The 72,089-nt window shown below is 45.2% G+C and overlaps 1 protein-coding gene across 1 annotated transcript; it reads left to right on the top strand.

Annotated features, from left to right (window-relative positions):
- Positions 1 to 23,778: 23,778 nt before the first annotated feature.
- Positions 23,779 to 71,158, top strand: LOC116937638 (chymotrypsin-like elastase family member 2A). The gene is made up of 11 exons (XM_076056267.1): positions 23,779 to 24,153; positions 47,901 to 47,992; positions 50,467 to 50,564; positions 53,687 to 53,815; positions 55,191 to 55,327; positions 56,940 to 57,082; positions 58,309 to 58,482; positions 62,576 to 62,599; positions 65,463 to 65,486; positions 66,216 to 66,239; positions 67,156 to 71,158. Exons 1-11 carry the CDS (start codon positions 24,105 to 24,107, stop codon positions 67,234 to 67,236), a joined length of 975 nt encoding a protein of 324 aa, XP_075912382.1. The 5' UTR covers positions 23,779 to 24,104; the 3' UTR covers positions 67,237 to 71,158.
- Positions 71,159 to 72,089: the final 931 nt, after the last annotated feature.

The following is a 72,089-nucleotide window of genomic DNA, read 5'->3' as shown; positions in this document are numbered from 1 at the left end:
GCATTTGTGTTTAGCCAAAATGAGCAGAGATGCCTCGTACTTGTGTGAACAAAGCAGATAACTTCTGCTATATTTGTGGTGAAGTGACTTTTGCATCACAAAAGCGCAGTATAACCACTATTGTTAAGAAAGCCTATCACCTTTATTTCGGCTGCAAAATTGGAGATCAGAACAAGATGTGGGTCCCATATATATGCTGCAACACTTGTGCAACAAATCTTTGCCAGTGGCTGAACAGGAAAAGGAAATCTACGCCTTTTGCAGTGCCAATTATTTGGAGAGAGCCAACAGATCATATCAGCAATTGTTACTTCTGCATGGCACCTCCAGTTGGGAAAGGGGTGTCATAGAAGAAAAAGTGGACTGTGCATTATCCAAACATTTTATCAGCTAAACGCCCAGTACTCTACTCTTTGTTTTTTCGGTAAAGTCACGTAGAAATTATAATAATAAAAAATAAAATTATATAATAGCATACGACGTTTCGATTGCAACGCAAGCAATCATCATCAGGTAGAGGAAACACATAACCGCAGATATATATATAGACCTTAAGTAGGGGGAATTAACACAGATATACCAGGGGATACAGAGAGACGGAACATCACACTAAATCAAACAGGGTTTAGCAAAATTTGGAAACTATATAACGCAACACAAACGGTCGGTTAAAGCACAATTAACGCATGGTTTGGTTGAATACGCTGTTTTATACGCCCAGTACCCCACGGAGAAGGACTGTTGGTTCCTGATGCACCAGATTCATGCTCACTTGAGTCAGACGAGGGAGAGGAAGAGGATGAAACTTCTGGTCCTGAACCATCAAGGTCACCTGACCCATATTTTCTCCCATCTGCCTCCTCTGAACCACACCTATAACACAAAGTGAACTGAAAGACCTTGTCAGGGATTTGGAACTACCCAAGAGTAAGGCAGAGTTGTTGGGCTCCAGACTGCAGTAGTGGAATCTCCCGGCAGGTGATGTTTGGTTTTCCGTGTTCCGTGACCGTCAAAAGGATCTTGTCACATTTTTCTTCATTGAAGGTGATCTTGTAGCCTGCAACAACATCCATGGTGTGATGGCAGCCCTCAACATCGTTCATGATCAAGATGAGTGGAGACTGTTCATTGATTCATCATGCAGTCCAAATGAAGGAAACCTATGGCAAAGTGAAAAAAAAATGGAGGTGCATAAACTATGACCAACACCAGTGGCAGCTTTGTGGCAATTTGAAGGTTGTTGCTCTCTTGCTTGGTTTGCAGACTGGATATACAAAGTACTGCTGTTTTATCTGCGAATGGGTTAGTCGTACGAGAGATTGCCACTACATCAATACAGATTGGCCACTCCGACAGTCATTGGAGCCTGGGAGGAAACGTGTTCAGCATCCACCAATTGTTGAATCAAGGAAGATTTAGTTACCACCCATACACATCAAGCTGGGTCTGATGAAGTACTTTGTCAAAGCCATGGACAAAACAAGCAGCTTTCAAGTACCTCCGTGGAAAATTTCCAAAGTTAAGTGAAGCTAAGATAAAGGAAGGTGTCTTTGTTGGTCCTCAGATTCGTGAACTTCTTAGAGATTATGCATTTGACAGTGCACTGCGTGGCAAGGAAAAAATGGCAATGAAAGCCTTCCAGTTAGTGGCAACAAATCTTCTCGGAAACAACAAGGCAGACAAGTACAGGGAGTTGGTGGATAACCTCTCCACGCCATCCATGACTTTAGACAGAACAGCGCCAATTCCGGTGTTGCTAGCGACCATATCAAGGACGAACGGCAAGGAAAAGTCAGGGTATCGGAGGGGAGGGGCGTTCACCAAGCCATCCCGGAGTGCAACAAATACGGCCTCCTCCTCCACCCCCCAATGGAACTTCTGACCCTTTGCCGTTAGGGCGTGGAGAGGTTTGGCGATAGCGGCGAACCCGGCGACAAAAAGGCGGTAATAGGACGCAAAATCAATGAAACTCAGCACCTCCCCTACCGACGTGGGGGTCGGCCAAGAACGCATGCACGCGGTTTTGTCCAGGTCCATCGCTCTCCCTGATTTACTGACTATGTGGCCAAGATACCAAACTGATTTTTGGAGCAGGTGACACTTCTGTGGTTTAAATTTGAGGTTCGCCGCACGCATCTTGAGAAAGACAACATGTAACCGTTCCAGATGTTCTTTAAACGTACGGCTAGAAACGATAACATCGTGCAGATATATCAGGCACGAGTTCCACTGGAGGCCAGCCAGAATCAGTTCCACCAATCATTTTGAATGTAGCCGGAGCGGAGTGAAGACCCATCGCAAGCCGATTAAATTCAAATAAGCCTTGTGGTGTAAGAAAGGCTGTCTTGGGCTTAGAGGACTCATCAACAGACAACTGCCAAAATCCCGATAGGAGGTCAAGAGTTGAAAAATAATGTGCTCCTGCGAGAGCATCCAGGGAATCGTCCTTTCGAGGAAGGGGGTACGTGTCAACACAGAAGCGCAAACTACCATCCTGCTTTTTAACAAGAACAATGGGGGATCCCCACGGGCTGGTGGAAGGCGAGATCATATCAGCGGCTAACATCTCATCAACCGCCATCCGTACGTTGTCTTTTTCTGTGGGGATCAGCTGGTAGAAGTTCTGCTGGATGGGAGCGGTGTCGCCCGTATCGATGTAGTGACTCAAAAGGGTAGTGCGGCCGATGTCAAATTTGCCTCTGCTAAACACATCGGAGAATTCACGCACAAGCGCCCTCAACTCCCTCCTCTGAGACTTGGACAATTCAGAATTTTCAGAACAAAGCGTATCCATCCACTTTCATCACAAACCTGTTGCGGCTCTATATTTGACGCGACCCCCACCTCGCCAATGATGTTTTCCTCTCAAAGCGCGGGCAACGCGTGGGTTATCACGGTGCCCTGCTGTATGACAGACTTGTCCAACCCTGCGTTAAGGACCTGAATTAACGGTTCCTTATCATTGGACACCAGAGTCTGGGCCCCCACCAACATTAACCCACGAATGGCTTTGTTTGAGGGTCTTATAAGGATTCCTCCCGCATCCGCGATGAGTGAGGTAGATTCAGGGGCCGGGTGTGCGGTGTGTCGCGAATCGCCTTGGGATATAGTGGAGTGGAGGACGGTCGGGCGGACGACGGTGGTAGTTCGGGGAGGCGTCTTCGCGGCGCGCGGAAACCCGACGAGACGTGTCCCCGGCAGGCCGCAGTTGTCGCACACAACGAGCCCGCTCCCAGGACGAGGAGATGTCTTCCGCCGTTGATGCTTTTCATCCCATCACTCCGTGCCGTCCCCCCGCCAGCCTCCGCTTTGGGCCGAAGCGCGGGCTCGGACAGGCTCCACGTCTTTCGGGGTGCATCATGCTTCTCACGAGGCGCGGTGCATGCCCGCCAAACCCCTTATGTCGTTGTAAAAGCAGGTGCGATTGGATTCCATCTCGCCGGCTGGCAGGACGACGTTGAGGTCCTTCGTCGGCATCAGCAATCTTTCGAGGACCAGCGAGTCGACTCCGTCGTGGTCCATCGTCAGAAAGGCAGCCTTCGCTAGCACCAACAGTGCGCTGTGGAAGGCGGGGGTGGGGGGGGGGGGTGGGGGGGGGGCGTCTCGGCCTCCCCCATCCTCCGCGCAGCCTACTTATGGTGAACGTTTGACGGCGGTTCATAAATCGCCACCATTTGGTTGAGGGCTTGCTGAAGCGTGGCCCTCTCCGACGGCGAGATGGTGCAAACGCCGCCACGGCGTCGTCGTCAAGCACGGCGGGCAGCGCCCTCAGCGCCTCCACCCATCCCGCCAAGTCGCAGATTGTCTTGAGCCGGCGCCTGAAGGCCACCCGGTCGCCTGCCGCGGCTGAACAGCATTTAACAAAAGGTAGACGTCGCCTGAGGGATGGAATCTAGGCAGGCGAACTCGGCGTACTCTCAGACTTGGCGGGCCCTCCGTCCCGCTCTGCGGACAAATTGGCGGCCGCGTGCGCGGGCTGCGCCAAGGAGCCTCCCCGCTGGCGGGAAGCGGCCGACGGGAGGTTCGACCCCCGCGCAGCTCCGGCGCTCTCTCCCCCGCCGCTGGTGCCTTCGCGGTCGAGCTCAGTGACCATCGTGGCCACGGCCTCGAGAAGTTCAGCGAGGCGGGTGCGGAACGTGCGGAGCTCTTTCCCTGACGGCGGCGGAGCTGTCGCTGACATGGCCGTCGCGATGCTCCGCCGGCGGCACCTCGCTCATTGTTTTTTCCGGGGTCGCCATCCCCGGGGTTGCCTGGGGAATAACGCCTCCGTCGTTCTCGTCGTCCCACGGCGTCCCGGTATGTCGTCTGCGTCGTGTAAGCATAACCTGACTCGGCCTATCTTGCTGACAGAAAAAGTTTGGCCACTTCTGACGGCAGTTGTAATGGGTTCAACCGAGTCGCAGACGTACAATTTGGGGGCAACATATTTAGTCGTGTCCAGCACACGGGGTAACTTCCCCTTAACAGAATAACAACCTAAGGTGGTGACCACCAGGCTAGCTACACTAGTTACTACACTACACTAGTAACTCACTAGTTACTACACTAGTTACTACCAGGCTAACTGCCCTAGTTACTACACTACACTAGTTACTCACTAGCTACTACACTAGTTACTACCAGGCTAACTACACTAGTTACTATACTAGTTACTACACTAGTTACTACACTAGTAACTTCACTAGTTACTACACTAGTTACTACACTAGTTACTACACTACACTAGCTACTACACTAGTTACTAGACTAGTTACTACACTAGTTACTACCAGGCTAACTACACTAGTTACTACACTACACTAGTAACTACACTAGTTACTATACTAGTAACTACACTAGTTACTACACTAGTTACTACCAGGCTAACTACACTAGTTACTACACTAGTTACTACACTACACTAGTTACTACCAGGATACCTACACTAGTTACTACACTAGTTACTACACTAGTAACTACACTAGTAACTTCACTAGTTACTACACTAGTTACTACCAGGCTAACTACACTAGTTACTACACTACACTAGTAACTACACTAGTTACTACACTAGTAACTACACTAGTTACTACACTAGTTACTACCAGGCTAACTACACTAGTTACTACACTAGTTACTACACTAGTTACTACCAGGATAACTTCACTAGTTACTACACTAGTTACTACACTAGTTACTACACTACACTAGTAACTACACTAGTTACTACACTAGTAACTACACTAGTTACTACACTAGTAACTACCAGGCTAACTACACTAGTTACTACACTGGTTACTCTACTAGTAACTTCACTAGTTACTACACTAGTTACTACACTAGTTACTATACTAGTAACTACACTAGTTACTACACTAGTAACTACACTAGTTACTACACTAGTTACTACCAGGCTAACTACACTAGTTACTACACTAGTTACTCTACTAGTAACTTCACTAGTTACTACACTAGTTACTACACTAGTTACAATACTACACTAGCTGCTACACTAGTTACTACCAGGCTAACTACACTAGAACCAAAGAGTATGGATCCTTGCAGTCACGAAAGCTTCAAATCTAGAATTCAACCACTGTGGTCTGCGCTCCTTCAGTTGAGGAATAGCAACACGGCACGGACTTTCGCCTGAAGCCAAGCTCGTGGATAGCAGAATATATTGCCATACCCAAAAATAAAATCCAGCGTGGACTTATGCTGAGCCAAACTATATATATTTTTTTTACCAAGGCACAATGAGTTATGTATCTCTCTTTCAGAAGCGACCTGTCCATCACAAATGATAGCTCAACAAAGTGGTGGCTTATCACGCCGACATTTCTAGCAGACATTTTACTCTAAACATGTGCTTCTAAATGTGATAGGGAAAACCGGAGAGGCCCCGAGAAAGTAAAAAAATCCACGCGACCACGGGGAGCGGAGAGAGACACGCAAACTCCAAATATACAGCAGGCATCGTCAGGGTTGAAATCGAACCTCCACCATCCTTCATACCACGTGACGGAGAAATACCTCGGCACCGTCGACGCATAACGAAAGCCACTCGCTCACCAGCAGCTCCCTACCATTGGAAGATATACTATTCACTTATCCATCGCAAGGTTACTGCTCCCATTAACACATACACACCACAAAGACAAAGATTCCTTGTATAGCCTTAGCAGACTGTAGGTATTAGCGAGCAGCACCTATGAAGGTCGGCATTGTGGCACGCGAGGGGGTGGGTGGCCGGCACCACGCCTGGCCGCCTTTGTCTCCCTTGTGGCGATGTTTACACACGCCGCTGGGTACCTATCAATGGAACAGATCCTATTACCTTATTCGTGACATTGTTACAGCTCTAATGAACGCACCACGCACAAACAGTACCCATGTGCACATACCTGAAAATCACGCACACGCAACGTTGTCGCGAAAATTGTCATCTTTCCTGGGCGGTTTTTTTTCTTCCAGAAGTAGATTTTCTTTTTTATGAAACTTGCCACCTGACAGGTTGTCCTGCATATTACGTGAATGGATGTTACACACGCGCATCATGTTTTATAAACAAGAGATATATATAGTATAACCTATGGTCGCATTTTTTGCATGAATATTTTGTATTTTTCCGTCAACAGGTTTTGACGGTGTAACCAGGTTCCGAATGAAAATGAGTAGTGGGCGGGACTAGGGATAGAATTTGCAAGTAATTGTAATCGCAGAGAGGGTAGAGGGGTGAGTGTCGGCTAATCCGAGAAGGAGAGTGGGGGAGCTGTCGCAACGGGAGAGAGGGTGGTGGTGAAATACGTGACTTTACTGCAAGAACCAAAGAGTAAGAAAACCTAAAACCTAGCATTGAAAAAAACAACACAATCATACATTAAAAAAGGGGTTCTGTCGTGGCCCTTGACAATTTCAAGGGCCGTAGTAAGATTATGTTGAGTCGGGAAGAGGAGGGGGGAGATGCGGCAAAAGATCCGGCACCGTGACGCCGACCTGCATTGGCTTCTGGCTGCCGAAACAAAAATATATATTGTTATAAGGCCATCGCACTCATTACACACACAAAGTGCCTTGCCACAGATGAGCCACAATTACTTTACTGATCTTTTAAAAATAAATAAATTTATGCAAACCGACGCACCTGATGGCGACCGTTTGTGTTACGGTCGAAACGTCGTGAGAATTTTCATTGTTTTATATATATTTCATTATTATTTTATTGTTTCCCTTCAACGTGACCTTACCGAAAGAACTAAGAATATGAATATACTTGCTGATCTTGTCAAGGAGCATAAGCCATCATCACGCAAGCTCCGGCCATTCTTGCTGCAGCGGCTTTTGGCTGATAGCCATCGAACAAGGGACGGTCACTGCATCGCGCGGCGATTTCAGAAGCGCGTCTGCGGCCGTCTGGAATGATCTTCCTTCCGATATTAGGAAGCCACTGAAGGTTATGCTGCACTTTTACATTTAGATTGACAAACTCATTTCTTGAGAAGTGTCTTTTGTTGGCTAAGTGGAGTGCGAAAGAAAATGTACATACATGACCCGGTCTGCTCTCCAGGAGATGACACGAGACAATGTCATAGCACTGCACTGGCACCGCTGAGATCTTGGGATTTAACCTGGTTATAGTTGCCAATATTCAACCGCAATCTCAAGTGTAGAAATGTTATACAGTAATGGGCTTTTCTGGTTACCAGAGAATGAAAAACCATCACAGTTTTATACTCTTTGGTTCTATTCGGTAAAGTCACGTAGGTAAAAAAAAAAAAAAATCATGACGTTTCGGCCACAACACAAGTGGCCTTCATCAGGTGAAGGGACCGGACTGTCCAGAGGACAGCGTTGGAGTGCTTCAAATCTAGAATCATCACAGTTTTGACTCAGTTCAGATCTGAGATTTTAAATGGACGTTTTTGATTAATAAAACCGACCATATTTGAGAACATAGTTGACAACAAAATATCACTCAACAACACTAACCTTAAAATAAATAAAATATATAAGGGCCATGGTCCGAATATGCTCAAGCAGTGCACATCATAGTAGTGTATTGTATAGGGTAGTGTATAGTGTACTGTAAAGTAGTGGATAGTATAATGTATAGCGTAGTGTGTAATAGTGCAGTGTATAATACTTCAGTGTATAGTGTAGTGTATCATCGGCATCACGATCCATTGGCAGATAGCCAGTAGCAGGTGTTCATTGCATATGTTGTCATTTGTTTCCACTTTCCTCTGTCTTGCGCCAAAATGCTCAAGTCGTGCACATCATCGTTGTGTATTGTATAGTAGCTTGTATAGATCAGTATACAATAGTGTAGTGTATAGTAATTGAGTATATAGTCCAGTGTATTGTGTAGCGTTTAGTGTATAGTGTAGTGTATAGTAGTGTAGAATATGGTCGTATATAGTGTAGTGTATAGTAGTGTATAGTGTAGTGTATAGCGTAGTGTTTAATAGTGTAGTGTATAGTGTAGTGTATAGTGTAGTGTATAGTAGTGTAGTGTATAGTGTAGTGTATAGTGTAGTGTATAGTGTATTGTGTAGTGTATTGCGTAGTGTTTAATAGTGTAGTGTATAGTGTAGTGTATAGTGTAGTGTATAGTGTAGTGTATAGTAGTGTAGTGTATAGTGTAGTGTATAGTAGTATAGTGTATAGTAGTGTATAGTGGTGTATAGTGTAGTGTATAGTAGTGTATAGTGTAGCGTATAGCGTAGTGTTTAATAGTGTAGTGTACTAATCTTGATATGAAGCTTTCGTGACTGCAGGAGTCTATACTCTTTGGTTCTTTCGGTAAAGTCACGTAGGAAGAAAAAATAAAGGATCACGAATTTTCGATCGCAACGCACGCAATCGTTATCAGGCGGAAAAATGGCGATTGCTTGCGTTGGAAACGTCGTGATCTGTTATTTTGTCTACCTACGTGACTTTACCGAAAGAACCAAACAGTATAGTGGAGTGTATAATAATGTAGTGCATAATAGTGCAGTGATACACTCAGAGGCACGAGGAATAGGAGGCACTCTATTTATTACTGCCTTCACACGGTACGCGGGGTAACCGCACTTCAATCAGGACAGCCAACAGACTGCCTGGCTGGCAACGCCGAGAAGGTGAAGACGGTGACGAAGATTCCAGCAGTCCGACGGGATTCCACTCCAAGCAACAGCCCCGAAACCTTCGCTCGGGGGTCCCCTTTTATCCTCCCGGCGTGGCCTCGCTCCGCCGCCGGCCACGCCCCCCTTCTAGAACCTACTAGTGGGTTCTCGGGCTGACCTCACGTGTCCCCGCTCTATCACCTTTGCCCTACATCCCTCTCTCCGCTTATCACGTGACCTGCTGACAGACAGGGCCGCTGCAACCGCAGATCCCTTTCTCTGCCAGCAACCCGCGCTATGCTGCATAGTGACCCATTCCATGTCACTACAGTGGTGTAGTGTTTCGTTTAGTGTATCATCATCATCATCATCACGGTCGATGGGCAGATAGCCCGTAGTAGGTCTCCACTGCACATTTCCTAATTTGTTGTTTCCACATTAATCTGTCTTGTAGTGCTGCCAATATGCTCAAGTAGTAGTGGCCACATCTTTCTGGCACCAATCTCTCGTGATGTTGTTGCCGTCGTCAACCCCATTAATTTGTTACAGTCTTCCTCTCTTTCCGGTTCCTTGCATATTTCCGGTTCCTTGCATATTTCCGAACATCAACAACTACTCACTTTTAATTTAACCTGTTGATGTCCAGCCTACTACATGTGTCCAAATAGTGCAAGTTTCCTTCTCATCACTTGCCTGCACCATCATCATCATCATCAGTTTATCGTCTTCTTCTATGGTGCAACATTTCTCGGTAAAGTCACTTTGGTAAAAATGAAAAAGAATCAAATGACGACGTTTCAGAGGCAACACAAGCTTCCGTCATCAGGTGTAACTAGCACAGCAAAATTACTGCAACATTTGCCTTGCTTCTACGTTAGGTCACTCTTTGGGGTCCAGCTTAAATGCAGCAGTATGTAGCAATACATTTGGAGTACCAATATATATGTGTTCATTTTAAAGCATTGTTTTTCAAGAGTTTTTGAGTTGTTTAACTGTGCTTGTGGACCACTATCAACGCAGTATCATCACGTAATTTGTTTTTTTTTTATTATCATCCTGTCCCGTGCTGCTGTGTAAATGGAAAAAAAAAAACGTCACTTGTATATTTTCATATTACAGTAGAACTCTCTATTATCTACGTTAATGACAGGGAGGATGGCCGTGGGTAATTCAAAATCGGAGATCCCAAAATATAACAATTTTCGGCGGATCTCTCTATGCCCCCCCCCCCGCCCAAATAATGTAGGTATAAATTATGTTTAAGTTAAGAAAATTACATTTAGTTAATGAACAAAACTAACATTTGTAGTAAGTAAGAACATTTGATAATGCGCACTTTTATGAGTCCAGTCCATCAGGAATGCGCATTGATCACGCGCTGACGTAGGCTCTCTGAAACAACACCGTTTTGAGTCTGTTGCGGAACTAGATTAGACTCAGGGATGAATTCCGAACATGAGCTGGTAGCGTGTTCCAGCGCCTTTGGGCTGGAGACCCCCAAAACTGCGCTGGGCCGTAGTATCGCACGCGAGGTTTTAGCGTGGGTACAGCAGCAGGTCGCCGCGAGCCACGGATCGTAGGCGAAAGCTATTTGGGCCTGTTGAAGCTGGTATGCACTGATTGACGAGATATCACGGAACATATTGATGGAGAATGTATTGATCTTGTTCAAATACCAAAAGTCCACACACTAACTTGAAGTTAAAACAACACGACGCTTCCGTTCCTCTGACATCGCGGTTTCATAAATTAAAACTCACGAAATAAAATATCGTATGAAACTATTTCGATTGTTACTCTCTAGATTTAGAACGAATACTAATGATCGACCGATTGATGATGCGCGTACTCAATGATAACACTTTCTTGTTCCCGTCCAGCAGCAGACTCGGTCCACTAAGTGGATGATAGCAGTCACACCAATCAACATCATTCAAAGTCCGCCCCACTGTTGTAAAGGATTGCAACTACTGTACTGTAGAGGAGGCGATCACGTGGATATCGGATTAACCAGAGCAACATATTTTTGGTTGTATCAAACACGTGACTTGTATTAGACATGCTTCAAATTGCTTTAAACTATTGTCATTGTAGTGCATATTTAATGTGGCGCTGCACTCTGATGTTGTAGGAGAAAACATTTATTAAAAAGTATATTTAATAAGGTAGAACGTGTTTTATTGTTTTATTTGTATTATTTTATTATGTCCCTTCTACGTGACTTTACCGAAAGAACCAAGAATATGAATCCCTGCAGTCACCAAAGCTTTAAATCGAAAAATATAACGTGTTGTCTATATTTATTTTAAAGTTGCGCATTTTGATGTGACGTCACATTTCTCTAACCCCCCCCCCTCGTCACACATCGTCACAAATGTCTGACCTCCCCCCCCCCCCCAGGTGCGTGACGTCATTTATGGACGGCCCCTATACTCTTGGATTCTCCTCGGTAAAGTCATCAGGTGGGAAACCACCTGATGATGGACGCTTGTGTTGCACCCAAAACGTGATTTATTTTATTTTATACCTACGTAACTTTACCGAAAGAACCAAAGAGTATGGATTCCTGCAGTCACGAAAGCTTCAACTCGTACGGTACATTTCATCAAAGTGTGTTTAATTTTTTGTTGTTAATATTACTTAAATTGCCACGGTGACGTGATGTTAACTACCTTGCCTGATATGCTGGAGATTGTGGGTCAGATCCCGATCCTGACATATGCATATTTGGAGTTTGTGTGTCCCTCTCCCCGTGGTTGCGTGGAATTTTTCTCCGGGTCCTCCAGTTTTTACATCCACATATAAATATGTAATATTTAAAAGTACTTTTTTTTTTTAAACCTGCTTTAATGAAATGTACCCTACTCCCAATAGCAGAACTCCACGACTTCAGCAAGTGGCCGCAAAGCTTGCCATAACGTAATGGACCGTGGTGATTTACAGCCAACGTCAGTTGATCGTGGGCAATTAGACCCAAGGCGAAACATAACATATAAAAAATAATGTTTAAATATATATTTTGTATTTTAATGATAGAATATAGTATTGTCATCAGTATGCCATAAGTATACCAAGTTTGCAGTCGATACAACATTGGGAAGTGGGTTAAAATCGAGTTAGAACATTTGAGGATACAACAACAACAACAGACATAGTGAGTGAAATAAAAGCGTGTAAAATACGTCTTTAGAGTATTGGGCTGTTGCTATACATGTCCACGTGATGATGAGCCACTTCGTTGAGCTATCATTTGTGGCCAGGTCGCTTCTGAAAACGAAGCTACGTAGCTCAGTGGGCCTGACCTGGTAACATAAAAAAATATAGAATGGAAGTAAAAATCGGTGTGTCTGTTGATTTATGAAAGGGAAGCATTCATCAAAGAAGACGCGTGAAACGATATTTCGAAAGTCGAAAACATACACCTCTATCACCTTTCACAATACAAATATCTTATGTTATTAAGAACAAATATTTAATTAAAAAAATCATTGAAAAAACCTTTTCAGGGAAGTCATGAGTTGAATTACTGTAAAGGTGATGTGGAAGCGATACTGTTGCACTGGAGGGATACCTTGACTGCACCCCTGGTTAGCACGGTTGGCTACATACGGTGCGAAAGAAGTTCGACAATCATACGTACATAAATTCACACAGAGACCCATAGACGCAGGCAGAGATCCGTAGACTCACACAGAGACCCATAGACTCACACAGAGACCCATAGACTCACACAAAGACCCATAGACCCACGTAGACGCATAGACTTCCAAAAGACTCGTAGACTCACACATAGGAGATCCATTATTGTCCCCCCCTCAGATTACCATGGTTGGCTACGTATGGTATGAACGAAGTTAAACATACATATATAGACTCATACAGAGACCCATAGACTCACACAGAGAACCATAGACTCACACAAAGACCCATAGACCCACAGAGAGACCCATAGACTCACACAGAGACCGATAGACTCACACAGAGAACCATAGACTCACACAAAGACCCATAGACCCACAGAGAGACCCACAGACTCACACAGAGACCGATAGACTCATACAGAGACCCAAATACTCACACAGAGACCCATAGACTCACACAGAGACCCATATACTCACACAGAGACCCATAGACTCACACAGAGAACCATAGACTCACACAGAGAATCATAGACTCACACAAAGACCCAAAGACCCACAGAGAGACCCATAGACTCACACAGAGACCGAGAGACTCACACAGAGACCCATAGACTCACACAGAGACCCATAGACTCACACAGAGACCCATAGACTCACACAGAGAGCCATAGACTCACACAGAGACATATCAACTCAAATAGAGACCCATATACTCACACAGAGAGCCATAGACTCACACAGAGACCCACAGACTCACACAGAGACCCACAGACTCACACAGAGACCCACAGACTCACACAGAGACCCATAGACTCACACAGAGAACAATAGACTCACACAGAGACTGATAGACTCAGACAGAGACCCATATACTCAGAGAGAGTGCGCCATAGACTCACACAGAGACCCATAGACTCACACAGAGACCCATAGACTCGCACAAAGAGCCATTGACTTTCTCAGAGACCCATAGACTCACTCAGAGATCCATAGACTCACACAGAGACCCATAGACTCACTCAGAGATCCATAGACTCACACAGAGACCCGTAGACTCACACAGAGACCCGTAGACTCACACAGAGACACATAGACTCACACAGAGACCCATAGACTCACACAGAGACCCACAGACTCACACAGAGACCCATAGACTCGCACAGAGAGCCATAGACTCAGTCAGAGACCCATAGACTCACTCAGACACCCATAGACTCACACAGAGGCCCGTAGACTCACACAGAGACCCATATACTCACACAGAGAGCCATAGACTCACACATACACCCGTAGACCCATACAGAGACACAAAGACCCACACAGAGACCCATAGACTCATACAGAGACCCATAGACTCACACAGAGACCCATAGACTCACACAGAGACATATAGACTCACACGGAGACCCATAGACTCACACAGAGACCCATAGACTCACACAGAGACCCATACTCACACATACACCCATAGACCCACAAAGAGCACAAAAACCCACACAGAGATCCATAGACTCACACAGAGACCCATACACTCACACAGAGACCCATAGACTCAGACAGAAAACACATAGACCCACACAGAGACCCATAGACTCACACAGAGACCTATAGACTCACACAGAGACCTATAGACTCACACAGAGACATATAAACTCACACAGAGACCTATAGACTCACACATAGACCCATAGACTCACACAGAGACCCATAGGCTCACACAGAAACCCATAGACTCACACATACACCCATAGACCCACACAGAGACACAAAGACCCACACAGAGACCCCTAGACTCACACAGAGTCCCATAGACTCATACAGAGACCCATAGACTCACACATACACCCATAGTCCCACATAGAGACACAAAAACCTACACAGAGACCCATAGACTCACACCGAGACCCATAGACTCACACAGAGACCCACAGACTCACACAAAGACACATAGATTCGCACAGAGACCCATGTACTCACACAGAGAGCCATAAACTCACACAGAGACGCATAGACTCACACAAAGACCCATAGGCTCACGCAGAAACCCAAAGACTCACACACACACCCAAAGACCCACACAGAGACACAAAGATCCACACAGAGTCCCATAGACTCACACAGAGACCCATAGACTCATATAGAGACCCATAGACTCACACATACACCCATAGTCCCACACAGAGACACAAAGACCTACACAGAGACCCATAGACTCACACCGAGACCCATAGACTCACACAGAGACCCACAGACTCACACAAAGACCCATAGACTCGCACAGAGACCCATATACTCACACAGAGAGCCATAGACTCACACAGAGACCCAGAGACTCACACAGAGACCCATAGACTAACACAAAGACCCATATACTCGCACAGGTACCCATATACTCACACAGAGAGCAATAAACTCACACAGAGACCCATAGACTCACACAGAGACCCATAGACTCACACAGAGACCCGTAGACTCACACAGAGACCCATATACTCACACCGAGAGACATAGACTCACACAGAGACCCACAGACTCACACAGAGACCCAAAGACTCACACAGAGACCGAGAGACTCACACAGAGACCCATAGACTCACACAGAGACCCATAGACTCACACAGAGACCCATAGACTCACACAGAGACCCATAGACTCACACAGAGACCTATAGACTCACACAGAGACATATCAACTCAAATAGAGACCCATATACGCACACAGAGAGCCATAGACTCACACAGAGACCCACAGACTCACACAGAGACCCACAGACTCACACAGAGACCCACAGACTCACACAGAGACCAATAGACTCACACAGAGAACAATAGACTTACACAGAGACCGATAGACTCAGACAGAGACCCAAATACTCAGAGAGAGAGCCATAGACTCACACAGAGACGCATAGACTCACACAGAGACCCATAGACTCGCACAAAGAGCCATAGACTTACTCAGAGACCCGTAGACTCACACAGAGACACATAGACTCACACAGAGACCCATAGACTCACACAGAGACCCACAGACTCACACAGAGACCCATAGACTCGCACAGAGAGCCATAGACTCAGTCAGAGACCCAGAGACTCACTCAGAGAGTCATAGACTCACACAGAGACCCATAGACTCACACAGAGACCCGTAGACTCACACAGAGACCCATATACACACACAGAGAGCCATAGACTAACACAGAGACCCAAAGACTCACACAAAGACCCATAGACTCGCACAGAGACCCATATACTCACACAGAGAGCCATAGACTCACACAGAGACGCAGAGACTCACACAGAGACCCGAAGACTAACACAAAGACCCATATACTCGCACAGGTACCCATACACTCACACAGAGAGCCATAAACTCACACAGAGACCCATAGATTCACACAGAGACCCATAGACTCACACAGAGATCCGTAGACTCACACAGAGACCCACATACTCACACCGAGAGACATAGACTCACACAGAGACCCACATAATCACACATAGAACCAAAGACTCACACAGAGACCCACAGACTCACACAGAGACCCATAGACTCACACAGAGACCCATAGACTCACACAAAGACCCATAGACTCACACAGAGACCCATATACTCACACAGAGAGCCATAGACTCACACAGAGACCCATAGACTCACACAGAGACCCATAGACTCGCACAGAGAGCCATAGACTCACACAGAGACCCATAGACTCACACAGAGACGCGTAGACTCACACAAAGACCCATAGACTCACGCAGAGACCCATAGACTCACACATACACCCGTAGACCCACACAGAGACACAAAGACCCACACAGAGACCCATAGACTCATACAGAGACCCATAGACTCACACAGAGACCCATAGACTCACACAGAGACATATAGACTCACACGGAGACCCATAGACTCACACAGAGACCCATAGACTCACACAGAGACCTATACTCACACATACACCCATAGACCCACAAAGAGCACAAAAACCCACACAGAGATCCATAGACTCACACAGAGACCCATACACTCACACAGAGACCCATAGACTCAGACAGAAAACAAATAGACCCACACAGAGACCCATAGACTCACACAGAGACCTATAGACTCACACTGAGACCTATAGACTCACACAGAGACATATAGACTCAAACAGAGACCCATAGACTCACACATAGACCCATAGACTCACACAGAGACCCATAGACTCACACAGAGACATATAGACTCACACGGAGACCCATAGACTCACACCGAGACCCATAGACTCACACAGAGACCCATACTCACACATACACCCATAGACCCACACAGAGCACAAAAACCCACACAGAGATCCATAGACTCACACAGAGACCCATACACTCACACAGAGACCCATAGACTCAGACATAAACACATAGACCCACACAGAGACCCATAGGCTCACACAGAAACCCATAAAATCACCCATACACCCATAGACCCACACTGAGACACAAAGACCCAAACAGAGACCCATAGACTCACACATAGACCCATAGACTCACACAGAGACCTATAGACTCACACAGAGACATATAGACTCACACAGAGACCCATAGACTCACACATAGACCCATAGACTCACACAGAGACCCATAGGCTCACACAGAAACCCATAAAATCACACATACACCCATAGACCCACACAGAGACACAAAAACCCACACAGAGACCCATAGACTCACACAGAGACCCATAGACTCATACAGAGACCCATAGACTCACACATACACCCATAGTCCCACAAATAGACACAAAGACCTACACAGAGACCCATAGACTCACAACGAGACCCATAGACTCACACAGAGACGCACAGACTCACACGAAGACCCATAGATTCGCACAGAGACCCATGTACTCACACAGAGAGCCACAGACTCACACAAAGACCCATAGATTTGCACAGAGACCCATATACTGGCACAGGTACCCATATACTCACACAGAGACCCATAGACTCACAAAGAAATCCATAGACTCACACAGAGACCTGTAGACTAACACAGAGACACATAGACTCACACAGAGACCCATAGACTCATACAGAGACCCATAGACTCACACACAGACCTATAGACTCACACAGAGACATATCAACTCAAATAGAGACTCATATACTCACACAGAGAGCCATAGCCTCACACAGAGACCCACAGACTCACACAGAGAACCACAGACTCACACAGAGACCCATAGACTCACACAGAGACCCATAGACTCACACAGAGACCCATACTCACACATACACCCATAGACCCACAAAGAGCACAAAAACCCACACAGAGATCCATAGACTCACACAGAGACCCATACACTCACACAGAGACCCATAGACTCAGACAGAAAACACATAGACTCACACCGAGACCCATAGACTCACACAGAGACCCACAGACTCACACAAAGACCCATAGATTCGCACAGAGACCCATGTACTCACACAGAGAGCCATAAACTCACACAGAGACGCATAGACTCACACAAAGACCCATAGGCTCACACAGAAACCCAAAGACTCACACACACACCCAAAGACCCACACAGAGACACAAAGATCCACACAGAGACCCATAGACTCACACAGAGACCCATAGACTCATATAGAGACCCATAGACTCACACATACACCCATAGTCCCACACAGAGACACAAAGACCTACACAGAGACCCATAGACTCACACCGAGACCCATAGACTCACACAGAGACCCACAGACTCACACAAAGACCCATAGACTCGCACAGAGACCCATATACTCACACAGAGAGCCATAGACTCACACAGAGACCCGTAGACTCACACAGAGACCCATATACTCACACCGAGAGACATAGACTCACACAGAGACCCACAGACTCACACAGAGACCCAAAGACTCACACAGAGACCCACAGACTCACACAGAGACACATAGACTCACAGAGAGACCCATAGACTCACACAGAGACCCATAGACTCACACAGAGACCCATATACTCACACAGAGAGCCATAGACTCACACAGAGATCCATAGACTCACACAGAGACCCATAGACTCACACAGAGAGCCATAGACTCACTCAGAGACCCATAGACTCAGAGACCCATAGACTCACTCAGAGAGCCATAGACTCACACAGAGACCCATAGACTCACACAGAGACCCGTAGACTCACACAGAGACCCATAGACTCACACAGAGACCCATAGACTCACACATACACCCGTAGACCCACACAGAGACACAAAGACCCTTACAGAGACCCATAGACTCATACAGAGACCCATAGACTCACACAGAGACCAATAGACTTACACAGAGACATATAGACTCACACGGAGACCCATAGACTCACACAGAGACCCATAGACTCACACAGAGACCCATACTCACACATACACCCATAGACCCACACAGAGCACAAAAACCCACACAGAGATCCATAGACTCACACAGAGACCCATACACTCACACAGTAACCCATAGACTCAGACATAAACACATAGACCCACACAGAGACCCATAGACTCACACAGAGACCTATAGACTCACACAGAGACATATAGACTCACACATAGACCCATAGACTCACACATAGACCCATAGACTCACACAGAGACCAATAGGCTCACACAGAAACCCATAAAATCACACATACACCCATAGACCCACACAGAGACACAAAGACCAACACAGAGACCCATAGTCTCACACAGAGACCCATAGACTCATACAGAGACCCATAGACTCACACATACACGCATAGTCCCACAAAGAGACACAAAGACCTACACAGAGAGCCATAGACTTACACAGAGACGCATAGACTCACACAGAGACCCATAGACTCACACAAAGACCCATATACTCGCACAGGTACCCATATACTCACACAGAGACACATAGACTCACACAGAAACCCACAGACTCACGCAAAGACCCATAGATTCGCACAGAGACCAATATACTTGCACAGGTACCCATATACTCACACAAAGACCCATAGACTCACACAGAAACCCATAGACTCACACAGCGACCCGTAGACTAACACAGAGACACATAGACTCACACAGAGACCCATAGACTCACACAGAGACCCTTAGACTCACACAGAGACCTATAGACTCACACAGAGACATATCAACTCAAATAGACACTCATATACTCACACAGAGAGCCATAGCCTCACACAGAGACCCACAGACTCACACAGAGAACCACAGAATCACACAGAGACCCATAGACTCACACAGAGCCCCATAGACTCACACACAGACCCATAGTCTGACACAGAGACCCATACACTCACACAGAGACCCATAGACTCGCACAGAGAGCCATAGACTCACTCAGCGACCCATAGACTCACTCAGAGATCCATAGACTCACGCAGAGACCCATAGACTCAGAGATCCATAGACTAACACAGAGAGTCAAAGACTCACGCAGAGACCCATAGACTCACACAGAGACCAGAGACCCATATACTCACACAGAGACCCACAGACTCACACAGAGACCCACAGACTCACACAGAGACCCACAGACTCACACAGAGACCCATAGACTCACACAGATACCCGTAGACTTACACAGAGAGCCATAGACTCACACAGAGACCCATAGACTCATACAGAGGCCTATATACTCACACAGAGAGCCATAGACTCACACAGAGACACATAGACTCACACAGAGACCCATAGACTCGCACAGAGAGCCATATACTCACTCAGAGACCCATAGACTCACTCAGAGATCCATAGGCTCACGCAGAGACCCATAGACTCACTCAGAGACCCATAGACTCACACAGAGAGTCAAAGACTCACGCAGAGACCCATAGACCCACACAGAGAGCCATAGACTCACACAGAGACCCATAGACTCATACAGAGACCCGTAGACACACACAGAGACCCATAGACTCCCACAGAGACCTAAGGACTCACACAGAGACATATCAACTCAAATAAAAACCCATATACTCACACAGAGAGCCATATACTCACACAGAGACCCACAGACTCACACAGAGACCCATAGACTCACACAGAGACCCATAGACTCACACAAAGACAAATAGACTTACACAGAGACCCATAGACTCACACAGAGACCCATAGACTCACACAGAGACCCATAGACTCACACATACACCCGTGGACCCACATAGAGACACAAAGACCCACACAGAGACCCATAGACTCATACAGAGACCCATAGACTCCCACAGAGACCCATAGACTCACACAGAGACATATAGACTCAAACGGAGACCCATAGACTCACACAGAGACCCATAGACTCACACAGAGACCCATACTCACACATACACCCATAGACCCACACAGAGCACAAAAACCCACACAGAGATCCATAGACTCACACAGAGACCCATACACTCACACAGAGACCCATAGACTCAGAAATAAACACATAGACCCACACAGAGACCCATAGGCTCACACAGAAACCCATAAAATCACACATACACCCATAGACCCACACTGAGACACAAAGACCCAAACAGAGACCCATAGACTCACACATAGACCCATAGACTCACACAGAGACCTATAGACTCACACAGAGACATATAGACTCACACAGAGACCCATAGACTCACACATAGACCCATAGACTCACACAGAGACCCATAGGCTCACACAGAAACCCATAAAATCACACATACACCCATAGACCCACAGAGAGACACAAAAACCCACACAGAGACCCATAGACTCACACAGAGACCCATAGACTCATACAGAGACCCATAGACTCACACATACACCCATAGTCCCACAAATAGACACAAAGACCTACACAGAGACCCATAGGTTCGCACAGAGACCCATGTACTCACACAGAGAGCCATAGACTCACACAGAGACGCATAGAGTCACACAGAAACCCATAGACTCACACAAGGACCCATATACTCGCACAGGTACCCATATACTCACACAGAGACCCATAGACTCACACAGAAACCCACAGACTCACACAAAGACCCATAGATTTGCACAGAGACCCATATACTGGCACAGGTACCCATATACTCACACAGAGACCCATAGACTCACAAAGAAACCCATAGACTCACACAGAGACCTGTAGACTAACACAGAGACACATAGACTCACACAGAGACCCATAGACTCATACAGAGACCCATAGACTCACACAGAGACCTATAGACTCACACAGAGACATATCAACTCAAATAGAGACTCATATACTCACACAGAGAGCCATAGCCTCACACAGAGACCCACAGACTCACACAGAGAACCACAGACTCACACAGAGACCCATAGACTCACACAGAGACCAATAGACTCACACAGAGCCCCATAGACTCACACACAGACCCATAGTCTGACACAGAGACCCATAGACTCACATAGAGACCCATAGACTCGCACAGAGAGCCATAGACTCACTCAGAGACCCATAGACTCACTCAGAGATCCATAGACTCACGCAGAGACCCATAGACTCACTCAGAGATCCATAGACTCACACAGAGAGTCAAAGACTCACGCAGAGACCCATCGACTCACACAGAGAGCCATAGACTCACACAGAGACCCATAGACTCACACAGAGACCCGTAGACTCACACGGAGACCAGAGACCCATATACTCACACAGAGAGCCATAGACTCACACAGAGACCCACAGACTCACACAGAGACCCACAGACTCACACAGAGACCCACAGACTCACACAGAGGCCCATATACTTACACAGAGAGCCATAGACTCACACAGAGACCCATAGACTCACACAGAGACCCATAGACTCGCACAGATAGCCATAGACTCACTCAGAGACCCATAGACTCACTCAGAGATCCATAGGCTCACGCAGAGACCCATAGACTCACTCAGAGATCCATAGACTCACACAGAGAGTCAAACACTCACGCAGAGACCCATAGACTCACACAGAGAGCCATAGACTCACACAGAGCCTCATAGACTCACACAGATACCCGTAGACTCACACAGAGACCCATAGACTCACACAGAGACCTATAGACTCACACAGAGACATATCAACTCAAATAAAAACCCATATACTCACACAGAGAGCCATAGACTCACACAGAGACCCACAGACTCACACAGAGACCCATATACTCACACAGAGACCCATAGACTCACACAGAGACCCATAGACTCACACAGAGCCTCATAGACTCACACAGATACCCGTAGACTCACACAGAGACCCATAGACTCACACAGAGACCTATAGACTCACACAGAGACATATCAACTCAAATAAAAACCCATATACTCACACAGAGAGCCATAGACTCACACAGAGACCCACAGACTCACACAGAGACCCATATACTCACACAGAGACGCATAGACTCACACAGTGACCCATAGACTCACGCAGAGACCCATAGACTCACACAGAGACGCGTAGTTTGTTGTCCTTCCCCCCCCACCCCCGACACCTCGTATTGTCGTTTGTGTCGGCCCTTTCGAGAAGTTGTCAGGCCGCGTACGAGCACGTGGTCACAGTAGCTTCCCCACGTGGTCACAGGTGTGGTCGATGCAAAGTAACGCCCGCGGCCAGTAGGTTCCGCACGCGGAGGCAATCATCCAAACTTGCACAATCGTCATCGTCACGCGAAGATCCTCATAATTTGCATGCCCACTTCCCGTGGTATTTTTTTTCCCTTAGTGGTTAAGGGGCAGTCCTAAATGACGTCACGCACCTGGGGGGGGTGGGGGTCAGACATTTGTGACGATGTGTGACGGGGGGGGGGTTTGAGAAATGTGACGTCACATCAAAATTCTCAACTTGAAATAAAAATAGACACCACGTTCTACTTAATTAAACAGACTTTTTAATGAATGTTTTCTCCTACAACGTCAGAGTGCAGCGCCACATTAAATACGCACTACAATGACAATAGTTTAAAGCGATTTGAAGCATGTTTTATTTTTTCCGGGGTGGGGGGGGGGAGGTCAAAAATTGTCAAAAATCGCGTGACGTCATTTATGGACGGCCCCTAAGACAATCCGAGTCCAAATATTGAAACACTACACAGGGGAGGGTGGTGGTGGTGGTAGTGGTGGGGGTGTTTCGTTAACGTCTTGTTGTTTTTACCACCCCCCTCTAAGCATCGAATTTTTTATTTTTCTTCCGGATGTCTAGGCGGTGAGAAATTTTGCTTAAAAATAGCGATGGTGCAAGGTGGCGCAAGGCAGTCCCCAAGACGCGTCGTCTCAGCCTGCGTGCAAGTGGCGCTTCGAATCGACTTCTCATTGGAAGCGAGTTCGAGTTGAAATCTCCCGCCCGCGTCCGCAAGAGTCGAAGAACTTCGAGAACCATGGTGACTCAAGCTGCGTCAATGGCCCTGATGATCTTCGTCGCTGGAGGTGAGTGATATCCCCCCCTCTCCTCCTCCTCCTCTCTCTCTCTCTATCTCTCTTTGCCTGTCCACTCACAATGCCTGACACGTTTGAAATATTTCAACTATTTTGTTTTTGCCATTGGGCAAGTTCTCCCCAACTGAGATGTGTAGTAGCTCTTTTTTTTTCCAACGAAGTGGCTTATCATTCGGCACCATCGTCCTGTGGAAATACTTGAACGCGTGTTTGAACTAAATTATTTTATGTTTATTTGACAGGCTAAGGCCCACTGAGCTATGTAGTTCTCTTTCAGAAGTAACCTGGCCATCATAAATGATAGCAGCTCAACGAAGTGGGCTGATATCGTCAGCATCATCATCATCATCATGTGCAAATGTATAGCAACAGCCAAACACTCTAAAACGCGTGACCGTTGATTTTAAACATGGAGGGAAAACCCGGAGGACCAGGAGAATACTCCACACGACTACGGGGCAAGCGAGAGAGAGAGACGCAGACTCCAAAAAAAAACAGCAGGCATCGTCAGCGTCGGGATCGAAGTCGATAACATTTCCTAGCCACTGTGTTGATGAAAGAGAGAGAGAGAGATGCAAACGCCAAACATATAGCAGCAGACATCATCCGGTTGCGATCGAACCCACGACCTCCTGTATACCAGGGAAGGTAGTCAACATTTCCTAGCCACTGTGATGATGACTGAGAGATATGCACCAAATATATGAGTCTATGGGTCTCTGTGTGAGTCTATGGGTCTCTGTGTGAGTCGATGAGTCTCTACGTGAGTCTATTGTTATTTGTGTAAGTCTATCGGACTCTGTGTGAGTCTATGGTTCTCTGTGTGAGCCTATGGGTCTCTGTGAGATTCTGGTTTTTTTCTCTGTGTGAGTATATGGTTCTGTGTGTGAGTCTATGTGTGGATTGAACTTAATTCTCACCGTACATAGCCAACCACACCTAATAGAAAGGTACGGGCTTGAAGGACAATAAATTTAACACGAAAAAAACTGTTCTCATGAAATTAGTTCTCAATCTAAATGAGTCTCATTATTTGCAAACATTAACAACCCCCCCCCCCCACCTCTGGTCTTCGCACCTCATTGGCTCACAAGTGACGACATCAGATTCATCCGTCGATTTAAGACTGAAGCCGGAGGATGTATCCACAAATCTGGCTGTCACCTGATGATGCCAGTTGCAATTACTGAGGAAACGTCGTACTCAGATTGTAAATGTTGCAGTGGGTTTACTCTCCAAAACACACACAGCGGTTAGTGCTAAACTAAGTAACTTCTGTGAGACAACACGATATGTATTCAACTGCTCTGCATACAGGGTCCCTAACACAGAGGGGTAATGGTCCCTTTCATCCGATACCTGAGGCGGTATGGCCTCCGGGCTACACTGCCGCCTAACACTGGGACCACTCTTAATTCTTAGCCCTCCGGCCCTAGGAGAGGCTTCGCTGACTCGACCGTGGCAAGGTCTCCGGGTCCTGACCACTGGCCTCACTCAGCTCCGGCTCTTAGAAGGACAGCGGAGCTTGGGGTCCAGGGTCCAACCTTCAGCTCCGTCTTCGGTCTTCGGCTTGGAGATGACTGAGCCGGACCCTTCAGAGGTCCGGCTTATGTACAGCTCCGTGGCTTGCTCCGCCCTAGCCACTTCTCCCTTCCAGAACCTTCTGGAAGATGACATCATCATCCCAGTTGCCCCTCCCGGGGTTTGGGAATTGTGTCCCAGGATTCATTCTCCCAGGGATTGGCGTTGGCCCCTTGGGCCATAGTCCTTTACAATTGCATAATCACACTTCCTCAACCCTGTGGACGCGAAGGGGAAGCTACCCGCTAACAGCATGGGAGTGCCGATTAATGCCTCTACACTTGTAAAAGGTTTCAGTTTGGTGTTTTAACATCTTAACACCTGTTTTGTTGCCAGAAAAAAGAACCTAGTATAAAACCCTTACTGATTGTAAATGTTGTAGTAGGTTTACTCTTCAACACAAGCACACACACTGGTTTGTTGCAGAACTAAGTAACTAATTGACACGATTTGTTCACATGACAAAACGTTACTGATTGTAAATGTTGTAGTGGGATTACTCTCGAACACGCACACACTGGTTAGTGCTGAACTAAGTAACCAATTCTTACATTTTTATTATGTGACAAACCTTTACTGATTGTAAATGTTGTAGCGGGTTTACTCTCCAACACACACACCGATTAGTGCAAAACTAAATAACTAATTGGCACGTTTTCTTTACGTGACAACCCATTACTGATTGGCTGTGTCAGGTATTGGCGAGATTAACGACACATTTATATTTAGACGATTTAACCAAATAACCTGTATTATGGATATAAACTAGCACGAATTTGCGGAACTTCCTCGAGGATTTGGACATTCCCCGATTTACAAAGTGGGATTGTTCCGAAGACACACACATACACACACTGATTTTCACACACAAACACAAAGATCCACCGTATAACCGTAACAGATTATTGGCGCAAGTGCTGTTAGCGAGCAGCACATTTGAAGACCCGAACGGCACACGAGGGAGTGAGTGGCCAGCACCATGCCCGGCTGCCTTTGTCTCCCCAGTGGAGTTGTTAACACACTGCAGCAGGTCGGCATTTGAGGCTAAGTATACCTACGTGCTTAGGGGATAATCGTCACAGCTGTTAAGGCACACATACTCACTTTCACACGCACACAGACAAAGATCCCTCATATAGCCTTAAAAGACTGTTGGGGCAAATGCTATTAGCAAGTAACACCTAATGAAGGTCCGCATGGCACACAAGAGAGTGGGTGGCTATCAGCACGCCTGACCGTCTTTGTCTGCCGAACAGCGATGTTCATGCATCGCACAAGGTACTTATTTGAGGCTGAGTCGACCTAAGGGGAGGCCCAGGAGTGGTTCGGGTAATCGTGACTGGTGGTGGCCACGTGCAGGAATGGATCTCACCTTAACGCAGTGTAGCGTTAACCGCTACACTACCGCACCTGACCCCCCTCATGTGCCACAGTGACGACCTCCATAGGCGCTGCTACCCGCTACGAACAGCACTTGCACCGGCAGTCTGTTACAGGCTACACGTGGGGATAGTTTATCTTTGTGGACGGAAACACACAGCCGGCCGCTTGGGAACCCGACTGAAATGGATCTGTAGCCGACCCCCTGGCTGTGACGCTCATGGGGTGGTTCTGGTTGTTGCACAAACACCAAAGCAGGCGGGACAGCAAGACGCACGTGCACACGCGTGACAAGTCACACGCCGCCAGCCAGCGACATCGCACGCGATGTACAACGTCACGCACGCAGTATACTACACTATACACTACACTACTATACACTGCAATATACTACACTATACACTACACTACTATACACTGCAATATACTACACTATACACTACACTACTATACACTGCAATATACTACACTATACACTACACTACTATACACTGCAATATACTACACTATACACTGCAACATACTATACACTGCAATATACTACACTATACACTACACTGCAATATACTACACTATACACTACTATACAGTGCAACATACTACACTATACACTACACTACCATACACTGCAACATACTACACTACACTACTATACACTGCAATACACTACACTATACACTACACTACTATACACTGCAACATACTACACTATACACTACACTACTATACACTGCAACATACTACACTATACACTACACTACTATACACTGCAACATACTACACTACACTACTATACACTGCAATACACTACACTATACACTACACTACTATACACTGCAACATACTACACTATACACTACACTACTATACACTGCAACATACTACACTATACACTACACTACTATACACTGCAATATACTACACTATACACTACACTACTATACACTGCAATATACTACACTATACACTACACTACTATACACTGCATTATACTACACTATACACTACTATACACTGCAATATACTATACTATACACTACACTACTATACACTGCAATATACTACACTATACACTACACTACTATACACTGCAATATACTACACTATACACTACTATACACTGCAATATACTACACTATACACTACACTACTATACACTGCATTATACTACACTATACACTACTATACACTGCAATATACTACACTATACACTACACTACTATACACTGCAATATACTACACTATACACTACACTACCATACACTGCATTATACTACACTATACACTACTATACACTGCAATATACTACACTATACACTACACTACTATACACTGCAATATACTACACTATACACTACACTACTATACACTGAAATATACTACACTATACACTACACTACTATACACTGCAATATACTACACTATACACTACTATACGCTGCAATATACTACACTATACACTACACTACTATACACTGCATTATACTACACTATACACTATACACTACTATACACTGCAATATACTACACTATACACTACACTACTATACACTACACTACTATACACTGCAACATACTACACTATACACTACACTACTATACACTGCAACATACTACACTATACACTACTCTACTATACACTGCAACATACTACACTATATACTACACTATACACTACACTACTATACACTGCAATATACTACACTATACACTACACTACTATACACTGCAATATACTACACTATACACTATACACTACTATACACTGCAATATACTACACTATACACTACACTACTATACACTGCAATATACTACACTATACACTACACTACTATACACTGCAATATACTACACACGCACGGCCAGACAAACACAGTACCACAGGGAAAACAAGACGAAGATCTCCCGTGTAGCCTTGATAGACTGTTGGGGGCAAGCGCAGTTATGAAGGCCGACATGGCACGCAGGAGGGTCGGTGGCCAGCACCACGCCCGAGCGCCCTCGTTTCCCTAGTTGGCGATGTTTACTACACACCACACGAGGCAATCATTTTAAGCTGAGTCGACCTTAGGGATGGCCCAGGACCGGTTTAGATAATGGTCACTGAGGCTGAGCATGAGGGGGAATCGAACTCGGCGCGCGGAGTTTGTAGCGGAGTTTGTAGCGCAGCGTAGCGCTAACCGCTACGCTACCGCTCCTGACATAGCATTTTGTAGCACACTATTAGTAATTGTTGCATGGATAGGGTGTCTCACCTTTAATTTTATTATCGGAAGTTTGCATCATCACGTTTGCAGGGCACGTGCAAACGTGTCGTAGCGCTTGTGTTGCGATCGAAACATCGCGTTATGTGTTTTTTATTCACGTGACTTGACCAAAAGACCCAAGAGTACGTAAAATTATATTAATGAGCCCCCGTCGCGCACACCGATTGGTTGCAGTGCATGATGTCACTGCCACCAAGCAGCCAAACAGAGGGGCAGAATGTTACAGGGAGGAAAAATAAAGTGTCTTAGCGTATTTCTTTCTTATATATATAAACATCTTTCCTTCTGTCTGTCTGTCTGCGTACGCGTGCTTGCGAAGGATTTGGTTCTCGAACCGTGGGGTTTACGTTTAAAAAAAGTAGCCAAGTACCACGCCGTAAGCCCCGTGGTGAGCCAGCGCTATTCCGTTTTCCCATCTGTGAATGTTAAAGTAGTTAAAGTTATAATTTAGTATTCTTGGTTCTTTCGGTAAAGTCACGTTGAAGGGAAACAATACAATAATAAAATACATATATATAGAACAATAAAATTCGCAAGACGTTTCGACTGCAACACAAGCAGTTGAAGGGAAACAATAAAATTATAAAATATATATAATACAATAAAATTCTCACGACGTTTCGACTGCAACACAAGCAGTCGAAACGTCGTGAAAATTTTATTGTTTTATATATATTTTATTATTTTATTGTTTCCCTTCAACGTGACTTTACCGAAAGAACCAAGAATATGAATCACTGCAGTCACGAAAGCTTTAAATCAAAATTTAATAATTTAGTGCAAATTCTTAGTTTTTTCGGTAAAGTCACGTTGAAGAGAAACAACAAAAAACTAAGAATATGAATTACTGCAGTCACGAAAGCTTTAAATCAAAATTTAGTGCAAGTTATCTTTATTTTATTATTTCCCCACGACACCAAAGCTGCCCGGGGTTGCACCTGGCAACGCACGCGTGTCATCGGTTGAGGGTGGGGGGGGATTTCTCATTCGCGTTCGAAATGCAAAAAAAATACACGCAACGCTGAGGTAAATTAATCAAAGTGTCATGTCCTCTTCTCTCCCGCAATGTGTGCACTATCTACTATAGGGTCAGTAGATGCTAATATTATAGCGCTTAAATAGTATTATTGTAGCGCGGGCGGGGGGATGGTGGGGGGCAGGGCTACCGGCCCAGCCCCCAGCCTGGCAATGTGTCACCTCCTCCGGCTGGGAAATCTAGGCGAGGCCGCGTGCTCTGCACGGGACTAGGCCTCACCACGGCAATGTAAAGTATTTTACTTAATCTTTCGCTAAGAACTCAGGTTCATTGTTTACTATTATGAAACAAATAAGTTGCCAAATATTACAATAATAATGTTTGTGTGCAGAAAACTAATTTTTCATTATTAAGTTGCTAAATATTTTATTTTTTAGCTGTTTTTTTATGACGCTACGATGGTGTACTGCCAGTCTGTGCTGTGGCCTGCTCCCTGCTCATTAATTAACGTGTGTGCGCCACTAACTCGCTAATTAAGGTTCACAACCAGTGGATCGTTCCCTAACTGCCCTCTTCTGTGCAAGATCTTTCAGGCCCACTTTAACGTGAAATTCTGTTATTCTAAAAAAAGCCATCTAATATGTTTGCCAATACATCAACAAAGGCTCTGACATGGCTGTCTTTGCCTTACGAAACAGAGGGGCAAAGTGTGCATGAGGTCAAACTTTTTTTCCAAGGAACATACATCAGCAACAATGAGGCCATTTGCTGAATTCTTGGCTTCCCCATCCATGACCGTTCCCCCACAGTCGTCCATTTGGCACTTCACCTCCAAAATGGTCAAAGGAAATGCCTATCAACAGGCCCTGGCTCCACAAGATACCTGATGGCGTTCTTTGTTTTGTGCCCAAGTGACCCATTTGCTGCCAACCTGCTCTACCATTAAGTTCCCTTCGACTAAACATGGACTGCTCAAGAAAAATTGAAGCGACGTGCTGCTGACGGTGAATCTGATGCCTTAGGACAAGTTACACAGTTCATCCCAACAATTAGCAGCGCTACTTACTCCCAATACTTCTCCATGTTGCCAAGGGGCACAAATCTTTCCAAGACCTCTAAACAGTCGAAGGAGTTGTCTGTCAAACATACAGGGAAGCTTGCAATCTTCGTGCAATTCTTGCTCATGATCATCATCTTCATAAAGCTACGACAGAAGCTTCTGTTGCTCAGTCCCCTTTCCAACTGACATCGCTCATCTGCATACTTCTTCAAGTTTGCAGCCCATCTAACCCCATGGGACTCTGGTAAAAATACAAAGAGGGCATAAGTGAGGACATCCTCCACAGAGCTCAATGAGAAAATACAAACCTCGAAGTCAACTTTTCTGATGTCATCTTCAAACAGGCCCTCATCCTCCTTCAGGACAAACTACACTCCATTGGTGGGAAATACCTCGCGTCTATAGGACTACCAAAACTCTACAGGAACAACCTACATGCCCTTGCTCAAGAGATCCTACGTTAAATATGCTATTATGCTTTACAGCTTCTTAAATTTATCTTGGAAAATTAACCAAAGCTGATGGATGCACAAATAGAAGCCTACACGTAAATCTTGGAAGACATTGACACTACAAATCGAGTCTTTTTTTTCCTTGATGAACCTGCTGTACTGGGAAGACCTTTGTTTTCAAACTGCTCCTCGCTAAGGCTTTCCATAGAGAGAGGACATTGCTCTAGCTGTAGCATCATTGCGGATTGCTGTGTAAGTCGATGTGTGTGTGTGTCAGTCCATGTGTGTGTGTTTGAGTCCATATGTGTGTGCGTTTAGGTCCATGTGTGTGTGTAAGTCTATGCGTGTCTGTGTCGTTTTTGCCCGGGCAAAGCCAAATGTCTGTGTGTGTAGGTCTATGCGTGTGTGTGTAGGTCCGTCCGGCAAAACAACCTCCTACCTCCTCGCGGTGCTGGACGGGCAACTCTGTCGTGGACAGTGCTGTGGGGAGAAGGCCAATTCCGATTGGCCTCTCCCCTTATGGCGTCTGTGACCACCACAGTGGCTAAACGGGGCCACTGGACGGGTGCGAGGGGCTGGTAACCCCTCCACCTTAAAAAAATTACCACGAAACCACGACTTAAATATATAACTAATAAGCTTGTGCCGGAGGCCCCGGAAGGACAGGCGTCTATGACGTCTCCTGGCCAAATCCCAATTGGCGGAGCCAGGAGATTGAATCTCTACCATCGGGGCTCCTACAGAAACAACGAAAAGCCACTTCGTGTGGCCACGTGGAATGTTCGAACGCTCACTGTGGAGGAGAGGCTGCCACTCCTCTGTCGGGAGCTGGACCGGTACCGCCTGGATCTTTGTGGCATTCAGGAGGTCTGGTGGACCGGTTCTGGCTCCTGCCACCATGAGGGGTGGGCAGTCCTCTACTCGGGGCAGCAGACTGCCAAACACCAGAGTATGGCTCTCCTTTTGAACAAAAGAATGAAGGGAGCGTGGGAGCGTGGCGGTGAGGTGTGGGAAGTTGTAATCCCCAGGCTACTTTGGGCTCGTCTTCCCATCAACCAGAGGCGAGGAGTGGTGGTCGTGGTTACTTATGCCCCACCGAAGACGAACAACCGTGGAGGGATGCAGGCAAAGCCGATGAGTCAGATGCCTTCTATGACCTCCTGTCACAGATGCTCGCTAAAGTGGCCCCTCAGGATAGAGTCATCTTGTTGGGTGACTTCATTGCCGGAGTTGGTCATGATGCTGGCACCTGGTCTGGAGTGATTGGAGGGCATGGGCCAGATCAGCTCAATAACAACAGTAGGAGGCTGCTAGATTTTTGTGCAGCCCATGGGCTTGTAATTACCAACACATTCCGGCATTGGCGCATCCACACAACATCATGGATGCATGCCGGGTCCAAGCAAGAACATCTGCTGGACTTCATAGTGACGGACCAGCGGATGCGAGCCCATGTTATTGACATCCGGGCCTATCGTGGAGCTGATCTGCCCTCTGACCATCGACTAGTCATCTGTAAGATGCGCCTGACATTCTTCCACTCCGGTGGTGGGTGTACACCCAGGACCCCATTACAACCTAAAGTAGCCTGGTCTCAGTTAGCTGACGAAAGTTGCAAGCGATAATTTCATCATCGCTTGCGGCTGGGGTTGGCATCGTCCCCCACTTCTCCTGATGTCGAGGGTAAATGGGCGAGGTTTAGGACTGTGACTCATGCAGCTGCAATGGCTGCTTTGGGTACGCGGTCCAGACCTCCCCAGAGACCCTGGCTGACAGAGGAGGTGTTCAGCATAGTTGAGAAAAAGCGACAGACCCACTGTCATCGGCTACAGAATCCCACGTCAGAGAATGAGGAGGCTTACCACAGCCTTCGCTCGGAGGTTCGGAGAGCCGTGAGGCGCTGCAAGGATGGGTGGTGGTCGCGAGTTGCTGAGGAGATGGAGTCTGCCTCAGTGGCCCGCGATCACAAATCTCTATTTGACTCCATCAAAAAAGTTACCTGCAGCGCCACACCTATTACCATCATTAGGGGAAAATATGGTGTTCCAATCTTCCACCCCCAGGAACAGGTTTGCAGATTTTCTGAGCATTTCTGTGATGTCCTGGGGGAGGGGAAACCCCTCAGCCAGGAAAACATCGTGGCACAAAGTGGGTATGACCCTGCTGAGGTTGTGGTGCCTCAAATATTGGAAGAAGTCACCCCCTGTGAGTGGCTGGCTGAGGTACCATCCGTTGAGGAAGTACTGAGGTGATCGCGGAGTCTGAGGCCAGGAAAGGCACCGGGCAGAGATGATCTCCCAAGCGAAATGCTGAGGGAGGGTGGCGTTTGTGCACAGCCTGCCTTATATGACATCATAACAGCAGTCTGGACCACTGGACGGGTTCCGCAGGATTGGAAGGATGCCCTGGTGGTCCCCCTCTTTGTGAAGGGGGACCACACAGACTGTAACAACTACAGGGGCATCTCACTCCTCAGTGTCCCGGGAAAGGTCATGACAAGGATTATTCAACATCGCCTTGCCAGGCACGCTGAGGAGAGACTTGCGGAGCCCCAATGCGGTTTCACGAAAGGGCGGTCCTGCACAGATGCCATATTTTCTGTCCGTCTGCTACAGCAGAGGTGTAGGGAATTCCAATACGACCTAAATCTCTGCTTTATTGACCTGGTCAAGGCCTATGATACCATCAGTAGGCCTGGGCTCTGGGTTGTTCTTCGCGCTTTTGGAGTCCCTGACCCCCTGCTCACGATCATTAAGGACCTTCATCATGGTGAGCGGGCACGGGTAAAACTACGTGGCCGGGAGTCAGAGCCTTTCCCTGTACATCTTGGGGTGTGACAGGGATGTCCTCTGGCTTCCACATTATTTAACATCAATTTTGACCACGTAGTTTGTGAAGCCTTCTCCAGCTGTACCGGGGAAATCTCCATTTGGTACAGACATAATGGGAGGCTGATCGATGCCCGGGTGCAGTAAAGGGATGGCTCCCTATTGCTCAACCACGTTATGTATGCCGATGATTTGGTAATAGCTGCTCATTCAGAGGAGGAGTTGGAGACGCTGCTGCTGAGACTGAAGCGTGCCACTAAGAGGTGGGGCCATACCATCAGCCCCACCAAAACTAAGCACCTGCCTGGGTATTTTGTACCATCGGACACTCCACCCCCAAAACTCCCAATCGGTGATGGGGCAGTTGTGGAGAGAGTGGAGAGTTTCCTATACCTGGGCAGTGTGCTTATGACCTGCTCCAGTTTAACAGCAGAGGTCTCACTCCGAATCAGTCGAGCGGCAATATCTTTTCATCGGTTGCGTAATGCTGTATGGAAGCTACCTGTTCTGTCGCTCCGCACTAAGCTTCAGGTCTTCTCGGCCATGGTCAATCCCTCCCTTCTCTATGCTTGCGAAACGTGGACCCCCTTAATGGAACATCTTCGCCGGTTAGAAACATTTAGGCTAGCCTGCCTACGATCCATCCTGGGTTTAACCAGGCTGGATTGTGTGAGGAGCTCACAAATCCTAGAAAGATCTGGTCAAGGTCCCATCGGTGAGCTCCTCCGGCAGGCAAGGCTGCGTTGGCTGGGTCATATAGCCCGCATGCCCAGCCACTGCATGCCGAAACAGCTTTTGTTCGGCCGGATCGAGGGGGCTAAACGGGCGTGGCACGGGCTAGAGAAGAGTTGGAGTGATGTGGTACAGGAGGACGTGGAGCTGAGTGGACTTGCCGATGACTGGTATCAGCGGTGTAAAGATCGGCCTCTCTGGAGGAGGCTCGTGAAGGATGCTACTGGGCAGTTGGAGGCAGTCGCCCTCCAACAACAACGGAGGGCGGAGGAGCGACGCTCACAACAACGAGCGGAGCGCCGAGTGGCTAAAGCACAGCAGGTTGGCACAGTAGGGGGCACAGGTGGTGCATCAGCCAGTCATCTCAGTCAGTCGACCCGTGGCACCTGGGTCTGCTCCGTGACCTCCTGCCAGCGGGCGTTCGACACTTCACGTGGCCTCAAGGTGCACATGGCCTGGCACAAGCGTCGTGGTGACGTCACCGCCACTTAGTGGCGAATGGCGGTTGTTTTTGTGTAGGTCCAAGTGTGTGTGTCAGTCCATGTGTGTGTGTCAGTCGCTGTGTGTGTGTCAGTCGCTGTGTGTGTGTTTGTCGATGTGCGTGTGTGTTAGTCTATATGTGTGCGTGTTAGTCCATATGTCTAAGTCCATATGTGTGTGTGGAAGCGATAGTGTAGCGGTTAGCGCGTTGCGCTATAAACCTGGCGACCCGGGTTCGATTCCCGCTCACGGCCAACACCAGTGACGATTATCTGAACCGGTCCCGGGCCTCCCCTAGGTCGACTCAGCCTCAAATGAGTACCGTTCCGGCCTTCATAGGTGCTCGCTAACAGCTCGCTAACAGCACTTGCCCCTACAGTCTGTTAAGGCTATATGGGGGATCTTTGTCTTTGTTTAAGTCAATGTGTGTGTGAGTCGATATACGTGTGTAACTCCATGTGTGTGTATCTAAAGTCCATGTATGTGTGTGTGAGTCCATATTTGTATGTGTGTGGTGGCCAATATGTGTGTGAGCGTTTATGTCTGTGTGTGTAAGTCCATGTGTTTGCATGGGTCCATGTGTGTGTGTAAGCCCATATGTGTGCTTAGGTCGATGTGTGTGTGAGAGTCTACGTATGTGTGTGTGTGAGTCGCTGTATGTGTGTACGTCGATTTGTGTGTGTAACTCCATGTGTGTGAATCTGTGTGTGAGTCTATGTGTGTGTGTGTGTAAGTCGATGTGTTTGTGTGGGTCGATGTCTGTATGTGTGTCTAAGTCGATGTGTGTATGTGTGTGGGTCGATGTCTGTGTGTGTGTCTAAGTCGATGTGTTTGTGTGTGTGGGTCGATGTCTGTGTGTGTGTCTAAGTCGATGTGTTTGTGTGTGTGTGGGTCGATGTCTGTGTGTGTGTAAGTCGATGTGTTTGTGTGTGTGGGTCGATGTCTGTGTGTGTGTCTAAGTAGATGTGTGTGTGTGGGTCGATGTCTGTGTGTGTCTAAGTCGATGTGTTTGTTCGGTGAATGCGCCACTGTAAGCGTGAACAATCAACTAAGACGTGAAATGGTTTATCAAATCTTTCCAATGATTGCTAAGCCAGAATCCATCTTCTCGGTTGAAATTGTCTCTGTGCTTGTATATGTAGATAACCTCATGTTATAATTCAGTAGGCTCACATGACATTGACTTTTCCAAGACAGAGGTTCTTTGTAAGCCATCTGGCTACCATGAGAGATTCCTTCATAAGGCTATCCACATATACAAGCACTGAGACAATTTCAACCGAGAAGATGTATTCTGGCTTAGCAATCATTGGAAATATTTGATAAACCATTTCAGGTCTTAATTGATTGTTCACGCTTACGGTGGCTTTCAGACAGCATACATTCATTTTTCGTCTCCCCCCTCCTCTTTTCAGAACATAGATGGACTAGTCCTTCTAAATAAACTGCCAAATCGTTGCGCGTGGCGCTGACGTTTTTAATAAATAAATACACCTTTTAAAAATAAATAAATTAATGCTAACCGACACGCCTGATGACGACCATTTGTGTTATGGTCGAAACGTCGTGAGCATTTTTATTGTTTTCTATATATTTTATTATTTTATTGTTCCTCTTCAACGTGACTTTACCGAAAGAGCTAAGAATATGAATTACTGCAGTCACGAAAGCTTTAAATCAAGATCTCAGGGTTGTTGTTGTTGTTCATACTGGAAGAAACCCTTCGTCTACGACAGTGGTTCTTAACCTTGTTGGAGGTACCGAACCCCACCAGTTTCATATGCGCATTCACCGAACCCCTCTTTAGTGAAAAATAAAATGTGATTTTTTTTCAAATTCAAGACATAGATATGTTTTTTACTGGTACACAAAATGAGCCGTGCATGAACATTACCTTGTTCAAAGAATAAAACCAACACAATGCATAAACTCACAACAAATTACATACCTGGAAATCAATGTGACTTCTGCTGTTGCCTTTGAGAGATCAGTTCAGATATGCGTGGCTTCACCTTGGCAAGTGCCACTCTCATGTCATTTTGACAGCAAAGTCTGTTCCTTTTCTTCGTTTTTATGTCCAGCATCCTCTAAAAGGATTGCTCACAAAGATATGTTGTAACAAATGGTATAAAAAAAATCCAGGGCTTTCTTAGCAATAACTGGATACTTGTTCATTTGTCGACACCAAAACGTTGAGAGCGTTGTTGTTCTGAAGAGTTGCTGTTGAACCTGGCTCTGCTGAATTTCAATGATTTCGTCGAGGAATTCATCATTGACATCTGCTGTTTCAACAGCAAACGTGAACGGCTGTCTCACCCATGCTGGATATGACTCTCTTGTAGGGAAATATCCGTCGAGAGACTTTGCAAGCTCATCTAAGTGCGTGGCAATTGTTTGCTTCAGTTCCGTGGATACAGAAATATCTCCGATTCCAGACACATCTTCGATCTTACTTGCACAGTCGTCCAGAAGCGGGAAGTTTGCGAAGTTATTGTTCTCTGTTCGTCGTTTCCATAACGGTAGCTTTTTTTGAAAAGCCTTCAGGTGTTCTTCTGCTTCCATGATATTGACTCCACCACCCTGCATCTGCTGATTGAGATGATTGAGAGCTGCGAATATATCAGCCATGTACGCTAAAATGAGAATGAACTCAGGATTTTTGAAGCAATCTGCATGGCAGTGTTGGTGCTCTTGCAAAAACAGGGCTAATTCCACACGCATGGTAAAACACGATTCAGCACCTGTCCCCGGGATAACCACCGAATATTAGAATGGAGCAGAAGTACCTCAAATTCAGAGCCCATTTCTTTACACAGCTCACTGAAGATGCGGTGCCTCAGAGCACTTTTTCGCACATAGTTCACACATTCCACCACAGTTTTTAATACTTCTGTCATTTTTGGAGGTAAGGTTTTTGTTGCCAACGCATGCCTGTGCAGAATACAATGCGTCACAATGATGTGTGGTGCATCGGCCTTTACTAGCGCACCAAAACCAGACTTTCTTCCCAGCATGACTGGAGCTCCGTCCGTACAAACTGCAGAAACCATATCCCATGAAAGATTGTTGTCTCTGAAGAAGTCATCCACAAGCTTCTTCACATCGGCTGCCTTCGTTGTTGTTGTAAGAGGCTTACAAAATAAAAACTCTTCTTTTATCATGTCGTCTTTCACATAGCGTACAAAAACAGCAAGCTGGCTTAGATCAGAAACGTCTGTGGTTTCGTCGAGTTGAAGGCTGAATTTTGCCGGGCTTGAAATCAGATCCGCGACTACTTGAGCCAAGATGTCTTTACTCATGTCTTCTATTCTGTCACTGACGGTGTCATTTGAAAGGGGAATTTGGGATAATTTACCTTCGGCTGCTGTTCCGAGTATCAGATTCGCCATCTTTAATGCAGCTGGTTTCACAAGTGTTTCACCAATGGTGTGTGGCTTGCCCTGCTTTGCGATCAGGTAAGCAACTTCGTACGATGCTGTCAGGATCGGTTTGTTAACAGGTACAAATCCAAGAGCAGGCAGAGTGGCCCTTTCATCGAATCTGGCTCTCTTCACCCTGAATTCAGCAAGTGTTGTGTTCTTGTATTCCCCGTCTCCATGCAGCTTCAAGAAGTGTTCCTTTAGTTTTGCCGGTGCAAGACTAGAGTTGCTCAACTTGGTGTTGCAAATCATGCAGATAGGACGCTCACTCCCATCACGTTCCGTGATACATGAGAATCCATGTTGTACATATTCGTCCGACCACTTTCTTCTTTTGCCCGACATAGTTAGTATGGATAAAATATTAAAGAAATCACACGACGTACGACAACAACAGTCACACGTTGACTACTGAGTACGCACTAAATTCCCCGCAGCGCTGATTGGCCAAGCAGTGTAGCATGATCATCTGCAGCCAGTGATGGCCAAGCGGGCCGTGTGTGTCATCACAAATTTACACAATAATTCAAGTGTGTCCGGACCTCCGTGGCGGGGGCTCTGCCGAACCCCTGAGATCGACTCACCGAACCCCTGGGGTTCGATCGAACCCAGGTTAAGAACCACTGGTCTACGATCTCCGTTCAACGAGTCTCCAACACGTGGACCCGGGCCGAGGTTGTTGGTCCTGGTCCGTAGTAGCAGTTACGTAGTAACTAGTGAAGTTAGTAGTGAAGTTACTAGTGTAGTAACTAGTGAAGTTACTAGTGAAGTTAGTAGTGAAGTTACTCGTGTAGTTAGCCTGGTAGTAACTAGTGTAGTTACTAGTGTAGTTACAAGTGTAGTTAGCCTGGTAGTAACTAGTGTAGTAGCTAGTGTAGTAACTAGCGTAGTGTAGTAACTAGTGTAGTTAGGCTGGTAGTAACTAGTGTAGCAACTAGTGAAGTTACTAGTAAAGTTACTAGTAAAGTAACTAGTGTAGTAACTAGTGTAGTTAGCCTGATAGTAACTAGTGTAGTAACTAGTGTAGTTATCCTGGTAGTAACTAGTGTAGTAACTAGTGTAGTAACTAGTGAAGTTAGCCTGGTAGTAACTAGTGTAGTAACTAGTGTATTAACTAGTGTAGTTAGCCTGGTAGTAACTAGTGTAGTTACTAGTGTAGTGTAGTAACTAGTGTAGTTAGCCTGGTTGCCACCATCAGGCAAGCTACACCAGTTACGTAGTAACTAGTGAAGTTTCTAGTGTAGTAACTAGTGTAGTTACTTTGTAGTAACTAGTGTAATAACTAGTGCAGTTAGCCGGGTAGTCACCACCTTAGGTTATTCTAAGGGGAAGTTATTCCGTGTGTTGGAACTGAATAAATGTGTTGCCTCCAAAGTCTACGTCTGCGACTCAGTTGAACTCATTACACTACTATACAGTCAATAGTTACTATACATTCAGTAGATACTACTATAGTCATTAGATTACTGCTGTAGAGTCAGTATTTACTACTATAGAGTTGGTTGATATTGCTATAGAGTCAGCAGATACTACATTGGGATCAGTAGATACTACGACAATCAGTAAATACCACTACGGTCAGTAAATACTGCTACAGTCGGAAGATACTACTATACAGTCAGTAGATATTACTACGGTCAGTAGATATTATAGAGTGAGTAGATACTACTGGATAGTTAATAGATACTACTACGATCAGTAGATACTACTACAGTCAGTAGATACCACTATAGTCAGTATATACTGCTGCAGAATCGATAGATATGACTATAGAGTCAGTATATACTGCCATAGTCAGCAGATACTGCTATAGAGTCTGCAGATACTCCTATAGAGTCTGCATATACTACTATAGAGTCAGCAGATACTACTATGGAGCTAGTAGTTACTACTATAGTCAGTAGATAATACTATAGAGTCAGCAGATACTTCTATACAGTTAGTAATTACTATTGCAAAGTTGGTAGATACTACTGTAGGGTCAGTAGATACTACTATGGTCAGTAGTTACTACAACAGTCAGTAGATACTACTATGGTCAGTAGTTACTACAACAGTCAGTAGATACTACTATACAGTCAGTAGCTACTACTGGCTCAGTAGATACTACTGTACAGTCAGTAGATACAACTACAGAGTGGATAGATACTACTCACTCTATTGTATTTAGCGTGTGTAGGTATATATGCCTACGTGGGGGTAAAATATTTTTTAATGGAGGGAGTCGACAATTTTCGGAAACCTTTTAGATCAACTATTTACCCCCCCAAATTCTAAAACTTTTTGGACTTCTGCAAGCCTCTTATAATTTTTTTGTTGACGGACAAATGGGCGTTTCACAATAGCTTAGTATTTGTGTATGTATATGTTATGTTTTTAAGAGAAGTTTTGAAATGTATTTTTTCCTCGGGCATCGCCGGGTACTTCCCGCCAGTTATTCTATAAGAATATATGATGAGTCTTCGATGCAGTTGCAACGTGTGCTTAAGATTCTGGTCATATGGGCACGGCCATTCGACGTATTCAGCGTAATCGATTGAAACTCCAACATGTTTAAGTGTCATCATAGGTCGGGGGGGTGGGCTCCCTTGAAGCCAAACGATGACATGCGGTCAGACCAGTTGGTCCTGAGCCGATAGCTGAGGCACTCCCTGCGTTGAATTCAGACACGGGATGGCTCCTCTCCCCGAACCCAAGACGTTGCTCCGGGCGAGAGGGAGGGGGACTTACTAAACACGTTGCTGTGCATTCCGCGCCCTCGGGTTAACTGCAGTGCAGTACTTCACTAATTTGCAGAGGGGATGCTGCTGTCGATGAGGCATCGTCATCATCAGGTGTGAGGGCACCGGCACGACTGTGGCGGGCTTCTCCCGCCCGTCGCCCTCACTGATGTCTGCTTCTCTCCTCACCCAATTGTGTGCAGATACTAACTGCCTACAAAATTATTTTTTGGGTGGTGGGGGGGGGGAGGGGAGTGATTTTTTTTGGGAGGGGTCGACAATTTTCGGAAACCTGTTGGATCAACTTTTTACCCCCCACATCTGGGAGGGGCTGGCCATCTGAAAAACTCTCTTATAATTTAGTTGACGGACAAACGGACAACGCCAGGCTTTTATAAGAGATTAGCGGTAAGTACCCGGCGTTGCCCGGGCGACAAAGACAGACACACACACATTGACTTACACACATACATCGACCCACACACGTAGATACACATCGACTTAGACGCACACACACACAAATATGAACTCACACAGACAGACATCGACTTTAGACGCACATACATGGAGTTACACAGACACATCGACTCACACACACAAACACATCGACTTACACACAAACACGTATGGACTCACACACGCATAGACATCCACTTTAGATACACACACATGGAGTTACACACACATATCGACGTACACACATACAGCGACTCACACACACACACATTGACGTGAACACACATATGTACTTACACACACACATATCGACTAGGACACACACACATGGACTTACACACACATGGACTTACACACACATGGACCCATGCACATACATAGACTTACACACACACATTGCCCTACACACACATACAAATGTGGACTCTCACACACAGACATGTACTTTAGATACACACACATGGATTAATACACATCGACTCACACAAACGCATTGACTTACACACACACAGTGACGCACATGGACTTACACACACACACATGTGGACTAACACACACACATATGGACTGACACACAAACACATCGACGTACACACACACATCGACTGACACACATAGACACACAAACACACATTGATTTACACACTCAGATGGTGCCATGCACACACATCAACTAACACACACACATGGACTTAAACACACGCATGGACCTACACGCACACACATATGGAATCGCTATCAGCATCGCAGTAGTACGTATCAGTAAATAGCGTGACGTCAGCAATCGAATCAATGGAAATGCATTGAAGAAAGAATCTGAAGTAAGTGTAAATTGAAGAGCAGCAGTACGCACGGGTAAGTTGAGAAGCAGGCTACAGTCTAGATGATAGACTGCCAGGACGCCGACTCAATGGCATAAGCATTGGTACAGTCGACATAAAAAGCTGGCAATATGAGCAGCAGCTGAAAAAGCAGGATACGGTCGACATGAAAGGCTGTGGCAGTACACTGAGTGAGGTAAAGAAGCAGGCAACATATTATAGACTGGCATACACTCATAATGGCTAAAAGCCAAATTATCAGTGTAGATAATAGAGTGCCAGTGCACTGACGTTAATTAATGAGCAGGCAGCAGACCACAGCTCAGACTGGCCGTACACCGTCGCAGCGTCAAAATAGACAGCAAAAAAATTGAATATTTAGCAACCTAATAATGAAAATAAGCTTTCTGCCCACAAACATTATTCTTGTAATCTTTGCCAACGTATTTGTTTCATAATCGTAAACAATGAACCTGAGTTCTTATCTGCACACAAACATTATTATTGTAATATCTGCCAACGAATTTGTTTAATAATAGTAAACAATAAACCTGAGTTCTTTGCGAAAGATTAAATAAATCATCATCATTAGACCTCCTTTGCCAGTACCAAAATGTAATGATAGGGTTTTTCCCCTTTTTTCTGGCAACAAAACTGAAACCTTTTTACAAGGATTCATGTCTGCATTAACCACAATACCTGCAGTCAAAATGCAAAAAAAACACTATCATAATATATGCATTGTCCTTGAAACTGATTGGTCCACACCAAGGGACGGCTTTCTTTTGAGCCTCGACCCAATTGGTGCTCGACCAGATGACGCCAGAAGGCATACAGCTCAAAGACAATGCCACTATCAAAGGCTAGAGATGGTCTCCCTGAGGCTGTAGAAGTGGCTATTGTATTGTGAGAGATTGGCATGTCAATGCACGAGCTTAGTATGTCGCAGCATCAGTGACTTGCTTACTATGTCGCAGCATCGGTGACTGAGAGAGAAGGACATCCAGCCTGTCAATACAAAGACATCCAACCTAATAATGCAACTCAGAGAGTCAGCTAAAATCGCAGGAAGGAAGGAAACATCACAGCAGGTTAAGACTTGACCTGGTTAATCACGTCCTTCCAATAATTGCTCAGTTTGTACCCATCTTCTCGGTTGAAGTTGTGTCTGTGTTTATATATCTGGGTGGCTTCATGAACACATCTCTGATGATAGCCAGTGGGTTTGCAGAGTACCTTCGTCTTGGAAAATCTATTTCGTGGGTGCCCACAGCGTTAAAACAATGATCAGCAACGGCAGAGGTATTGGTCCGTTCTGTCCTTCAGATCTGCCTTGTGTTCGCGAACATGGTCCGAGATATGTCCTTTTGTTTCCCCAATGTAACTGCAGGCGTAGCCACAACTTAGTTTGTAGATACCAGGATATTGCATGTCAGGAATCACATCCTTTACAGATGGGATCAAATCACGGATTGTGTGTACTTTGTTGAAACGAACCTGGATCTTGTGTTTGTTTAGGATTTTGGAAATATTTTTGGTAACCCCTGCTATGTATGGCAAAGTGATGGTATTGGTTAGATCCTCAGACGTTGTCTACCCATGGCTGGGAAGACAGCTTTGCGGATTGTACGGTCAGAATATCCGTTCATCCTGAGGGCTTGGTGTACGTGCTCCAGCTCACTGGCTAGGTGGTGCTGGTCGGAGATGCAATGGGCCCTATGGTGTAGTGTTTTGATGAGGGAATTCTTCTGGGCTGGATGGTGGTGGGAGTCAGGCTTTAGATAGGCATCCGTGTGGGTGGCTTTCCTGTAGACAGAATGTCCCAACGAGCCATCAGGTCTCTTCTCGATCAAAACATCCAGGAATGGTAACTTGCCATCCTTTTCCACTTCCATGGTGAATTTGATGGCTGGGTGTATGGAATTGACGTGGTTGAAGAATTGGTTTAGTGCTGGCTAGCCATGTGGCCAGATGACGAACGTGTCATCTATGCATCTCTTCCACAAGGAAGGATGTAGGGTGGATGTCTGGATGGCATCTGTCTCAAATTTATCCATGAAAACATTCGCTTCCACTGGCGATAAGGGAGAACCTATTGGGGTACCCTCCTCTTGTTTGTAGAATATACCATTCCAGGTCAAGTATTGGTAAGGCAGTGCCTCACCAAAGTTGGCACATCAGAATGCAGTCCCTGTTGGACCAAGTCGTCAATGATTGCAATGGTGTCAGGCACAGGTACCTTAGTGAACAGAGAGACTACATCGAAACTGACAAGCAAATCATCTGGAGACAGTGACATGTCTTTGATTAGAGAAACCAAGTGAGCTAAGTTAGTACAGCTGAGGTGTTCTTGCCAGTGAATGGAAGCAGGGTCTCAGACAGAAATCGTGCCAGTTTGTAGGTGGGTGAGTTAATGGTGGAAGGCCATAAAATCTGGGTGGTCTAGCAGCAGAAGATTTTAGAGAGAGCAGTTTGGTCGGTTTGATTAGAGAAGTCGAGTTTGTGATGACATTTTTGGTTTTCGTAACAAAGTAGTTGGTAGGATCTCTATGGATTTTGGAATAGCTACCATCCATAAGAAGGTCCTGAATTTTGTTGTTGTAAGTGGTTTTAGCCATGATGACAGTGGCATTGCCCTTGTCGGCTGAGACGATGACAATGTTATCTCTCTTTTTTTAATTGAGCGAGTTCAAAATGCTCGTACTTACTGATGTTGCTAACAGGTTTCTTAGCGTTTTTGAGATAGCTGCAATTTCAGATCTTGCTATGTCTGCCGTGATGTGTCCTAAGCCTTTGAGGGCTACATTGACCTGGGCAATGATATCATCCACTGGGATGTGTTTAGGGGTGACTGCAAAATTCAACCCTTCAGCTAATGCCGATTTTAGGCTGTCGGAAATTGGGCTGTTACTCTGATTGATAAGAATCTTGTTCACATCTAACTTTTTTACATGTGTATCTGGTTTCTTATTAGACATGACGTTGGATTTATCAATCAGGTTAAATTTACATTTGGCTGACATTGAAGTGGCAGAAGAATCAGATGTGGACATTTTTTTCTGTCAATGCTAAGTCAGATTCCTACTCTTTGGTTTTTTCGGTAAAGTCACGTAGGTAAAATAAAAATAAAGTAAATGAAAACAACTAAATTAAATCACGACGTTTCGGAGGCAACACAAGCTTCCGTCTTCAGGTGGAACAGTCAGTGTTAATATGTTCAGACACCAAATAGATACCTTTTGCAAGGCATCAAGTCTGAATAAACCGAACACACTTGGGGAAAAACATGCTCTGATAATAATGTATGCATTGTGTTTGAAACCGATTGGTGTACACCAGAGACAGCCTTCTTTATGCCCTTGTCTCACTATCAGTGTTAAACCAGAGAATGCCGAAAGGCGAACAGCACAAAGACAATGCAAGTATCAGCGCACTTAAAATAAAAAAACGTTTTATTAATGTTATCGATTTTTGCAAATCCAAGTCGAGTTAACATTTTTAGTTCCAGTTTCATTTATTTGGAATAACCCTGTGAGCCATTCGGCTCTTGATTCGGGTGCAACTGCAACAAACAATACAATGACAAGATACATTTAAAATTTACTGCACGCAAATTGAGACATCCCCTACAAAAACAATAAAATCTTCCAGAAAAAAGCACCATTTGTTTATGCTGCGTACTAAACTGTGCAAAAAAATCCATTTTTATCTTAGATCACAATGACAATCATAATACAATTTAGATCAAAAAAATTTAAGTCCAACTCTAAACTACATAAAAAAATTCGGCTAAACTAAACCTTTCTAGACATTACAAAAATAATGCTAGGAAAGATTGTAACAGTGATCATAAGAAATGTGATTGAAAGTTAACAATAGCGACATACATAACATATATCACTAAACCTAGCATTTAGTACGAATCGTAGACGCCCAAGTAAATTGAGCAACAGCGAATGCTGCTTGTGACGTCCACCCCCCTCCCCATTGTGACATCACAGGCGGAGTTTGTGACGTCATAGGCAGGCGAGCAGGGGGGTTCGCTTTGTCCCTCACATTAGGAATCACCGCGGGGTGCATGCAATTAATTAAATTGTGATCGTGATTGTAAAATACTGATAATAAATTAATAAAGGTGTCCCGTTTCCCTCCCCCCTCCTCCCCGTGCCCCCCACCGCCGCAACCTCCACCCATGTGGCTTGTGTGTGTGTGTCTGTGTTTGTTTGGTGGGGAGCGGTAGTATTGCAGTTCGTGCTACGCTGCGCGAAAAACCCGGCCACGACCCGAGTTCGATTCCCGCTCAGGCCACCAACACCAGTGAAGATCATCTAAACCAGTTCTGGGCCTCCCCTAGGTCGACTCGGCCTCAAATGAGTACCTGGCGCAGTGTGTGAGCATCGCCACTGGGGTGACAAAGGCGGTCGGGCGTGGTGCTGGCCACCTGACTCCCTCGTGTGCCATGCCGGCCTTCATAGGTGCTGCTCGCTAACGAAACTTGCCCCGACAGTCTGTTCAGGCTATGCGGGGGATCTTTGTCATTGTCATTGTTTGTCTGCATGCCGCAGTGTACATCTCGGCCGTCCAAGGGACTCCTCTCGCACCGCAGGGCCGCATTGTGAACGGTCAGGAGGCCACTCCTCATGTGTGGCCATGGCAGGTAAGACATACAGTAAGCCTACGTGTGTTAAAAGGACAGTTAGGAAGTCAATCAAGGCCTCTGATTGGTGCAAGGAGGCCCCAAAGGCAATTGGTTAGGATGAGAGAATCAAAGGCATTGGAGGAGAAATTCAAACTTAAAAGGCGTGGAAAGGAGGGTTCACTGTAGGGGGAGACAATTGACAACCGTTGGAGGAGGACAGGGATTGGCTGAAGGGAAATGGGGTGAGTAAAGCTTCCAGAAAGGGGAGCTCAGAGGATATTAAAATAGGATAGCATGAGGGGAGGGGACGGTTAGAGACAATGCAAAGTTCAAGCATCGAGAACCAAAGCCCGGGCCTAGGCATAAGCGTTGTGTTCAAAAATGAAGGCTCTTAGTTAAGCATGAACTCTTGTTGGCATCACTACACAGAGAACAGAAACAACATCATCATCTTATTGTTGCTATTAAAATATTTCGCCAACATGCGTGGGGTTTTCGCACCTGCACCTCTTCCTTCACTCATTCCTGTCCTGAGCCATCACACACAACAACAACCGCCATTCGCCACTAAGTGCTGGTGATGTCACCTTGTGCCAAGCGAGGTGCACTTTAAAGCCACGTGATGTGTCAAACGCCCCGCTGGCAGTAGGTCACGGGACAGACCCAGGTCCTGTTGGTTGACTGCTGTGGCAGGCTCGGTGCAGGAGGTAATGGGACAGCCCCGGTACCGTGGGTTGACTGCTGTGCCAGGCTAGGTGCAGGAGGTCACAGGACAGACCCTGCAGGTGCCATGTGGTTGACTGACTGAGACGACTGGTAGATGCAGCTGCTGTGCCCCCGACTGTGCCGACTATCACACCACCTCCACTCCACGATCCTTCATGTCTTGGCTCACTACTGGAAACCACATCTTTCTAAGTCCATCCCTCTTGGTCTCCGCCTTGCTCTTTTCGTCTTATCATAATAGGGGTGGTCTTTTTTATTTTCTGGGTTATATTGCCTAAATATATAAAAGTTGCATCTTTAAACCCGCCACCACCACCTGACACCACAGCCCAATCAGTAAGGTTTGTCACATAAACAAAAAGTGGCAAAGAGTTACTAATTCAGCACCATCGGTACAGCAAGGTTGCAGAGTATGCAACGGGGGTTAGGTAATGTGTATCCTCACAAGCACGAATTCGCGTAAGTTGGGGTTCTCCTTTGTGAATGTAGATATACACTACTATATACTACTATTATATACTAAACCCACAACAGTACAGCAAGGCTGCAGAGTATGCCCCTAAACAACCATTTACGGCCTTTGGCCAGGAAAGTCACTAAAAAAAAATTGCGCGCGAACGACGCATTCACGCAAGCACCCGTTTTGAAGTTTTTTTTTAAATGAAACATTTTTGAATTGGAAGACTTAATTGAATACGACATTTTGTGTGAATTTTCTCTCGTCGTTAAGTAGATGGCCTTGCTGGGGGTTCGGTTCGATGCGGACTTTCACCTGTTTGGGATTGCGGGATCTAAATAAGGCGACATAGAGCCGGCCGTGCAAGAAGACCGCCGTCTGCAGAACAATTCCAATGTAATCGAACGTCTGACTCTGTGCCTCCGTCGTTCATGCATGCAGGGGGCACGTGGGTTTGCAGCGCCCCCTGCATTAAAACGATGGAAAGTGCAGCGTTCATCGCATATAGATAAAGTTGTGCACTTATTTATGTGGGTATTAATATATACTACAATATTACTATATGCTACTTTACACATATGCGAGTGTAATATATACAATGTAAGAGTGTATATAAACTGTATATAAATGTACATAAATGTTTAATAAAGTATAGCAGCACTGCACAGTAAATGATCCACGAATCATCGAGTAGCATCGGGGTCAGAACACCGCAAGAAGATTGTTTTGGACTCGTTTCTTGCACTTGCTATACAGTTCCACACCTGCACACCGCCAAATCCACGTCCGCATGATGGTGGGGGGGGGGGGACGATTTGACTCCTCGCTTCCCGCCCCGTGCGTGTCGCGAAAGTGCGTGTCACACAAAGTGTCAGCGTGCTTGAGCAGGTCGCATACTCTGAGCCCCCGTGCGCACTCTGAGGCCGTGCTATACTCGATTTGTGAATGTTGTAGCTTTACTGTCCATCAGACAAGAGCAGAGAACAGGCGCCCAGGAGAACATCAACCCTGGGCATACAGGGGCAATTGCAGGTTGTGCTGTAAGTGCTTTGCCAAAACCACAGGACCGTGAAAGATACCGGCTGAGTGGGGAAGGTAGCACTCGGTTCATCATGCCGATGCCGTTGAATTCATTATCGCAGCGGATATATCGCAGCGTTTATAGTTTTGAATTAAGCAAGAACATCGTTGAATCACTTAACCCACTTTCTCACCCGCCCCCCCTGTCGATTACAAGAAATGTGACGAATGTTGACGTGTCTCTCTCTGCCACGCCCCTCCATGCCTGCCTCTGGCCGTGTGAATGCAGGTGTCTGTGCTGGCCTACTCCGTGAATTTTTGGTATCACATCTGCGGGGGATCGCTCGTAGACGCCCAGTGGGTGATGACGGCCGCGCACTGCTACAGGTTCGCTTGTCAGAATTAGAATCTGAACATTTACTGTATATATAAAATTTATATACTTTTTTAATATATATTCTTTGGGTCTTGCGGGTGAGTTGCGATGGAGTAGCTCTTTTTTTTAAAGTGACCTGGCCATCACGAAGGATAGCTCAACAAAGTGGCGTATTGTCACGTGGAAGTTTATAGCGACAGCCAAATGCTGTACTCTAAGCGCATGTTGCCAAATGTGGAGGAAAAAAACGGAGAACCCGGACAAAAATCCACACGACCACGGGAAATATACAGCAGGCGTTAGAGTCGGGATCAAACCCACGACCTCCTGCATATACCAGGCGAGATAGTTAACATATCCTAGCCACTGTGAAGATGAGAGAGACGCAGACTCTAAATATACAGCAGCAGGCATCATCAGGGTCCGGATCGAACCCACGACCTCCTGCATATACCAGGCGAGGTAGTTAACATCTCCTAGCCACTGTGAAGATGAGAGAGACGCAGACTCTAAATATACAGCAGCAGGCATCATCAGGGTCCGGATCGAACCCACGACCTCCTGCATACCGGGCGAGGTAGTTAACATCTCACGATCAATGTGATGATGAGAGAAGAGAGAAGCAGACTCCAAATATACAGCATCGTCAGGGTCCGGATCGAACCCACGACCTCCTGTATACCGGGCGAGGGAGTTAACATCTCAATTAGAGCATGGTACATGTCAAAGGATATAGGAATAGGTTTTACCCTTTTAACTGGAACAAAAACTGGTTGTGTTTAACCTCCGTACACAATAAAAGGGTAAAACCTATTCCTATATCTTGTTACTGGCAAAGGAAGTCTCATAATGTCAAAGGATGTTGCTGAAAAGGCCTTGGCTCACAAATCTTATCCCGACAAAGCAGACTACAACACCAGGCCTACGCATGAATGCCACGTCGCGTTTAGGTGCGGGGACATTCAGCCAATGATGTTCACCATTCAAGAGCCCTCCCCCACCACCGAATCCTATCTCCCGACTCACCTTCAGTGAAATAACTATGGTTGTGTTTAACCTCCGTACACAATAAAATGTTACATATTATTATTACTTTAGTTATACCGTGTATTGGGGTTTAGAGGAAGACAGTCTCACCACAAGTGACTGTTATTATTAATAACAAAAAATATTTAAATGTAACAATAACTCACAAATAAGTTATCGTGCCATTTTGCTTTCATGCGCACGTCAGTTATCAACAACGCCTGGTGTATCAGTACAAACACCAGGAATAGCGCTACTAAATGTTGCGCTGTGTATTTTTCAGAAAATATAGTTTTCTATTTGTAACAACGGTTTTTTTTGGGCATTCATTCTTATTTTTTTTTACTTGATTTTGTTGAATAGTTTTCTGAACACTTTTGTCACTTCCATCTTGATTTGCAGCTTTCGTGACTGCAGGAAGCCATACTAACTGTGATGTTTCCATCCTACCTGCCTATGTCAGCTGTTATTTCATGCTATTCTCTCATTTTAACATAGCCAATTCCGTGCCCAGTTACATGCTAATTCCTCACTTTAACATCATGCTAATCTCGTACATTATCATAGCTACGTGCCCAGTTACATGCTAATTTCTCACATTAACATCACTAGACCCAGCCACTCCTTTATAACCCTGGGGCGACACCCATTTCAAACCTTTAAAACAGTCTGCATCAGCAGCAGGCCACGCTTTCCCACCTGATGACGGACGCTTGTGTTGCGCCCGAAACGTCGTGATTTATTTTATTTTATACCTACGTGACTTTACCGAAAGAACCAAAGAGTATTTTTGTTATTTGTTTATCTCTATCGATTTTGGGCCCCCTTGTGGCCAACTGCGCCCCTATGCGCAGCATCACGCTGCACACACAAAGATTCCCCCAAATAGGTTGTAATAGACTGTAGGGGCAAGTGCTGTTAGCGAGCACCTATGAAGGCCAGAACGGCACACGAGGGGGTGGGTGGCCAGTACCACGCCCGGCCGCCTTTGTCTTCCCAGTGGTGATGTTTCCTACACACACCACACCAAGAACTCCTCTGAGTCTGAGTCGACCTAGGAGAGGCCCAGGACCAGTTCAGATAATCGTCACCGGTGTTGGCCATGAGCGGAAATCAAACTCGAGTCGCCGGGTTCGTAGCGCAGTGAGCTAACCGCTACACTACCGCTCCCCGCACACCCACACATATACCCAAAACCATAGTTGCGCCCTAGTATTTCTAATGATGTTCACCATTCACACCCTCTCTCTACCTCCAATGATGTTCACCAATCACAACCTCTCTCTATGCATATACAATGATCAGTTTGACACGTAGGCATTTTGCGACGAATATTGTTCATAACAATGTTTTTTTTTACACGCTTTTATTTAAGTCACTCTGTTGTTGTATCCTCAAATCTTGTAGCTCAATTTTAACCCACTTCCCAATGTGGTATACTTATGTCATACTGATGACAATACTATATTCTATCATTAAAAATAAAAATATATATTTTAAACATTATTTTTTATTTGTTATGTTTCGCCTTGGGTCTAATTGTCCACGCTCAACCGACGTTGGCTGTAAATCACCACGGGTCCCCTTACGTTATGGCAAGCTTCGGTGCCACGTCCTGGAGTCGTGGAGCTCTGCCATTACGAGTACGGTACATTTCATTAAAGCGTGTTTGTAAAAAAAAAGTATTTTTAAACATTACTTATTTGGATTAGATCGCGTAAATATAAATGTGCAAGTAACGCGCCACCACCCGACAATTCTGGAAAAATTGCCCGACGATGCTGGATCTGATTACCAGCGAAACGTCACGATACTCGAATTGTAAATGTTGCTTTGGGTTTACTCTCCAACACGCAACCAGTGTGCTGAACTAGTAACGAATTGGCACATTTTGTTTACCTGACACACCTTACTAATTGGCTGTGTCGGGTGGTGGCGGGTTCAACGACACATTTATACTTACGCGACCTAACCCAAAAAAAAACATTATCATGAATATTTCGAATGATGTTTCACCATTCACAAGCACTCTTGCTCCTGTATCTCCAATGATGTTCACCATTCACCCCCCCCCCCCCCTCTCGCTATTTCCCTCCCATGCTTCAAGAAACAACACGATATACAAGGTGTGGCTGGGAAAGCACAACTTGACAACAAATGAAGTTGGAGAAATATTATCCTCCATCAGCCTTTTCATCACACACCCCTCATGGAATCCAGACTTCCCAGAACATGGGTAAGAACTGTCACGCTCAGAGGTGGTCGGGTGAAGATCCTGGATTTAATTATTGGGTTTCAACCGGTGATTAAACTGGATTAAAAAAATCCAGTGATGGGAGGGGTCTCAGCTTTTCTCGCCAGTGATTGTATACACACACACTTAATTTTCTCAAGTTTGGGTTTGCACTAAATTTGGATTATTCCAGATCTGAGATTTCAAAAAAAGAACTGAACATGAATCCAAAGGCAGAGTGGTGTCGCTGCTTTTGTTATGATATCTTAATCAATAAACAAACAACAACTATTGTTTTTTTTACCAGATAACGCCCACTGATCCAGGCAGCTATGTTTACGTCCACTGATCCAAGCAGCTATGTTTATGCAGTGACCTGGCTATCACAAATGATAGTTTAACAAAGTGTCTCATCATCATCATCATGTGGATATTCATATCAGCCAGATACTCTCAACGCATGAAGTTGATTCTAAATGTGTAGGGAAAAACCGGAGGACCCCGGATAAAAATCCACGCGACCACGGAGAGACAGACATGAAATCTCCACATATACAGGGTCAGGATCGAACCCACGATCTCCTGTGTACCAGGCGAGACATTTTACATCTCGCCACCGTGGCATCTCTCAGCCATTTACAAACAAGAATGTTTGCATCTGAAAATGCAGAAAGCATATTTAACAATTGGGATACAATTGTGGGGGGGGGGGGGGGGGGGTGTGGGGAGAAATACAAGAAAGAAAATATGCATGGACGATGTAACACTTTCCAAAATTCATTGTTGATATTGTTGGTCACGTGGTGTGCGCATAAAACGCTTGTCGTATATTCTCCCCGACCAAACACAGCGAAGCAATTGAGCTGTTACGTGAGCAAACGTGCCCATCTTTACTGCTTCAGCGCACTGGTATTCTGGAGAGCCATCCACGACATTTACACATTGGTTACGGCATCCTGCTACTAGAAATACACAGCATCATCAGGCAGTTTTTCGTTTGCTGTCCTTCCCCCCGCGCCTACGATTAGCACGGTTGGATGCGTGTGGTGTGAAAGAAGTTCAACATGCATAGACTCACACAGAGACCCATAGACTCACTCAGAGACCCACAGACTCACACAAATACCCATAGACCCACACAGAGACCCATAGACTCACACAGAGACCCACAGACTCACTCAGAGACCCACAGACTCACACAAATACCCATAGACTCACACAGAGACCCATAGACTCACACAGAGACCAATAGTTTGTTGTCCTTCCACTCCGATTAGCACGGTTGGCTCCGTACGGTGCGAAAAAGTTAAACGTACATACATAGATACATTCCAAATGTGTAATTGCATGGCATGCCACCGCATTTACTATTTTGCAGGTTTGACATCGCGTTGATAAAGCTCGCTGCCCCAGTGTCACTGAGCAACACTGTACAGGTGGCTACACTGCCAGGTGCTGACTGGGTCCTGCAGAATTGGCAGTCTTGCTACGCTACCGGTTGGGGGAAGCTTTACAGTGAGTGAAGGAAAACATCATCACACCCTACAACCTGCAGTGTCCATCCGGTAAATGGTGGTAACATCAGCAGGGCCAAAGGGGAGGGGGGGGTTGGACAAGGCTTTCTCTCATGAGATGTGATCAAGAGGTTATCGCGGGGCCATGTTGACTCAGTGTCCCATTGCAGCTGTTCAGGCCGCCGAGAGTTGTAAGTTCAACTACCGGGCAATATATGGCAGTGGTGGCATCTACGTCTGCAAAACATGAGGAACCAGTGGCATCTACGTCTGCAGAAGATAAAAAAAACCAGTGGCATTTACATTTGCAGAATCTGAAGAACCAATGGCATCTATATCTGCAGAACATGAAGAACCAGTGGCATCTACATCTACAGGAGATTATACAATTTTTAAAGCCATTCCCCGTGTTTAGTGTACATCCCATACAACGTGTTTGGAATCAACAAGAGTAAAGTTGAACTTACAAACAAATTGACTAACGGACAGACCTCTAGAACCTAACTCGTTTGTAAGTAGGGGTGTCCCTGTACCTCAATTTAGCACGTAGACATGGGTCGACGCATTATTTTCTAGACCAATATGAGGTTAGTCAGTTTACCACTCAGCAGGGGCTTTTGCGACCAATTTTATCCATAATAGAGGGGTTTTTTTCGGGTTACATCACGTAAATATGAATGTTTCGTTAAACCCGTCACTGCCCGACACAGCCAACTAGCAAGGTTTTGTCACGTTAACAGAACGTGCTAATTAGTTACTATATTAGCATACCGGTTGTGTGTTGGACAGTAAACCCACAGCAACATTTACAATTCGAGTACCGTGGCGTTTTTTTGGTGATTACAACAACAGCGATAACAACCAGCTTCATTGGGCGATTTTTGCCAGAATTGTGAGGAAGTCTTCCTGTTTCCGGTCTTAAGTAGCCTAAAGGGGATGTCATCACTGTGAGCCTATCAGGGCTACCACACTTTAGTAAACTCCAAACTTGAATCACATGAGCGTGGTATACATTGGCGGTGTATTTAAAACTACTTTTAGACAATATCTGAGCTATTAAAACTATTCAACTGTTTTGTTTTTGTTTAACCAGTTGAGGCCCACTGAGCTATGTAGCTCTTTTTAAGAAACGACCTGGCCTCAAATTATAGCTCAACAGAGCGGCTCATCACGTGGACATTTATATCAGCCAGATACTCTAAACGCATGATTCTAAATGTGGGTGGGGGGGGAACCGTAGGACCTGGAGAAAAACCCACGTGACCAGGAGAGAGAGACATGCAAACTCTAAATATGCACCAGGCGTCAGGGTCGAAATCGAACCCATGTCCTCCTGCATAGTAGGCGAGGTAGTTAACATCTTCTAGCCACCGTGGTGCTAAAGTTTGAAAAAGCGTTACGAATTAAGAAGCTTACAATGGATGGACGAACGTCATTTTACCGGGCCGTTTCAAATTGGCAGCCTTCATGTGGCCTCCAAGTCACGTGACGTCAAGTTGCTTGCCCTATCCAGCCAAAGGTGCGTAGATTCCCCACCGCCGATATGAAGTTTCATCTACCACGACTCATCTGGTTCTCCGCCCTCCCACCCCCCCCCGCTGTGTCTTTCTCAGCCAATGGGACGTTCCCACGAGTTCTACAGCAGGTCGCTCTGCCCGTCATCAGTTATGACACCTGTAGCAGGAGACAATGGTGGGGCTCTCTCGTGACGGGAAACATGGTGTGTGCCGGCGACGCGCAGCACTCTACCTGCCAGGTGCGTGAGCATGCACGCATGCATGTGGTGTCACGGTAACACGGAGCCCAGCAAGTTGTGACGCTTCCCGTGCGGTGATGGTAAAACCGCCTAACGTAAAAGTGCACGCAAGTTGGGAACACAAATGTGAGAGATAATAAAACCGCATGCAGAATTGTTTTCATAGACAGGACAAGGTGAGATTGTGATAGTAGCAATGGACCTACCACTATGCCTCGCATCGCACATGGTATAATGAAAATGCACGTCTGAACCTTCTTTATAACACGGCCACTATTAAGACTGTTTATTTATTTAATACACGGTGTGGTGATATGCGTCCTACACAGCGTGCTAAGTGCACAAATCTTGTGTACACAATGCCACACTTTGGGTATCTACAGTATAAATAACATATTTCCCACACCGCTTCCGCGCACCTCCGATAAGCATGGCTGGCTACGTACGGCACAAAAAAAAAGCTCAACATATTTCACCCTTTGAATGCTACAACGGGAAGTTGTTCCCGTTGTTGAATTGACATCAGTCCTCAGGTGCTGAGAATTAATCACTGAGATCCTTTTCTTATTTTCTTCCCAGACTAAAGGAACTCTCAGACACCTCTAGAATCATGCGGGGGAACAGTGAAATTGCATAACCACAAGACTCACACGAAGAATCACATACTCGCTTAGACACCAATACCTGCTTCCCCCATTTAAATAAAATGTGCTTACTTATAATAACGTTTTTTTGTGTGGGTTAGATCCCGTACATATAAATGCGTATTTAAACATGCCACCACCCCGACACACAGCCCAATTCGTAAGGGTTTGTCACTTAAACAAAACGCACCGATTGGTTACTTCTTCAGCACACCAGTTGTGTGTTGGAGAGTAAATCGACAGCATTTACAGTTCGAGTACCGCGACGTTTCTCTGGTGATTGCAACAACAATAGCCAGCCTCGTCATGCGACTTTGCCAGAATTGTAAAGACGTCTTTCTGTCTTCAGGTCTTAAATAGAGGAGTAAAGGTGATGTGTTCATATGCATACTGTGTGTTGGGGTGCCGTCACACTTTGTTGGTTTGTAATTTTCGCATTGGATCGCAAATCACATCGCAGCATTTAATGCCAGCATCCCATCCTTTCGACTTGTTCTCAAACATACGTGTCAGAGTGCAAAATTTCGGACGGTTAAAAAAAATGACCTAACACAATCCCGTGTGCCTAAATCGTTACCCCAGGGCGACTCGGGAGGGCCGCTCAACTGTCAGGAGGACGCGAAGTGGATGGTCTACGGCATCACCAGCTTCGGCTCGGATGTCTGTAACACCTCGATGAAGCCGTCCGTGTTCACGCGCGTTTCCGCATTCAAGCGCTGGATCTCCTCCACGACTGACATCCAGTTTCCCAACGACGTGAGCACCATCGCGTTGCGCACAGACACTACATGTCCGGCACTTTCCGAGGCCGATGGTAGTCTCCCCGCACAAAAGTGCATGCGGCAACTGATCATGCATAACTCCTATTAGACTAAGAACTATTTTAAAACATTTTTTTTTATTTTACCAGGTAAGGCCCCACTGAGCTATGTAGCTTTTTTTCAGAAGCGACCACGAATGATAGCTCAACGAAGTGGTGGCTTATCACGCAGACATTTATAGCAAACAAATACTCTAAACGCGTAACGTTCGTTCTAAATCTGGAGGGAAAGACCGGAGGACCCGGAGAAAAATCAACGTTAAACCCGCCACAGCCAATTAGTAAGTTTTGTCATGCAAACAAAACATGCTAATTCGTTACTAGTACAGCATATCGGTGTGTGGAAGAGTAAGCTCACTAAAACATTGACAATTTTAGAGCCGTGACATTTCACCTTGTAATTGCAACAAGTATCATCAGGTGACAGCCAGATTTGTGGAGAAATCCTCTTGTTCCAGGCAGCAGATTATGTTTTCTTTCCAGAGATGACCATTGATGTTCGCACCTGATTGGCTCACAGGTGACAACAAGACCGAAACAGGAGGAGGATTTATCAAATAATCTGGCTGTCGCCTGATGATGCTGGTTGTTGTCGTTGTAATTACTGGCAAAATGTCACGGTACTCGAATTGTAAATGCTTTAGTGGGTTTACTCTCCAACATACCGGTGTGCTGTAGTCGTAACGAACTGCTATGTTTGGTTTACGTGACAAACCTTACTAATTGGCTGTGTCGGGTGTTGGGGGGGTTTAATGACACATTTATATTCATGAGATCTAACCCATAAACCTCTATTATGGATAATATTGGTCGCAAAAGCATACGTGTTCAACTAACATGGCCGTTCTTAATTATATCCGCGGTAATCATTTGATGTCAAGTGACCTGCAATGTATGACGGGAGGTCCTGTTTTTTATGGTCACGAGTGGACCTTTTTTTGCACGTGTATAAATCACGTAGTTCGTAGGAGTGCTTAGCGTGTTGACAGGCTGCGAGTGACTCCCGTGCTTACGGACGTGCAGCGGATCTTATTGCAGGTTGCAGCTTGCATTGAAGCTCCTTTTGATGCATGACCCGAAATTTTCCTTAAGGCTTTGCCTCGCAAAAGTGTAGTTCACATTTACCAGGATTTTTTATTTGATTTCCATTAATAATATGAATATGAAACTATTCCAAAATGTCAACTCACAGATATAGTGAATTGGGAAGAAAATGGATAAATATATCAAAACGCAAAAAAATGGTTACAGATTGGTTTGATTTATTATCCATATAGTTTTGGTTATCTATGCCTAACGCCCGACACTCTGTAAACGCTGTGGGTAATGCTGGCTCGGCTAAGTGGATTTTCATGCAATTTTAAATATTTTTTTCATTAAAAAGGCTTATTAATAAAATTGTAACTAATTATTCATACATTTTCTCAAAATAATTTAAGACAAATAGTTTGGGTGATCTGTGCCTAACGCCTGACACTCTCTAATGCCACTGTGTGTAACGCTGCTGGCTAGGCTACGTGGATCACAAATTATTATTCAGTAGAATGTCTGCAACCTCGCTGCTCACACCATCTGGAATGCCACCTCGTGAAATTGGTTTTGACAAAAAGGAACCCATTGTAAACGCCGATTCGAAATCTAAAACCCCAAAGAAGGGAATATGTGCAATGGCACACACGTGAGTCTGGTGATTCGTGAAATGCACCGTCATTATACTCTTTGGTTCTTCCGGTAAAGTCACGTACGTAGAAAAAATAATAGATCACGAAGTTTCGATCGCAACACAAGCAACCGTCTTCAGGTGAAAACCGTCTTCAGGTGAAAACCGTCTTCAGGTGAAAACCGTCTTCAGGTGAAACCCGTCTTCAGGTGAAAACCGTCTTCAGGTGAAAACCGTCTTCAGGTGAAAACCGTCTTCAGGTGAAAACGGTCGCTTGTGTTGCAATCGAAACGCCGTGATCTATTTTTTTCTGACCTACCACGTGACTTTACCGAAAGAACCAAAGAGTATGGATTCCTGCAGTCACGAAAGCTTCAAATCAACATTACACCGTAATTGTTCGTGTTGTGACTGAAACAATTTCAGAATCCAATCGTGGAGATATTGTCTTCATTCCCAGCAATTGATCTGGCACCGTCTGATGTGAATTTACCAGGCATTCTGAAGTGAAGACGGCTTTCCAATAATTCCTGCTATTTGATATCGCTGTCAATAAGTCACAAGGACAAGGTTTTGAGTACTACGTTGGACTTTATCTCAACTAATGACTCTGGTTTTATTTCGTTGGACAACTTTATCATTATTACTATGCTGCTTTGTCAAGATGCAAAAATTCCAAACAACATCAAAGTGCCGATTCAACAAAATACATCTCAAGGAAAACTTTTTCGTAGATGATCGTCCATTTAAACCAAAATGACATATATGCAGGAACGTTTGTTTAAATCAATTAAATACTATCTTAAATTTTTCGTCTTTTTCATTATATATTTTTTATGAACCCGTCATATGACGGGCAATTACATTATTTATTATATATTACAGGTTATACTCGTCATATATAGCTCATCAAATACAGCTTCCTTGGTTTGTTCTGGCAAAAGTGAGCCCAACTCGACTCTGAATGACAATAATGATTCGAGTCCTGCAACTATATGTAAGTGTGTATGTTGAACTTCTTTCACTCCGTACGCAGCCAACCTATGTGTGATTCTATGGGTCCCTGTGTGACTCTATGTGTCTGTGTGAGTCTATGTACATATGTATATTGGACTTCTTTCGTACCATACTTAGCCAACCCCGCTAATCGGAGGTGTGGGAGAAGAACAAGCTAAACACAAAAATCAGTTCTAAAGACGTGAATTTTCAATCTAGCTGATGATTTAAAAGTGCATAGCTCCCATTGGCTTCCTAATTTGGGAAGGACGAGCTTTTCAGACGGACGCAGAAGTGCATCTATATATGTATGTAACATACAAGGCCGTAATTATAATATATATTGGGGGGGGACGCATCCCCCCCCCCCAATATTCAATTATGCTCAAAATGTCCCCCCCAATATATTGCTATAAAAATATTTCTGTTTATATGATTGTGGTCATGGTTGTACTTTATGAATACTTAATCTCTGCCATTACATACAATGAAACAAGAAAAGATAAAAAAAGATTAAAAAGAGCAATGTAATACAATACACTATTAGACATTATACTGTGTAGGAACCTCCTGGTTACACCACCAGCCCACAGGGGATTATTGTGTCCGTCCGTCGTGCCTCCAAAAATGGGAGGGGTGGGGCTGGGTGGAGATGGGAGGGTGTGGAGTGGCTGGGTGGGGAGGGTGGGGAGGGGCTGGTCACCCCGTGGTGCCCTTGTAAAACTCAACGTTTAACCTACTCACGCCGGCTTGTGCTCGCCCTCACAGTCGGGCATATTTGCGGAATACACCACGTGGTGCCACCGTTGACCCTGGCCATTGACCGAGCAACCCAACGTTCCTACCAGCTCCCTCCGCAGGAATGTGTTTGTAAAAAAAAGTCCATCTTAGGTGTTAGTGAATTTTTTAATATTTTAGCCAGGAAATTTGTTTTCAATTTTTGATTTTTTTCTGGGGGGGGGGCACCCCCAGACTCCCTGAAAGATTTGGTCCCCCCCAATGTTGACTCTATGGCTACGGCCTTGGTAACATATCTATACATTTTTATTTAAAGCTTTCGTGACTGCAGTAATTCATAATCTTAGTTCTTTCGGTAAAGTCACGTGACTTTACCGAAAGAACTAAGATTATAACATATCTATATATATATAACGCTGGAAGAGGGTCTCGCCATGCCTTATGGGTCATGGGAGTTAGATGACTACACTTCACCACGCTGGTCAGTGCCAGTTGGTGAAGGTAGGGAGCATAGAAATTGAACCATAATACAGTACCACAGTGGCGCTTGTTTGTCAATCCCGCTCAGTGTGGTGTGGCACAAATAATAAATGATGATTCTCATGAGCATGTTTGTTTTTTTCTTTCTCTCTCAGATAACTACCACAACAGTTACGCCGGTGAGTAAACATCGCGTGCTTCAACTCACCCTGTGATTAGTTGCTGAGTTCAGCACTAACCGGTGTCTGTGTTGGAGAGTAAACCCACAATAACATTTACAATCAGTAAGGGGTTGTCACGTAAACAAAATGTGCCAATTAGTTACTTAGATAGCACTAACTGGTGTGTGTGTGTGTGTTGGAGGGTAAACCCACTATTTTCGTGGCACTGGTGTGTCCCCAGCTCACCAGTGCCACGAAAATACAATGTAATGGCACTGCTATGCTCGGAGCAAACACAATTGCATATATAACCAACACGAGGGCCTACCCTAAAAAAAAATGTGGATCAATGCAGACTGTGCTTGTTTTCTTGGTTGTTTCCACATTGCTGCAGGCACGCCACGTGACATGCTGTCCCAGTTGAGTGCAGCAGTCCCTCGGTTAATGGTTACATCGGTTAACAATTTTTTTTGCGGTTAACGTTTCGTGTCCCATAGGACCCCCATGATTTCGACTTGATGTTACAAATTTTGATGAACGGTGACTCTGTGTTTCCGTTGTGCACGCGGAACGCCAGTATAGACCAATCTGAGCGCTTGTTAAGTGCTGCTGAGCCACGCGTCATTTGTGAGCGTTGAGACTTAGACTGGCATCGTTCACATTCGGGTCTCTGTTTTAGGGCAGTGGAAAAAATAGCTCTCTCAAGCGGACTCGGTTATTTTTTAAAACTGTATTGGAATGCGCAACGATGATTGTGCCCATGGATTACGTGTTCCAGAATTTGCTTCGTATTGTTTGCGTTGTCTCGATTGCCTCGCGTATCGAGACAACGCGATTGACATTTCGTCTTTCTGTGAATAAGAAAAGCCATTCCGATTGACATTTCGTCTGTCTGTCAATGGAAAAAGCAATTCTGACTGACATTTGTTTGTCTGTCAATGGGAAAAGCCATTGACAAACGGAAATCCGTGAGAATGCGGATTACAAATCTAAATCTCCAAAAAAGGGATTATGTGCAATGGCACACACGTGTGTCTGGTGATTCGTGAAAATTCACCGTAATTCTTTGTGTTGTGGTTGAAACAATTTCAGAATTGAATCGTGGAGAGATTGTCTTCATTCACAACAATTGATCTGGCACCATCTGACATGAATTTACCAGGCAATCTGAAGCGAAGACGGCTTCCCAATAATTCCTGCTATTTGCTATCGCGGTCAATAAGTCACAAGGACAAGGTTTTGAGTACTACGTTGGACTTTTTCTCAACCAACGAAGCTGGTTTTATTTCCATGGACAACTTTATTGTTATTACTATGCTGCTTTGTCAAGATGCAAAAAATTACAGCCAACATCAAAGTGCCGATTCAACAAAATTCATCTCAAGGAAAACTTTTTCGGAGATGATCGTTCATTTACACCAAATGAAACATATATACAGGAACGTTTTCTTAAATAAATTCAATACTATATTGAATTTTTCGAAGTTTTCATTTAATTAAAATTGCATGAACCCATCATATGATGGGCAATTACATTAGTTATTATATATTACAGGTTATACTCGTCATACATAGCTCATCAAATACAGCTTCCTTGGTTTGCTCTGGCAAGAGTGAGCCCAACTCGACTCTGAATGATAATAATAATTCGAGTCGTGTAACTATATGTAAGTGTGTATGTTGTGGGGAAGGACAACAAACTATGGGTCTCTGTGTGAGTCTATGGGTCTCGGTGTAAGTCTATTTATGTATGTTGAACTTATTACGCACCTTAAGCAGCCAACCATGCTAATTGTAGGTGCGGGGAAAGGACAACAAACTATGGGTCTCTGTGTGAGTCTATGGGTATCTATGTAAATCTATGGGTCTCGATGTGAGTCTATGTACGTATGTTTATTGGACTTCTTTTGTACCATACTTAGCCAACCGCGCTAATCGGAGGTGTGGGAGAAGAACAAGTTAAACACAAAAATCAGTTTTAAAGACGTGAATTTTCAATCTAGACGATGATTTAAAAGTGCATCGCTCCCAGTGGCTTCCTAATTTGGGAAGTAAGAGCGTATCAGACGGCCGCAGAAGCGCATCTATATAAGTGTACTATCTGTATGTGTAGTGGATTCAACTGAGTCGCAGACGTAGACTTTGGACGCATAGCATTTATTTAGTTCCAACACACGGGGTAACTTCCCCTTAACACAATAACAACCTTGGGTGGTGACCACCCGGCTAACTACGCTAGTTACCACGTAACTGTTACTACGGACCCGGGACCAACAGCATCTGCCCGGGTCCACGTGCTGAAAGAATCGTAGGACGGAGATCGTAGACGAAGGGTTTCTTTCATGGAATGAACAACCCAGATCCCTCTCGGTACTCGGCTTATATTATCTGCGGCGTGGCCAGCTCCGCCCTTGGCCACGTCCCCCTTCCAGAACCATCGGGAAGGACCTGGGTCCAAATCACGTGACCCCCCCCCAGCTCCCTCTTGGGGCCCCCCCTGTCATCTTAACCGGTCACGTGTCCTCCCGGGTCAACCAGAGTTCCATTGCCTCACACGACCTTCCCCAGAGGTCGGCACCCACACACCGTGTCCGGTAGGGCCGGCACTGCACCCACAGCATGGTGACATCCAGCGATGTCACTACATATGTAATATATATAATGCTGGAAGAGGGTCTCCCTATGCCTTATGGGTCATGGGAGTTAGTTGACTACACTTCACCACGCTGGTCAGTGCCAGTTGGTGAAGGTAAGCAGCATAGAAATTGAACCATAATACAGTACCAGAGTGGCTCTTGTTGTCGATCCCGCTCTGTGTGGTGTGGCATAAATAATAAATGATGATTTTCATGAGTATGTTTGTTTTTTATTTCTCTCTCAGATAACAACCAAAACAGTTACGCCGGTGAGTAAACGTCGCATGCTTCAACTCACCCTGTGATGAGTTACTGAGTTCAGCACTAACTGGTGTGTGTGTGTGTTGGAGAGTAAACCCACTACAACGTTTTCAATTCCAGTACCGTGACATTTTGCCGGTAATTATAACAACCAGCTTCATCAGGCAACAACCCTGGTTTTACATTGTATTTTCGTGAAAATTTTATTTTCGTGGCACTGGTGTGCCCCTGGCATGCTCCCAGTTCACCAGTGCCACAAGAATACAACCTATGGTACTGCTATGCTCGGAGCAAACACAGTTGCATATATGTCCTTTGTTTGTTAATGGGAAAAGCAATTCCGATTGAAATTCGTCTGTATGTCAATGGCAAAAGCCATTCCGGTTGAAAATTTGTCTGTATGTCAATGGGAAAGGCCATTCCGGTTGACAAATCGTTTTTCTGTTAATGGGAAAAGCCATTCCGATTGACATTTGGTCTGTTTGTCAATGGGTAAAGTCATTCTCATTGACATTGTGTATGTCTTTCAATGGAAAAAGCCATTGCGATTGACATTTTGTTTTGACGTGTGCGCTTTGAAGAACGCATCCCTTTCGTAATTAACAATTAGAAATTCTAAAGCGCCCTTAAACAAGTCGTTTCTCAGGCTGATAAATTAGCAAGGTTTGTCATGTAAACAAATGAAGGGATACACCCGTGATAAGCGATGATTCTGATGGGTTTTGTTTATTTCTCAGACAACAGCCACAACAGTTCGGCCGGTGAGTAACGTTGCACGGTTCAACTTGCCCTGTGTTTTTCTGTGCTGCTATAATCCGCGCATTGTACATTCGGTGCATGACATGACGCGTTACATACATTAGAATGCGAATCAACCACGTGGTTATGCAATCACAATCTTAGGGTGGTGGCGGTGTGTGGTGTCCTACCCGTGTGCTGTCGATTGCCTTTTACATCGAAAATACTACAAGGCTTGGCCAAATTTGGCCTTTTTGGAAATAAGGGAGGTATAATAAGAAAACATATTATCATTTTTTTTACCAGGTAAGATTACCTGGGCTACATAACTCTGTTTCAGAAGCGACCTGCCTATCATGGATTATCGGTAAAGTGGCTTATCACGTGGAAATGTATAGCAGTCAAATACTAAATAATCTCAATCCATGTTTCTAAATGTGGAGGGCAAAACCGGAGGACCCTTAAAAAAATCCACGCGACCACAACAAGAGAGACATGCAAACTCCAAATATATAGGCGTCGGGGTTGGGATCGAACCTATGAGATTTAGAAGGGCACGGGGTGACCAATAAGGTCTGAATTGCTCTGTAATACGTAGGCACTGATAAGGGGTGTACAGGTATGCAAATGGCACGGCATGGCTTTGAACGAGCTTTGGTGCATGAAATGACACATGGGGGACGCCTTATTAAATTTCCACCCCTCTTTGTAAAACCCAGCTCTTGGGGCTCCTCTGGCCTACAATCGCCAGTGCAGTCGTGCTGCCTGCACACTTGACAGCTGAAATCTGCCATCAGTGGGAATGTAGCGGCTGCTGCTGGTGGCGGTGATGCAAGCGCCATGCAGAGGCTGTGGATGACGGAGCTGATGAAGGTGACGAGCGTTATGATGATAGTTTAATCCCCCCCCCGCCTCGTGGTGCTTTCTGTTTATCCACAGAAGTTGTCGTCTGCACCGACTTCCCACGTGTCCCTGCCCATGCAGCTGCTGGTGGTGGGGATGGGGCTTCTCCTTGCATAGGCACTCACGGAGTGATGAAGGGAATTGAGAGAGATTTGAGATAGAACATCAAAATAACCAGAACAATTTTTCCACGTGCTCATTTTGCCATAAGCTTTTATGAATAACCGTTATCCGAGATGGGCCTTCTCAAGAGGGTAGTGCAGCAAAATCCATTGTACTGTAATCTGCTAAAACATATATACTCCCTGCCTTCACAAACCATCACTGACCAGCGTGATTTTTGTCTTTAGTTTGTTGTCCTCCACCCACACTACTGTTAACAGCATTGTTGGCTATGTACGGTGCGAAATAATTCAAAATACTTACATACGTAGACTCACACAGAGACCCACAGGCTGACACAGGGACCCATAGACTCACACAGAGACGCATAGACTGACACAGAGACCCATCCATAGACTCACACAGAGACCTATATACTCACACAGAGGAGATCCATAGGCTCACACAGTGACCCATAGACTCACACAGATAACCATAGACTCACACAGAGATCCATAGACTCACACAGAGACCCATAGACTCACACAGAGACCCATAAATAGAACATCAAAATAACCAGAAAAATTTTTCCACGTGCTCATTTTGCCATAAGCTTTAATGAATAACAGTTATCGGAGATGGGCCTTCTCAAGAGGGTAGTGCAGCAGAGACCCATAGACTCACAGAGACCCATAGTCTGACACAGAGACCCATAGACTCACACAGAGACCCATAGACTCCCAAAGAGACCCATAGTTTGTTGTCCTATCCCCGCACCTTCGATGAGCATTGTTGGCTATGTACGGTGGAAAAGAAGTTCAACATACATTTCTAGATATGTGATGTAATACAGTATGGTGAATTAAATCATATTATCCGAACGGTATGCGAGGCTGCATTGAAGTAGTAGATGAATTTTAAAAAAGCTGTTTACGTTTATAGATTATACATCTGAGATGAAGATTGTGATGACACGTTCAGTTAATAAATTATACAAATACGTTCAATGTAATCTGCCTTGTTTTTTGCCAACAGCGCCATACATCATGAACCAGAACCTAACTCCCTATCTTGCTAGTCGGTGGCTCCAGGGCATTTTGCTGAGACCGTGAAATCGTCGAGGCGCTGTAACACTCTTGACACGTTGTTTTACTTACAGCCGTGTCAATCCACGGCTGGTTTAAGGGCTCCTCATCCCATGTACACGATGGGAGTTGTTTTTTTTAAAACTATATTTCGCCACGATGGTCAGTGCAAGTTTGTGAAGGGAACCCAAGAATGGTTAAGTTATTACTCATCACTGATGTTAGCTGTGAGTGCACAGTGCAGTGCAGGAAGCCACTGCACTGCCTCACGACCACCATCTTAAGGACAAATATGTTTAATATCCATTTTGAATCTTGTTTTTGTCTTCATGATTCACATTTTTTCACGTAACCATATTTTTTCTCGTATGATTATGATTGCGTTCACCACTTGCGTGTTAACATTTTTCTTATTTTATATCGGGAGTGCAATATAAAAAAAAATATTGTAATGCCAGTAATTCTGGACCGCTCACCAGAAGTAAACGTTGCAGGCAAAAGCCCACCAGGAAGTTAGGCCAAGGCCTCCTGTTGGTGCAGTGAGGCCTCTATAGTGATTGGCCGGGAGGCGAGGTTTAAAGAAGCGAAGGTTGAGCGTTTGAGGTGACGGTTGACAACCGTTGAGGGAGAAGCAAGAGGGTTAGCTGAAAGGAGTGGAGTGAGAGAAGCTTCGAGAGAAGGGGCTCGAAAGGGATAAAAGGGGAGATCACAAGGGGAGTAGGAGCTTCAAAATTCAAGAAAGAAGCGGAGCCGAAGTGTTGGTGCTGTGTCTGATCAAGAAAAGGCTCCAAGTACAACCTGTGTCAGTGTTTTTTTCACAATATTATCGTTTGTAAGAGTAGTATTACGAATATTAAAAGATGCAGGATGTATTGTGCCATGATATTTTATTATATGACGCTTTAAGACTTAGGCTTTAACGATCAATATCATACATAAAACAGGTTTTTAGTGTTAGATCGGGTAAATGTGTGTCGTTAAACCCGCCACGACCCAATGCAGCCACTTAATAAGGTTTGTCATGTAAACAGAGTATGCCAATTCGTTACTAGTATAGCACACCGGTGTTGTGGAGAGAAAAGCCACGACATTTACAATTTAGCACGACGTTTCGCCAGTTATTACTGCTAGCCTCATCAGGCAACAGCCAGATTTGTGAAGAAATTATCCTGTTTCGTTCCTTAAATAGAGGGGTAGATGTGCAGTGGAGTAACGTGCGCGGGGAGGGGGGGTGTTGCAAACAGTTTTCACAGCATGTGTGAGCTGCGGACAGTGAGGTCACGTCAGGGCAAACAGGTGCAGACAAAGAGAGGCGACCAATTAAGATGTATAGCCGTGATTGGCTGGCTGCAAACGCACACACGGTGTAGGCGCCTCGTGAGCGACAGCCCAACGAGGGCCACCTGATGTCTCTTAATGAGCGAGAGGATATGAGCGCATGTGCGGAGAAACGCAGTTGGGTTGGTCGGAGCGACGACAAGAGAGGATTCAAGAGTTGTCCGGCACCCCGCTCACCACACCTCGTCCTCTCCAGCGGTGTTGGCTGATCCCCCGCTGGAGGCACGGGTGAGGTAGGAGGAGTGAGGGTAGACAGGCTAGCAGCAGAGAGGCTAGCGGAATCCTAAAGGTTGAGTGTGAGACAGGCTAGCAGTAGAGAAGCTAGCAGAGTGTATAGTGAGAGGTTAGCGGAATGCTAAGGGTGAGTGTGAGACAGGCTAGCAGTACAGAAGCTAGCAGAGTGTATAGTGAGAGGTTAGCGGAATGCTAAGTGTTGGAGTGATAAAGCTAGCAGTAGAGAAGCCAGCAGAGTGTATAGAGAGAGGCTAGCAGTGGATAAGCTAGCATAGTGCAACATAGCAGGCTAGCGAAGCGAGAGAGAGCGAGCGGTGCGTAGCAGACGAGCAGTTGAAGAGGAAGAGTTTCGACGGAGATAAGTGGTGTTGAACGCGAGGAGTTCTGCATATAGTTACACAGGAGAAAAAATAAGTTGTCCGCGTGAAAAAAAACACCACTTCAGATGTGAAGGCATCACATCCATTGCCTGTTGGGTTAATTATGTATATGTTCATCAACATACATTATGCGTGCCTTACATTATGCAAGCCCATTAACCTTGTCCTTCCTGTCCATTGTGTGTTCTAAAATAGCAATACCAACGGTAATCCCTATTGAAGTATGGTAACCTATATAGGCATGTGCTTAAACAATGTATTATTTGATTATTCACTTCCACGCAGTACTATGTTGTTAGCTATGCGAACGGTTAATATTATTTTTATTTCTTTTTAGTCTTGGCCAGTTGTAACTAGTTTTGCACAGAACTTCAACATTATCAAAATCAATTGATTGTCCTTGAGGGCACGCGTGTTCTGCTACTGCTGACAGGTGTATTTGTGAGTATATAATATTTATTTGGTGTTCTTTTAGTCTCGTACTGATCATTCGTCCTGTTTGCCCATTAGTATTTGCCACAAGTGCAATTAATCCGGTACATACCTTCTTTTGATAGCCAAATCTGACTCGGTTGTTTTGTTTTTCCAAACATCTGGCTAGTGTATCTGTTATTCCCACAATCTATGGTATTTTAATATTTTTAATTACTTGGTCAGTTTCAATCCCCCGTGTTATTTAATTTGGTTTTGGCATTCAATGCCCTGTTGATTTGTGCATCATTGTAACCATTCAATTGCAGCACTTCTTTAACATGTTTAAGTTATCAGACTATCACCATCTGACACAAAATGTGTGCCACAAGGTTTGGTCTTGGAACCCATTTTATTCTTTCTATTTATATATAAGGGAGTTAATTACATGTTTCAGAAGTGGTTTTGTAGATTATACCGTGTTGCTAGCTAAGGGTTGCCCATCTAATTATTTGTAAAACAATTTTACAAAAGGATATTAAAGTTAATCAGAAACAACGATTGGCTTTAAAACTAGTTCTTAACAGGAGTAAAACTAAATGTATTGGGTATTTTTTCTCCTAAGAAGAATTCCAATCTCCATTTTGGGTCGAACAAACTAATCATCATAAATACCTTGGGTGACTGGACATCTGTGAAAGGAGTGTTATAGCTCATCTGAATCGTCCAGTATAAATACCTATTCTGATTCTAATTCTTATTATTGATCCTGACGTATTATATGCATTTTGATCAGATAATTACAAGAGTGAAATGTAAGGTTGGCTTCTTGTACAGAAAAAAGCATCATCTTCCAATTACCAATTCGTAGACAGATTAATTGTCGAAGCTAGATCGGCTCTTTATTTTATCTGACCCGTTATTGCCATTGGACAATCCAAAAAATTCTGCGACGCGCCTGGTTATTGTCTAATAATAGTTCCCAGAGGTTGCAACGTTTTGGAAACCATCGAGTCTCTTGGCAAATCCAATCTGCCCTCTCTGTCCTCATTTAAACCGACTTAAAATGACTAAAGTTTAAGCGTGAATGTAATTTAAACAACGTAATTGCTATTCTTGTTTTTTTCGGTAAAGTCACGTAGATAGAAAACAACAAAAATCTAAATTTAAAGCAAAAAAACCCACGACGTTTCGATCGCAACACAAGCGGCCTTCTTCAGGTGGAAGACGACCGCTTGTGTTGCGATCGAAACTATCTACGTGACTTTACCGAAAGAACCAAGAATATGAATTCCTGCAGTCACGAAAGTTTTAAGTCTAAATTTAACGTAGTTGTTATTGAGTTTTTTTCTATCTGTAATTGTGGAATGCTTTGATATTGCCTGCCGGCCGAGTCGCTCTTGAGAAAGAGCTTCTTAGC

This window comes from Petromyzon marinus, chromosome 75 (assembly GCF_048934315.1).
Source record: "Petromyzon marinus isolate PM22_M1 ecotype Great Lakes invasive population chromosome 75, UKy_Petmar_22M1.pri1.0, whole genome shotgun sequence".
NCBI lineage: Eukaryota > Metazoa > Chordata > Hyperoartia > Petromyzontiformes > Petromyzontidae > Petromyzon > Petromyzon marinus.
The sequence above is the reverse complement of the archived record's forward strand: the minus strand, read 5'-3'. Positions and strand labels throughout refer to the sequence as shown.

Excerpts from the sequence above, each read along its gene's own strand:
- LOC116937638 (XM_076056267.1), top strand. The coding sequence starts at position 24,105 with ATGGTGACTCAAGCTGCGTCAATGGCCCTGATGATCTTCGTCGCTGGA. Across the intron at positions 47,993-50,466 it reads CTCATGTGTGGCCATGGCAG|GTGTCTGTGCTGGCCTACTC; the intron begins GTAAGACATACA and ends GTGTGAATGCAG. Across the intron at positions 55,328-56,939 it reads CGGTTGGGGGAAGCTTTACA|CCAATGGGACGTTCCCACGA; the intron begins GTGAGTGAAGGA and ends TGTCTTTCTCAG.